The sequence below is a fragment of the Sciurus carolinensis genome, unplaced genomic scaffold, assembly GCF_902686445.1.
Source record: "Sciurus carolinensis unplaced genomic scaffold, mSciCar1.2, whole genome shotgun sequence".
Lineage (NCBI taxonomy): Eukaryota > Metazoa > Chordata > Mammalia > Rodentia > Sciuridae > Sciurus > Sciurus carolinensis.
The window spans coordinates 487,829-559,917 of record NW_025920116.1 but is presented as its reverse complement, the minus strand read 5'-3'; the positions used below and the strand labels follow the sequence as shown (position 1 = coordinate 559,917).

Here is a 72,089-nt window from a genome sequence, read left to right as displayed (position 1 = left end):
TGCTTACTGTTGTGATGCACAAAAGTTTTTATTCAATAATAATAGTATTATATTCTAAAATTATTTCTGTGGAAAGATGAAAGAAATAAAACAGAGAGTTGTATTTTGCTTCTGATCTATACCCAAGCTCTGACTTGCTAACTCTTCTTGTCTTCTGGGTTAGTTTTTCTTTTTAACTTAATTCTTAGAAGAACTAATGATCTGTTAGAGAAAGCTCAGTATTTTGTCCAAAATTCTACTTAGTACCTTTTTCATTTTCTACCCTCCTCCAACCCCAATGTGCGCACGTGCGCGCACACACACACACGCACACACATATACATACACATTTTCAACAGCTGATCTTGTCACGCTGTCTATGGTCTTGCAGCACATGAGTTAGAATACACTGTGTATTGCATGTGTTCTGTTGAAAACATCCTATAGGGATCACTCCTCAGTCTGTATCTTTTCTTGATTATTCATGGAGGACTGATTAGAAAAAGTCTGAGTAATTAAATATTTATACTTTTTGAAGAAATACTACTACTATTAACTGATCAGAGCTTTTTCTATTGGCAAAGAATTCTTCACAAGTTAAACCTGTGGGCATCCTAAAGTAACAGTTAACTACAGAAGGGTTGAATTCATGAATTTTTCATTCTGCGGTGATTGTAATGAAATAATCCTGGAAGATGAGGGGGATTAGAAGGGTGAGTATGATAATAGGATATTTTTATAGAAACTTAAGTTCCACAGGGGGAAGTGAGCCCAAGAAAGAAAGAAGAGAAATCCATAATGCAGAAGAGAAAGAAAGCTGACATTTTTAAAAAGGTCTTAATCATCATGTATAAAAAAATACTCATGAAGTGCCTAACTAAGAGAGAATAATACTGAAGAGAGATTTAAAGATCACTGTGGTGATAGAAGGATTGGCTACAAGTCCACTGGGGCTATTTCTCCATCAATAATTTAAAAAATTATTTAGCCAATGGGAGAATAGTCAATTTAGCACTTAACAGAGCTCCATCATTACTTTATCTTCTGTTGCTTTGTGTAAGTGTGATCCTCTAAATAGCTTTAAACCTTTCTGATGTCCTACAATGGAGTTTTCAAGACAAAGAATAAAACTAATAAACTTGGTCAAAATGAAAAAGGCTGTAATAAGAAATCTAATACTTTTAGAGGAAAACAACTGCCACAATGATCAAGGAGTTCATTTGTAATAGTTATTCATCAGAGACAAGTAAGAAAACGCTGGGAAGTACTCAGATTCTTTAGATATATGTTCCAACTGCTCATTTGACTGTGCTTGACATTGTTAAGTTCTTTGCTTTTTGAAATTGAAGGGCTCTATTAAATAACAAAAGACTTCTCTTGTTTGGACTATTGCCTCTAATTTGTAGTATAAATTTTGTCCCATGACAATTCAAAGTCAAGACAGTTAACACCATGGATGTTATTACCAACAATGTGTGGATAATTTTAGATGTTGCAGCTGATTTGTGAGCTTTAATTTAAAACATGTCATAGCTGCTGATATTTAGTGCAAATTTAAAATATTATTATTGATTGGAAGTTATACTTTTGGAGTTCTTAAATAGTCAATGACTACCTAAGCTATTATTTAATTAAGCTTTTTTTGTTTAGTATCAGTGCTGCACTTTATTATAGTGATCTTCAGTGTATTTTTATTAGTTTGTAGGGTAAATTTACCTTTTTGCATTACATTTTCAAAAATGACAGTGATTATGAAACTTTGTTCTAATATATAAATTTGAATGTATTACACTCATTCTTTGAATTTGATGAAAATAACAAATACATATATGTGGATGTAATAAGCTGTATGTACATTTTCCTTTCAGTTTATTTTTAATTACCTAACAGATTTAGAATGTATATTTATCATTTTTATTGGTTCTAAATATTTCAGATTTTCACTTAATGGTTCTATTTTAAATGTATAAATGTAATATATATATATTGAGGTTAGAATATATTTTAATGTATTTAATATATTTTAATTTTGATTTTTCATTTTATTTACTATTTGTTCATTTGTATTATTATTCCATTATAGTTAAAGAACATGAAATGTTGCTTTTCTAGAACCTTCTCAGAAATCCTTTGTAAACCATTTATAGGTGGTTATTTTTGGGGTGGGGGTAGTAATTACTTCTTGTTTATACCAAAATAGTAAGTGTACTTTTGTAGTAAATAACAATATAGCTGTCAAGCATGAGTATCAATTATGCTTTCTAATGATGTATATAGCTCTGCTTGTTCTTTGTATATATCATATGTCATCTCTGAGCACAGTGCTAAAACCTCCAAATTGGTATATTATCTCTGTATGTTAGTCAGTTTTGTATCACTGGAACAAAAAACCAGAGAAAATCAATTTATGAAGAGGAAAGTTTTGTTTTGGTTCATAGCTTTGGGGATTTCCATCTATGATTGTTTGACTTCTGGGTCTGTAGTGAGGTGACAATCCATGGTGGCACCACATGTGGAGCAAAACCATTCACTTCATGTGAAAAAGAGAGAGGAAAGAGGAGGGCTGGGGTCCCACTATTCCCAAGGAGGACATGACCTCTAATGATCTAAGACCTCTGACAAGACCTCACTGCTTAGTTTCCACCACCTCCCAATATTTGGGAATGTCTCACTGGTTGGGGACTAACAGATGGGCCTTTAGGGAACATTCCAGATCCAAACTGAAGCACCATCGTTCTAAAAATGTTTACTGTATATATTTTAAATATATTCCATAGGCTATACATGTTATAATATTTTATAGACCTAGTATAACTTTTATCATAATACCAAGTCCCTATTTTTCTCTTGTGATAGTCAAATAATGAATTAACAAACTAGAATATCTGTAAAAACTCTCTATGAAAGCATCATAAATAGAAAAACAAGAACACCTATATATTTTTAAATGAAAGTGACAAAATATGGAACATTTCGACATTATAAAATAAAATTGAGAGATATGTGGTGAAGAAAATTAAAAGGTGGTAAAAATTAAAGATGAATGCTATTAATATAAATACTAAATATATTTACTATTTAGTTCATAAATACTAAATATATTTACTTGTATCTACACTTAAATAGAAAGCATAAAGTTTAAGAAAATTACTGATAATAGATTTAGGTCAGTTATATTTTTCATAAAACATTTGGATTTACATTTAAATATTCATACTTCTCTATACAAGCAGCTAATCCTTGCAAATGAAATTTATGATATTATTATAAAATGAAAATATTTAATCATAAATTGCATAAAGTTATGCAAGTCCTCTACATTGAAAATGTAAAGTATTGTCAGAAGAAATGAAGACTAAATAAATGGGAACAAATGCCATATTTATTGATTAGAAAACAATATCAATATTACAATGAACTTTCTACTAAAATTTTTCCATGTACTCATATTTGAAAAGAACTTATCTTTTAAATTCTGCTTGGGATTCCTGAGCTTTTTGAATCTGTAAGATGAATCTGTAAGAAATAATGGTAGAAATAATTTTGTAAAATCATTATTTCAACCATTATTTCTTAAATTTTTTTACCATAGTAAGTTTTTCCTGACCTAGAAATCTAGTTATACATATGAGACCACTTGATATTTCTCACTTGTCACCCTCTGTCCATTATTTTGTTTTGTTTTGTTTCTTTAAATAAACTTTTTATTTTATAACATTTTTAGACTCCCAGAAAAATTGTAGAATTCTCATATATCTCACACCCAAGTTCCCCTATTTTTAACATCTTACATGTATATAATACTTTTGTCATTAATGAATCAGATTATTATTAACTAATGTTCTTATTTTCTTTAAATTCTTTAGTTTTTGTCTCATGTCCTTTTTTCTGTTTCAAGATCCAACCCAGATACCCCATTGTATTTAGTTATCATGTCTCCTTAGGTTCCTTGTAACTATCATAGGTGAGAATGTGTATTTTTTAAAATTTTTTTTTTAGTTTTACAGATTGCATTTTGATTCATTTGTACACAAATGGGGTACATCTTTTTGTTTCTATGGTTGTGCATGATGTAGATTCATACCATTCATGTATTCATACATGTACATAGGGTCTGTCTCATTCCACCATTTTTTATTACCCCCACCTCATTTCCCTCTACATAATCTAAAGTTCCTCCATTCTTCTTAGTTTGTCTCTGATTTTTAGATTGGAAAGCTCCTAGTATTCTTCAAGTTTTTAGCCCTTCCTTCTGTAACTGCAATGTATCCTTAAGCCAATGAAGTTAGTACTTTACTTCAGTTAAGTAAACTTTCCTTGTCTATAATTTCTTTTTTTTCTTCTATTCAATGATTGCATTCATCTTTTAGCTTAAATCCTTTAACATGATTATAAAAACTCATTTATAGTTCTTCTCTGCTAATTATTATATCTATGTCATTTGTTTCTTCTGATTGCCTATTTCTTTGATTATGGATCACATTATTGTGCTTCTTCAAATGTCTAGAAAATTTCACGTTCTATTACTGACATTGCAAATGATTTATCAGGGTTAATCTCAATTAATTGCCCTCTAATTCACATTTTGATTTTGTTTTGTTTTCCTGGAAAATACTTCAGTTACTGATGATCTTTTCAATCTTGTTAGGTTTGGCTTCTTTTCTTCTTACTTATTGTGTCTCTCTAAGTCTTAACCTTTGTCACAGTGTGAAGGTCATGGTTCTCAGTTCTAATGCATGTAATTTTGGGAAGTCTCAACTGAGTGTATGAGATTCATTGCAAAGTTTCTAAGCACTTTGCATTGGATAATTGTCTTCTGTTATCTCTCATTAATTATCAACCCTAAAGTTTTGTTATCAAGTCCTGCCATTCATATAACCTTGACAAAGAGTCTGGACAGCTCAATCCTTGCTGCAGAACTTGTAAGGAACACCTCACAGACTTCTGGTATTCTCTATTCACCTCTATTTTTTAAAAAAGTAATTGGTACATAATAATTATACAGAGTAGTGTGTTTAGTTTTGACTTATTTGTGCATGTGCATAACAATTTGATCAATTTCATTCCCCAGTTCCTCTCCTTGACCTTCCTTTTCCCCTCCCCTGATCTTCTACCTTTACCCTACTGGCCTCACTTCTTTGTTCATGAGATCCCATTTTCCTTTTTAACTCCTTGGCTTCCACATATGAGAGAAAACATATAAGCCTTGACTTTCTTAGTTTGACTTACGTTGTTTAATACAATGCTCTCATGTTCCATCCATTTTCCTGCAAATGACATAATTTAATTATTATTTGAATAAATAATATTCTTTGAATTTTTTCTTTGAATAAAAGTCCACTGTGCATGCATATCACATTTTCTGTGTTCATTCATCCATTGAGGAGCATCTAGGCTGGATCCATACTTGCCTGTGGTGAATTGTGCTGCTGCAAACAAGGATGTGCACATATTTCTGTAGTATGCTGACTCTAGTTCTTTCAGGTAAATATGGAGGAATGATATTGATAGATGATGTGGTGGTTCCATTCCTAGTTTTTGGAGAAACTTCCATACTAGCTTCTATGATGATTGTACTAATTTACATTCCTACCAACAATGTATGAGTTCCTTTTCTCCCCACATCCTTGCTGACAATTATTGCTATTTGTATTCTTGATGATTACCATTCTAGCTGGAGTGAGATGAAATCTTAGTGTTTTTCCCTACATTTACTGCCACTCTTCTCCAAAATTTCCAGCATGCTCAGCATCCTCAGTACCAGTGTTTGTCTCCTTAGCTCAGTGAGTCCACTGTGATTTGTTTCAATTCTTTGTGCTGTGGTCCCGAAAGTGATCCTGACACAAATTCAGAGAAAATTGGAGCCAAATCTACTAAATTTCATTTCTCTCGAGAATTACCTTTCTACATGGTCTATTTGCTAGTGCCTAAAAACACTTCTCTTATGTATTTTATTCAGTTTTATGTTTGACTATGGCAGGAGGACAAGTTTAATTATAATTTTCCTATGTTTTTATAGTTTTTATATTTTGTAGAATTTTAATATGTTTATTATATATTAGTGATAATTGATATAGAAAAAATGATTCAGGAAAGAGATGTTAAAGAGATGTTGGTGTGGGAAGACAGTGTTGAAGTGTTAAAGAGTGTAATCAGAAAAAAACTCTTTGAAGTTGTAATATGTAGCTGTAGAAGTTGATTCCTTTGTCTAACATATTTCTAGACTTCACAATCTTTTTTTCCCCCCTATCCTTGGTCCTTCTGTATTTTTTTCTCCTTGGTACTCATAATTATCTACCATACTATCTCTATTTATATTTATATGGATGTATACTGTATATATCTATATCTGTGTACTATATATACACTACAGAATTAGAATATAGATACAGATATATATATATATAGTAGAACATGTAGATATATATATATGTATGCTATATATCATACTATACTATCTATATGTATACTGTCTATAGCATAGATAGCATGTATAGATACTGGGTAAATATGTCCATATATATTATATATATATGGAATGATGCATACATACATACAGTGTCTTGTTTACTGACCCCCATTAGAATATAAGCTCTATGCACAGTGATTTTTGAATGTTATGTTCACTGTTGAATCCCCAGATCCTAGAAAGTGCTTATGTTATAAGGAAGTGATAAATAAACACAGCTAAGAGACTGAAGGAATAAACAAAAAGTTATTCAGGCAGAGGAAGAAGTAAGTGCAAAGGTCATGAAGTGACAATATGTCTCTAGAGGTCAGTGTAGCTGGAACAGAGTGATTCTGGGAAACAATGGCCACAGATAAAAGAAGAAAAGCAATAGAGTAGGGGGCAGGCAACAGCCAGGGTAGGCCCCTTAGGCCACAGTAATGTCTTTTACTTCTACTTTGGACTGACACATTAAGCAATTTGGATGGCTCGTATTGGTGGTAAGACCTCATGGCAGTTTTTACAGGACTGCTCTGACTGATGTGTCAAGAATTGATTGAAGTGTCAATAATGAAAGCAGATACACTGGTTAGTAGTTTATGTAATAACATTTTTCCCAATATTTGCTATTGTTCAATCTCTGTTAGAGCAATTTTCTTTTTGTGCAGAGTGCTGCTGCTGCTTCTCATCAATCCTGAGTAAGATAAAGTAAAAGCAAATATAAAGTGTCGTTACAATACAAAGCAGAGAGAGACAGATCTTGAAAATTATGAGACTGGGCTTAAATCATGTATATGCAAGCAAATACTTTATATTAATTACCCTTGACAAATTTCAATGATTGTATGTGAATGTAAGACACTTTAAATAATACATTAAACTTAATTTATAGAATTTTAAAAAACATATACCTTTGAATTTAGGAAGAAAGTCCACTCAAATATGTCTCAATGATTGCAGACTTGCTATTTCTGATATAAAATGAATGCTCTTCAAATGGTTAAATTTAAATTTAAATTAAGCCTGTTATATTTAGTGAATATATCTTTTTAACTCTAAATTATTTAGTAATAGAAGAAACTACACCCAAACTGACTTACCCATAATTATGTGGTATTTGTATAAGTATTTGTATACTGAACCCCCATTTTAATGAAATAATTTGCATAGTTGCAAGTTCTAATGTAATCTAATGACTATAAAGGGGAAGCCAAAAACCCATTCTGTATTGTGTCAATAGGGTTGAAGAGCCTTAGCACCAAATGGTAAAGGGTTTGATAAGAAGGACTTGGCAAAGTTCTGTGTTCACAGACATAATATTGATTTCCCTGAACACACCCACACACACCCACACACACACACAATTTACCAACTCCTAGAGATCACTGACAAATATTCTAACGTAAACAACAGTGACCTCTGTTCTTTCATCTTCTAATTATATACTGGAAGGTAATTTAATTGTATGTTTCTGAAACTTTCTTAGTTATTAGTATGCTGCAAACTAAAAATAAATAACATCTGATTAGTGTTTATCATGTGTTAAGCAACATACTATATGCTTTATACAGATGCTTCATTAATCACTAAACCCTTGTGAGTGAAGTGCCACTGTAATTCTCATTTTAGAGACAAGAAAACAAAGCTAAAGGTTAATTTCCCAAGTTCATTTGGACTCCATATGCCTTGCAGAAATTCAGGCTCTGGTTCCATAAGGCAGCAATTATCCACTGCACAGACCATAATTTGTTTTTGAAACTACACTGAGTATAATTAAATATCAATGTTAAAATTAAAGTATCTGTTAAATAAAGCAATACTTAACCACTTATTTTAAAAACATGCTTCTTTTAAAACTTAATTGGTTTCCAAAGTTCTACTTCTCAAACCAGTAAATCAAATATATTCTGTGTCCAATCAGGAAGGGTCAGGATGAAAACTCTTTTGCTTTTAGAGATCTGGGAATAATATGTGGGAATAATATGTTTATAGCAATAGTGCTTGAGCACAGAGTGAATTATGACCCAACCTTATTTTTCCACTATCTGCTACTGTGTAACAAATATTTCCAACATATAGGCTTAAAACAATACTGTTGCTTTTCACAGTTCTGTGTGTCTCTGGGTTTACCCAGGTTTTCTCACTTGGAGATTCGTAGTGTGATGCAGAGTACTGGACTGAGATCATCTAAGAGTTTGACCAGGCTGGCCATTCTTGGTGACTCACTCATATGGCAGACAGTTAATGGTGAGTGTTGGCTCTGAACTTGCCTGGGGCTGTTGACTGAAGCTTCTGTGTTCATATACAGCATTTCATGTTATTGGATTTTGCAGAACAAGGCAGCTTGGCTCTCAGAGATTTTTCTCAAAACTGAGTTCCAAGAAGTCTACCTGGAAGTTACAAAGGATACCTGGAATATCACTTCTACCTTGTTACATAGGAATGGGCAATCAAGGGTGAAGAGGAGAGAAATAAGCTTTTTCCTCTTGAAGGAGAACTGTGACATGGGTACAGAGTGAAGAAGGTGATGATAGTCATATTTTCAGGTGAAATACCATACTTACAAATCAAATCCTTGTCAGAATGCTGTCAATAATTTGAGTTGAACTTGAAAGCAAATTATGTAGTGAAGCACTGGCATGAGAAACTTAGCAGAAAACACCTCATGTGGCCCATAAGATTTTTCTTTTTATAGGACTAGAGTTCATGTTTAGAGAAGAAAGCAAAACAACAAACAAAATATTCCAATAAAAAGAGTTGATGGTGTACCATATCTAGAGTTTCTACATATTGGCTTGAACATGAGACTTTATTAGGCTAATTTTGTGGAATGAATTTCAATCTGCTTAAGCTATGTAACACCAGGTATAAACTTGCCATTTTCAGAGTTGGTATTTTCTCAGGGATGTGAAGGAGAATTGGTTCTAGGCTCTCTCCTAATTTCTGGTGGTTTGTTGGTAGTCTGGCATTATTCTGATCTCTGTCCTTGTCTTTACATGATATTCTCCCTAAAGCGTATCTTTCTTGTCCAAATTTTTTCTTTTTATAAGGATGCTAGTTGTACAGGATTAGTGCCAACCCTAATGACCATTAACAATGTTTTAGTAGAACTAATGACTAACCAGGCTGTTTACTTACTGCTTCTAAGTGCTCTCATGTTTCTTGTAAAACTCGATGTTTCATCTGTTGTGACAGATTGAATTTTAATGATGCTCTCATCTCTTTATTTCATTGGACTCCTTTATATACTTCAGTATTCAGCAAAGTTGAATTTATTTTTTTCCTTCCCACCATTTAAAAAATTTATTGGTTCATTTTAGATATACATTACAGTAGAATACATTTTGATAGTATTATACAGGCAGGGAATATATCTTATTCTAGTTAGGATACCTAAACTTGAATTTCTATTCATTCAATGGGGACATTGTTATGGCAGTTTGTATCTTACTTTTATAAAAATATTATATGTATTTATATATGAACATTAATATATTTTAACATATAGTTTAATATTTGAAAGCACATCTATGAAATATTGGGGTATATCGCTGAACACCTGGTAAGTGAGTCCCAGAAAGAAGTGAAATAATGCCACACCCACAAGGTAACAAATGCCAAACATAGGATGTTTCCATTCTTTCCTACCTCTCTCCTTTTCTTATTTTTCAATTGGAGAATAAGAAATGACCTCAGACTTCAAGGGAAAAACTGGCTATTCTTGATCTATGGTAAGAAATAACCACCAGAAATAGACTAAATTTGTTCAGTTAATCATTAACAATTATTCTCAATGAATACATGTCTTAAAGACAATCAGTCAGTGATAGCTTTAGATAATCAATCAGGAAAAGACTCCTTACACAAACATACCTCTGATAGCAACCAGTAAACAACATAGCAACCCAACAACTATGCTTCCACAGAGCCTGTCAGTCTACTTAAACTTTTGCAATTTTAAATACTCCTGCACTTTATGTTGCCCACAAAGGGCAGATTAGCGGATTGCCCAACTCACAGATTATGTGTGATGGCTCTAGCTTTCTCTTAGTATGCTAAGGTATAAATTCAACTTCATCTTTTTATTTCAGATATTAGATAATTCACCATTTTTAACAAGTTGAACTAAATGAACATATTAATTACCTGTTAATAGTTAATATTTTAATTAATAAATTCTTAGTTAATGTTATTTAAATCATGCAAGAAATATTCTTGTCAAGTTGAATTCAACAGAAATCAGTCATTAACCAATATTAATTTATTACCCACTTCAAGGATGTAAGTAATCATGAGGTACAGGTATAGAAGAGAGACATCTTCAACTACCAATGCAGATTTCTAATTCCTTTGTCTTCTTAAAGAAAAGCTCTCTCTTAGATTAGCATGTGATGACTCAGTAACATGCATGGCTACATTATTTATATAGAAGAGGGCCTTTTCTCTCCTAAAGCATTTCCATTTTATACAGAGTTATTTTGTATATAGAATGTTTTCAAGGGACTCACTATCCAGAGATTCTAGGTTTGTTTGCCATAAACCATCCTAGAAGACTGAGTTCCCATAGATGAGATCTTTCCTGTAGCAAATAAAAATTAGTTAGTGGGCATATACTCCTGATTTGTAGAATTACCAGCTAAAGGAAAGAATATATTGCAGAGTTTTTGCCTAATCCTTTTCTTAAAAATTCTTAATGAAAATGTAACTAACACCTTAGAATAATCAAATTGCAAAGGAAAACATTTTCTTTTAAAAGTAGAGGCTCTCAAAAGATCTTAAATTAGTACTTAAGAAATGATTTAAAATAAAAGTAAAACTATAGAATAAATGGGCACTGAGACATCCTCTGGTTACCTTGACCATATTTAAGCCAAGATGAGAAACAGTCCATTCATAAATATTATAGCACTAAATGCTTTAAAAACTTACCCTATGGGCTGGGGATATGACTCAGTTGTTAGAGCCCTTGCCTGGCAAGCACAAGGCCCTGGGTTCAATCCCCAGCACCGCAAAACAAAAACAAAAACAAAAACTTATCCAATGCCAGGTCCTGTGGTACATTCCCAGGGTTTGGGAGGTTGAGGAAGGATTGTGAATTCAAAGCCATCCTGGGTAACTTATAGAAGGCCTAAGCAATTTAGCAAGATCCTGTCTCTAAATCAAATATTTATTTAAAAAGGGCTGGAGATATGGTTAGTTGTTAAGTGCCCATGGGTTCATTCCCTGGTACCAAATAATACTAATAATAGTAAAACTTAATAAAAAAGTAAAAAGAGACCAAATAGTGAATATGACACACGATTTTCAAAAAGTTCTTAGATATGCTGTTGAACAGAAGTCTGGTCAGCCTGACTCTTTGTCAAGACTCACAACTCTGGATAGTACAAGGACACCACATGATCACAAATGCCAGTCAGATTTGTCAGAATTAGAACCTGGCAATAATTAAAAATGTATTTTCACATCACAGTTGACAGATATGATAGGGTTCATGAAGGCTTTTAATAATTTCTTCCATTTACCCACATCAATGCTTGAGTCCTGAATATTTTCTTTTTCTCATTTTTCTCACCACATCCTGCTGCTAACATCAATGAGAGAGGTCTAATTCCCACTTCTCATGAATCTGGGATGGGACCTCTGAGACTAGATCATAAGAAGATTTATAGTTTTCTGTTATAGTTTCTGACACTCTTGGAAGACTAGATCTTAGGTTGCTCTGTCAGGGAACCAGACACTATAGTTGGAGACAACCAAATCACTTGGGTAGTTCATGTGTAGGTGCTTCAAATGACAGTCAGTATAAGCATGCTCAAACTGTCATAACAAAATACCAGGGGTTGTCTGGGTTAAACAGAAAGTATATTTTCTCACTGTTAGTTTTATAATCTCTCTCATAAGGACCAGATCAGAAAGACTAAAGACCCATAGTCTCAGGACCTCAACTAACCATAAACACTTTCAAAACCTCCACTTCTAAATACCTATAACATTGGTGGTTAGGAAGTCAACATATAAAATTTGGTGGGAACATGCACTCAGTCATAACATGGTCCTAAGTGTGTTAGAGCCAGCATTGCTAACCATGATCTTCAACATCAAACCCAGTTCGGATGATTTTAGCCCCAGCTAATTTTCACTGCAACTTCATAATAAATTCCAAGGTAAAACCACTCAATGAACTGTAGTTAACCCACTTAACCATGAATGATGATAAAGTTTAGTTTTAGGACACTAAATCTTGAGGTGGCTTTTATGCAACAAAAGCTAATATAAATAGAAATTACAATCAGAAGTTGAAGTACTACTATAATAAAAACTATGGCACTGTGGCATCATTCAGGGACCACAAAGAAAGCAGAATGTGAAAGTGTATTGAGGAGACCATTTGCTAACCTGAATGACAGTGAGATTTTATAGCTGAAAGTTGGAGAAAAGGGGGTCTATATTAAACATGGGATGAAAATTTAGCAAACTGCTGACTATGGTCATGTTGAAAGATTAAATATTCCTAATAAGATGGTAGATTTGACTGAGGAGACATCCAATAATGTTGAAAATGTCAATTTTTTAAAAATACATATGATATGAATATAAAGAAATGAGAAAAAGAAAATATTCAGGACTCAAGCAAATTTAGACAAATACATAGACTTGGTAGTTTCAAACATAAAAAATTATCATTTAAAAGTTATTAAAAGAATATAACAAAAATACTCAAAAGGCCCATTCTTCATAACCTGTTCAAGTTATTTTCAGTATCCATCTTTTCAATCAATAGTTTTCAGTACCTTAACCTTTTATGCACTTTGTCAGACAATGCTTGAGGATATTTTTATAATCTCTGACCTGTGACATTTATAAATTGAATGGAATATAGAGATCTTGAAAGTGTTATTAGAAATGTAATGAGCAAATTAATTTGGATTAGGGATTAATCAGCAAGACTGCATTGTCTAAATTCTGCATTTTCCAAAGATAGTCTAGCCCTTGAACAGCACTTGGAAAATAATACCTAAGACCTTGGGATGTCCAGACTGATAAGAGTGAATTTATTTACTTGGAGTCTCAGGTTCTGTTGAAAGAAAAAATATAATATTGGTAAATATGCACTGCAAGTTTTGGTGCATGGCCTTCCCATATGTTAGTCAATACTATTGTTGCAATTTATGAATTTCTCTTCCAATTCTATGACCATTGCTTCTACCGCAACCCTACAACTGCTGTACTATTATTACTTAAACTAGATAGCTGCAAAACTTAGGCTATAAAGACCAGATATAGGGATATTCTTGCTTTAGCTAAAATAAGATTAAGAATAACCATCAGGTGCCTTCCCCTCTCCACTTGCCTTCAGTACCCAGCCCTCCAGCCCCTCTCCTGCCCCCTCCCCTTTGTCCCACCCCATCCAGCCAGGGTTGCTGGGCTCCCGCAGGCTCTCGTCACCCGTATTCCCATGGACAGATGCACAGACACCTGCAGGGAAGACACTTTTGATCCTGTAAAATGGAGGATTGTCTTCATACCTCATCTGTAAATCTGTCCAAATTGGTCAGCTGGGTCCACAGCCATGAGAACATTTGCAGCCTCATTCCAAACCTGAAACATTTGTTTTCTGAAGGTTTCCATAGGAACCTGACTGCAATGTGGGGCTGTAGTGCTGGCCATGCTTATCATTGGCCACTAACAGCTACTTGTAGAGCTGGGTCCCAAGAGAAGGTCTGTTTCCAGGACAACAGAAGTTTTAACTCTGATAGTCCCAGTATAATTGGGGTGCCTTCTGAGACACAGATTAGTCCTGTTGAAAGGTACCCTGGGAGACCAGTAAAAGCAAAGTCAGAGACTCTTGTGACTTCTCATTGCAGTGAACCCTCAGAACAGGATGAAGCTATTGAATAGCACGAAGATGAAAACACCCTGTTTGACATGGTTTGTGAGTCTTCTGTTAGAGTTGAAGATAGTGACTTTGAACCCCAAACCCAAAGACCTCAAAGAATTGCTCACAAATGGCCTGGAATAGTTCCATCTTCCCTCCATTCAAGTTCCCAGACACAAATGGTTGACGAATGCAGCAATGATGTCATCATCAAGAAAATCAAACAAGAAATTCCAGAAGATTATTACATTGTGGCAAATGCAGAGCTGACTGGAGGGGTAGATGGACCAGCCCTGTCCTTGACTCAGATGGCAAAACCCAAGCCTGAACTCATGCTGGTCCCTCCTGTGTGGGGTCTGCTAAGCTGATTTCCCATGTAACATCTGCCATTAACACAGAGCTAGACCCACAAGGTATGTCTGCATCTCCTTCTGTGATTTCCAGACCAGTCCTCCCAAAGACTGCTAGAGTATCTCTGGCTTCACCAAACAGAGGACCCACTGGTACCCATGGCACCAAACAGCAGGTGACCATGCAGATGTCTCTGAGTACATCCCATCCTAACAAACAGATAAGTATCCCTTTGTCTGCCCTGCAGTTTCCTGGACAGGATGAGCAAGTTGCTTCTGAAGATTCCTGTCCCATCTGCCCAGCCAGGTCTCACCCTGTGAGGTAGCCCTCTCTCCCTCAGTCAATCCAGAGCCAGAATTGAGCTCCAGTCAGCAGTAGCCTCCAGTTGCACCAACTACAACTACTGAGGTCACCACACAGTGCATATCAGACCAGGATGAAAGAGCAGCTGAGCTCAGCAGGGAGCAGAATGAGAAAACCATCCAGAGCACACAGACTGTGCTCTGCAATTTCCATGAGTTACTCATCTCCAAGTACCCTTCTGAAACAAGAGGGAATTATGTCATCCCTTGCAAGGAGTTGGATGCCTACCTTGCCTCTGTTGATTCAAGGCAGAAGGGTGGGTCTGAGTATGAACCCAACAGTTTGGCAAATTACCAGTTTGGGCTGGAATGGTATCTAAAAGAACACAGGTATGGCTACAGTATCACCAGGGATAAGGAATTCAAATGTTCCTAAGAGACCCTCAGACAGAAGCAGATTGAACTCTGCTGCAAAGGAAAAAGAAATAAACCACACAAGTCCATGAAGCTCACCTTTACTGATGAGCTCATCCTGCAGAAAAGAGGACAGCTAAGCTGATATAACCCTGAGGGTCTGCTCAAACTAGTCTGTCTTAATAACACACAAGCTTTTGGTCACTGCACAGGCTTCCATGGATTTACCTTGAAATGGGGTGATATCCGGCTCTGAGGAACAGAAACGGGACTGGAGTACTTGGACTGGATGGTTCAAGACACTGGTGATCTGAATGCTAAAACCAAGAGAGTGGGGGGGGGACAGATTCATGTGTGGCCACCCAGCATGGCCCACAGACCTGCCCTGTACAGGACTATAAAGAGTATGCCCATCGGTGGCCCCTGCCATGTGCTATGAGGATGCCCCTTTCTACTTGTCCATCAAGCCAGTTGTAAACTTGGAAGCTCTGCATTGGTACAACTGCCAGGACCTTGGAAAGAACAAGCTGGCCAAGATGGTGAAGACCATGTGTGAGAAGGGCAACATCCCTGTCCAGAAAACCAACTTCAGTGTGTATCAGAGCTGCAGCACCTTATCTGAGGTCCAGAGCAACCAACTGTGCTTACCTGTAACAACCTCAGCCAGCAGGCTGCCCAGTCAGTGGGCACTCCAACAGTGGCAATTTCATTATCTCTGCCTCCTCTGACTCTTCCTCAGACACTGTTTGACCCAGGTGGCCTCAAGACCCCAATTTGGTTTCTGTGTCCCAAGAGACTGATGATACACTGATGATACTCATTCCCTTTCCTCTGTCCTCAGTGTTAACTTTATATAAATATAAATATATAATATAATTTTCTTTCTACAAATAAGCCAATGGAGATATATTAGCATTCCTAATATACTATTTATAGCTTAAGACAAGTAAATGTACTTGTGGATGATTACATATAATTACTGTTATAGATTTTACAAAACCATAGTGGTTCTAAGGCAACACTGAGCAGAGAAAGAATTCTGTTTTTAAAAACCTGTTAGAAAAGAAAGAGAGTCGTCATAGACACTGTGTCCTCAACTCCTGCTTTACCTAGTTACACACCTCTCACTTCTATTAGTCTCCTTCAGAGATGACTTTATTTTTATTTAATTTTTAAAAATCTGTATTAATCAGGTAAGAGACAACACTAACTTCACTGCTCACAAAATATGGTATTCAGCCAGATAGAATATTAGTGGTGTAAACCTGACATCAAATTATTTATGCATTCTTTTTTTTACTTAAATTAGAATTCTAGCTCCTGTGCCTCATTTTTTTTTGCAGTGTATGAAAATGCATATGTTTTTCTAACAACTTTTCTTTAGGGAAAAAGAGAATAGAAGGAGGAATAAAGGTGCCATTCTTTTTGGAATATACATAATTTTTAAATAATATCCAAAGTGTAATCTTGTGGCAAAAAAGACTATTAAATAGCTCATGTTTTACTGGTATGCTTGAACACAGATAGAATTTTTAACCATAAGAAATTAATGTAAATGAAGTTTGATTATGAGATTTACAAGAAACTTAGAACTACCAAAACTTTGAAAATTATCCCAGACATTAGATTATATATCAAACATTAAAAGAAGGTAGAGAACAGAAGTCTTAATAAAATTCTAAAAATACTAGTCAAGTCAACAACAACAAAAACCTCATCCTCTTCAAAACTCAAATCTCATGAATTATTTATAAGTATTAAATTTCAGTCTCTTTTCCCTTGGGAGGTTACTTGACTGCAGTTGAGATCAAAGTAATATTGACACTTGTTTTAAGTAAAAATATTTTGTTACTAAGTTTAGCAGATTCAAAGCATTCTTGAAAATGTGGAAGTTTCTTCTATCTGTAATATCTTGCAATAATAGTAATAATTTTAGCCAGACATTGTTGATGTTGATGGTTTTTCTAAGGTTTTTTGTTTTCAAGATTTGAAGACTGACTGTGATGAATTATTAGTTAAGATGTTTCAAAAAATAAGTATAGACATTAGAACCATAATAAAGGTGAGCTATGTTTCTATCCTGTATAATCATTAACACACCTCCAAATCTTGGTTGGTTTGATCTGGGCATTCTGTTGGGAAGTATTTGTTCTTCAAGGCATCCTCATATTTCACTTTAGTTAGGAAGGTAGGTGGCATTTTACGTACTAATTTAATGTACAACCAGGACAGATTTCCCTCTGATTTACTTTGCTAAGTTGTCACAGAACTGAGCTTTCCCTGGTTGGGCAGCTCTTTCCATTACAAAGTGAGAAGCACAGAAAGACCCCTTCCTCTGAGCTGTGGCCCACATTTGGTACATAGTGGGAAGCCTGCTGTGGTTTTGTGTTGTGGGATTAACTTCATTTTCATGCCTTCCTCAAAAAGAAGCATCCTTTTGTACATCTAAAAAAAGAAGAAAGGGAGAGAATATTTCTATATATATTACCTTAACCTGTCCAACAACTCGGAAAAGAAAATGAGTTATCTCCGTTTTATGGTGAAATCATAAGTCAGCCACATCATAGCCAAGGAAGTGGGTGTCACTTCTCACCACCTTTTTCAGTACCAGTTTGTAATTAGTTTCCAGTGGTTTGAGCTATAGACAGGGACAGTGTCTTTCCATCTGTGAAGGCTAAGTGAGCTTTCATGGCAGTGTACTCTGTCCCCTACCCACACCTCAGTTCATTTTAAACAGCACCACTTTCTTGGTTCTCTTTACAAAACCTTCCTGCTCCCCTTATTCTAGTACTAGTCTGTAAGTGCACAAGACAGCTTTCTGTAAGGGAACTCTTTCTTTTTATTAAATAAGGTTATTTTTATATGGGCTTCCTCTCTTTTTTAAAAGGTTTCTATAAAATACTTAAAATGTTACTGTGTTTTACCCTTTCGTGGACATAGTTTCTAAATTCTTGATGTGTTGTTGATGTTGTTTGTTTTGTGTTGCTGAGGATAGAACTCAGGGTCTCATGCTGGTAGGCAAGCCCTCTACCACCGAATTACACTCCCAGTCTCTCAACATGTTTTTAATAGCAAAGTATGTTTGTCCGGAAGAAGAAGGGTAGTCAGGATGCACTGGAAAATCAGAACTAGAAAATTTGTAGTCCTTATTTGTGTTTTTTGAGGTAGCAAAATGAAAATGTGTCCTGCTTAATACTACATTTTCATTTAGGCAAACACAATTAAATTGAGAATGTGATTTATTTTTATTTATATTTTACAGTGATAATTCAAACCAAATAGGAACATTGTGACATTTAGATTCAGAAAATTGTTTTCTGATGATTGGCTCATTGGAAGTGTTAGTCAAATTATAGTATTTCTTTGAGTTATTTAAATTAGGAAAAAATCAGCAACTACCTCACTTCTCCTGCTCTGCAGAGGATCAAACTGGCCTCCCACATGCTAGGTAAACACACTGCTACTGAGCTACATCCCCAGCCCCTGCACTTTTATCTGAACAATACTGAGGACGTACAACAGCCAGATGTCATTTTTAAAATTTGGAATTTTAACTTAAAAAAAATTTCACACTGTGGCAGAGATGGATGCCAAAATCTTATATGTGCTCTAGGAAAAATTCAGCAGTGCAGCTGGTGTTCAATACAACTGAATGTGCTGTCTTTCCTAGGGCAGTCCTTTGATTCATACAGAAACAAAACAAGTTTTGCAAAATTTACACTTTTAAGATCTGTGTAGTATTATGCAAGAAATTCTCCAATGCCCCTCATGTGATTGGAAGTTTTGCATCATCTTTAACAAAAAAACTGAATCTTTATGTCAACATTTGGATGACCATATTACATAATTCAGTCTTCTGTATTCATTTAAGTGACTATTTATTGAAAACCATGAATGTTAGCAATTTTTAAAAATCAGAATATTTGAAAAGGCCAGTGATGTCCAGGTTATTTATCTTTGACAGCTTATTCTTAAGATTCCATTTATTATGGCCAATAGGGCTGGTATGAACATAGTTCATAAATATATATAACTCTTAAAAATATTTATTTTATATTTATTTTCCCTATGAAGAGTCCCTACCTCATCTACAGAATAGTCTGAAAAGTTCCTGGCATAGATCAGATCTCTTTGGTTTTATAGATCATTGTTAGCTGAAACTTTGATGGCATTAATTTGTCTAAGTCATATGGCTTACCTTCCAGATTCCATGAAAACAGTGACTTCATGAGATCAAGACGTATAGTCACATAAGGAATTTTTTTGGATACAGATCTACACTCTGGGAGTGGTACAGAGATTTATAAAATAGTTTCTGCTCTGAGGATTTATAAAAGACACTGTGATGAAAGGTTCATTTTTGAAAGCTTAGCAAAAACCTCTCTGACAATACTGTTTTGCATATTTTTCCTAACTTTGTACTCCTGTAGTTTGTCCATTACATACTGAGTATGTTGCTTTGCTTTATGATATATAATACTGCTTTTTTAAAAATTATAAACAAATGGGGTACAACTTGTTTCTCTATTTGTACATGAAGTAGAGGCATACCATTTGTGTAATCATACATTTACATAGGGTAAAAAAAAAACCTTCAGTTTTTTCCCCTCATAATTAGGAAGATAATATCGATTGGAGAAGTTTATAACATTAGTCATATTCTTGAGTAAAATGCATTTCCTTTTTGAGAAAGAGATATCTTCAACTAGTAGCTGTTCCATTGTTTGTTTGGTTTACATTATCCACAATCCATACTGAAAATATAAATGAATTTTTTTTTTGTTTTTAGACAAATCAATCTCTCTTCACCAAGATCAAGAAATTGATGAATGGATAAAGAAACTGTGGGGTGTGTGTGTGTGTGTGTGTGTGTGTGTGTGTGTATAAATATATATATAATGGAATATTACTCAGTCATAAAGAATATTAAAATTATGGCATTTGCAGGCAAATGGATGAAATTGGAGAATATATGCTAAATGAGATAAGCCAAACTCAAAAAACCAAAGGACGAATGATCTCACTGATAAGCAGATGATGACACATAATAGGAGGTGAGAAGGGGGCAAGAATGGAGGAAGGAGGGACTGTATACAAGAAAAAGAGGGGTGGGGGAAGGAAAAAATAACAGAATGAATAAAAAACTTTTACCCCTGTAAATGTATGATTACACAAATGGTATGCCTCTACTTCATGTATAAACAGAGAAAAAAGATGTATCCCATTTGTTTACAATAAAATTAAAAAAAAGAAATCTGAAGTACTGTTAATCAGGTATATTATTGTCTATTTATTTATATTAGGTATTTGTAGAAAAAGAAAAAGAGAGGTATTCCAAAAAGTAAGAAATCTTCAAGGAATTATGGAAAATGGGGATTGCTTAAAAGGAAAAAAAAAAAAAGAATCTAACTCATTGCTCCTTACACTTCATTTGAGGATTTTATGCACTGTTAATTTTTTCATTGACTCCTGGTTCTAAATGCTCCAGTGGAATCAAGACTGCTTTCCTCAAGGGGCAGGGAAAATGCCACAGTGTTTTCAAACTCCATGACACCTGAGCTCCTTTTGGGCAGCACACCTTGAGTCTGAGCTCTGCTCAGAAGCCGTGCAGCCCCTGAGGGCACTGAGCAGCTCCCACCTGGCCCCAAGGCCTCCCCAATGTCCAGGTTTCTGGCAGCTGCCCAGGAATCCTGGCTTTCACTCTCCTCTGATGTAGCCATGGACCACAGGTCTGGGGAGCCAGGGTCTCCCTGCCACCTTGTCCAAAATCCCACATGCAGCACTCACCATATGCCAGGGCGGGCCAGCATGCCACCTACTGTGCCCAGCTAGGGTGGGTGCTTCCACCTGGGAGCCCACCTCTGCTGCCTCCCTTGCTGCCACGGGCCTGCTGCCCACAGGGGACTGTCCCTTGGGCCCTGACGGGAGGCACAGAAAGGCTGCCAGCCCAGGAGAGAGGAGCAAGTGTCCAAACATGGCCACACATCCACAGCATGGCGTGAGGGCGGGCAGGCCTCCAAGGGGTGTCCCATGGCCCATGGGGTTGTGCTGTGACCACGGGCTGTACCCTGAGCCCAAGCAGCTGACCCTCACTGGACCCCTCGGGACACCAGGGGCAGTTTCAAGAAGCACCTGCCCTCTGAAGGACTCCTTGCTGGTGCGGGGCAGTGTTGCCACCAGCAGCAACAATCCTGCAGATATATTTTACCGCCTGCAGCAACAGTTGCACGGGTATTTATCGGAGGTGGACTGGAAATAAACTACTTCTATTCCTGTGCTGCTTCCTTGCTTGCTTGCTTATTCTCTAGCTTATAGAGGAAAAGAAGCTTACTTGATTTTAGAGGAAGAGAGCTATGAGAGGAAGATAGGCTTTGCTTATAGAGGAAGTTTTAGAGAAAGACAGGCTTCTATGCTTATCAGAGATCTGTTTCTTCTTAGAGTTCTGCTTCTTCTTCTTAGAGGTGTGTCCTGCATCCTGTGAACTAAAGGTACATACTAGAGGTGCGTGCTAAAGGTGCTATCTATCTGAGGTGCTTCTTAGTGATGTGTCCCGCAGACTGTGATCTGTGATCTACAACCTAGAGGTGTGTTCTCAGTTCTTCGCCCAGCGATCTGCCATCTGCCTTCTGCCTGCTGCCTCCTGTTTGCTGCCTCCTGCTTGCTGCTTGCTGCTTCTGATTTCTGCTTGCTTCTTCTTGCCTTATGCCTACTGCCCGCTTATATTCCCTCCAGGAGGCGGAGGGCAGGGCCACACCAGTTATGCGAAGATCAGGCGAAGAGCCAGCTGCCCAATCATGACAAGGTCAAAACAAGCAGGCCCGAGCAGGAGCACTCGGGAACACCTGTGCACGTGCTGTGTGCGTGGACTCATTTGAACATGGTCAATGATAAAGCACCTGAGTGTGTTTATGCTAACCAACCTCCTCACCACCGATGTGATCAAAACAACTTCTGGCTGGCTGCCGGCTGCCATCTTGGCATAGTCCGCATGGCATAGCCTCCAACAGGGCAGGGCCACCTGCTTCCAGGAAGGGGAAATGGCACCTGCAGTCAGAGCTCCTGGGGGGAAGCCCACAGGGAAGCCCAGTAGTCCCCTGCCCACTGGAGCTTGGGCTTGAGAGTGCAGTGACCGAGGACAGAGCAAAATGCCTGCTGGTGGCAGGCAAGGACCCAGTACCACAGCAAGGCCAATTTGCTGTGCCCCACCTCCAAACAGAGGCCTCACCTCAAAGAGTTTCAGGGTTGGATCTGACTCAGCAGTGCAAGGCCCTGGGCTCCGTCCCCAGTACCCCAAAATCCAAGCAACCCAGCAAGCATTTTCTAGCTGGAGGAGCCCAGTGAAAGGGCAGCACACATGCACACATGGAGGGACACCTGGGATGCTTCACGTGCATGACCAGCGCAAGCCAGAACCACCAGGGCACAAAGGTGATGGGGAAGCCATGTCCACACAGGCTGCACCCTGACCTTCCCTCTCCCCTCTGAGAGATATACTGCACAGCATTTCCCACCCTGCCTGCCCAGGTCCACCTGGACCACAGAGTTCTCTCTCTGGTGTGCAGAGGCCTGGGAAACCCAGCACCATACCGTCTTGCAGACACAACACCCAGAGGCATTCCTCCAAGGCTGCTGTATGAATTAGTAGGTAAGGGAAGAGGAGGAAAGCCCCAGGCTGCACTGAGGAGGCCAGGAGCCTCTCTTGCAGAGTCTGGAAGGAGAGGCTGGGCAGGGAGGGGTCACAGCTTACCTTGGCATCCTGCTTTGTGAGGAAGTCCACAAAGCTGAGGCCCCTGTGTATACCTATCCTGGCCATCTTCTTTGGCAAGCGCACCATCTTCAGCTCCCCGAAGGTGCTGGAAACAAAAGGCAAACAGGAGTCTGAGCACTGAGGCCCTCAGAGGAGGAGGGGTCGGCAGTGCCTCCGGGTTTGGAGACAGGTGCTCCAGGCTCACATGACACAGTGGGTGAGGCCCACAGGCAGCACACTCTGGGGGTGCACTGTCCTCTCCTTGGCCCTGGGCAGCAAGCGGGCCAGGCAGGAAACAGTCAGCTGGCGGGTGCTGATGGAAATTTTCAGTTCCACTCCAAGACTGTAGGCTGCAGGCTCTGGCACACCTGTCCTCCCCTTCCCAACAGGAAAACCATTTGCTGGGGGATCCCAGACTTGTGCATGTGTGGCCAGGCCAGGGAGGCCCCAGGTTCTGGGCCTGAGGTCCAGTCTGCCTCCATGTCCAGCCTGGAACCCCATCCTGAGCAGGCAGGACCTGGGAGGTGCCTGCGGGGCTCAGGCTGGATTGACACAAGCTCTGTTCCCCACACTCCATATCCCACCCTGAGCCTTCCTCTGCTGTCTGAGCCAAAGCCAGCAGAGCTCTGGAGGACACCGTGCTCCTCCACAGGGATCACACAGGTGGAGGGGATACTGCAGAGCTCATCAGGGGCACTGGGTCCACCAGGGAACTCGGCAGGGATGGGAGTGGGGGTCTCAGGGAAGGCAGAGCCAGTGAAAAGCTGTGTCTGGAGGCCCTGGCAGCTGCAGGGGAGCAGCTCTGGAGAGCAGGGTACGGTGGAGCTGGAGGATGGGGCTGGATCATGAAGGAACTTTCTGGCATCTACAGACACTTTCAGAAGCCCCTGGCTTCAGCACCCAGTGTCCTGAGTCTTCAACACGCCATCACTGCTGCCACCAAGGGGGGCCTGCCAGGGCTGGGTCTTTGAGACACACCACCTTCAGGGTGACAGCAACTGGGCACGAGAGCAATGCCAGCTCTTGGCTTACAGTTGAGAAAACCAAGGGCCCGAGAGATGACTGGCAGTCACATCCACAGCCCTGGGACCCGAGGCCAGGAGCGCTCCTGTCCTGTCCTGGGTGACCCCAAACACTGGTGAGAGCATGTGAGATCACGTTAGGCCAATGCTAATGATAGCAGAGAGATATGGGGAGAGAATTAAGAGGAGGGAAAGAAATGTTGGGGGAGAAACCATCAAAGCTCTGTGAGTTCCGGAGATAAGCGAGATCAAAACATGGCCAGGCCATGGTGAGGTTGCTCCAATGCCAGGTCAGAAACCCTCCCAGGGAAGTTCTGCAGGAACCCACCTCCCAGGGCGAAGGTCAGGGGACAGGCTGGGTGGGCAGCCCAGGAGCAGGCCCAGCAGGTCAGGGGCCTCATCCCTAGCTGCTCCCAACTGTGTGGATAATGGAAACCACAAAATAGCAAATATCCAAAGCTGTGAATGAGGAGGCCACCAGGCCGCAGGCCTCCTCACCCCACACTCACACCTTGCTCTTCCAATTATGCCATTCACCTGGGTGTGCCAATTACCCCGCCCTGCCCCTTGCACAGACGAGGCACGTGATCGGGGTCACATGATTGTCGTGGGTTCATGGGTTTGTGGCAAGTGGAGTTTGTTGTCACGTTTCTAATTTCTTGTGGAGTGGGAAAGGCCGGGTCATATTAAGCCTGGTGCACAAAGCCAGGTTGCACCAGGCACCCGCCCAACTCCCTCCACAAGCTGCACCCTTGACAACCCTGCAGCACTGGCCGTGGGTACCACTGAAAAGGCCCGAATCACCCTGTGTCTCTCCCTCCTGGGGGCAGAGGTGGGCTGGAGATGGAAGCAGAGGAGGGAGAGAGCCCTGCAGAGATGCTGAGCTGTCTTCCCGCTGCTCCCGGCGGTTCCAAGGCTCAGTTGGCAGGCGCCAGGCAGGCACCAAGCTGGGCCCCCTGCTCCCAGGACATGAGTCCTGATCTCTCTCTGGACCTGCTGGGAGAACCAGAGGCCAGCTGAGTGCTGAGGCCACTGGGGAGGGTCTCTGTGCCTCCTCCCCGCCTGTGCTCACGGCCCTGCTGAGGAAGTCTGCTGCCACCAGGGACACAGAGCAGGACGGGGCTGGCTGTGTCAGGGCCAGCTGCCGGCTTCCTCTGTTCCCTCTAGAGGTGAGAAAAAATGGCCACATCACTTAGGATTAAAAGCCCTTCAAATAGGCCACCACCACCAACCTCTGGGCACATCAGAGGCACATGGAACCATGCAGACGACCCCAGCATGTGTCCTGAGCCTGGTGCATGTCCAGCACCTGGTGGTCACACACTCCCAGGACCCTCATGAGGCATGGCATCATTCCCATTTTCTAGGTGGTGAAAACTAAGGCAAAAGAAGCCATGGTCACTCAGGGAGCTGGTACTGGCTTCAGGGGTGCAGACTCACCTGAGGACACGGGTAGCAAGGAGCAGAGCCAGGCCAGAAGTGAGCGGCTGGCCCCAGGCCTGTGCTCCTGCTCTGAGTCCACAGAGACTCCCCGCCTGTCCTTATCAGCCAAATTCCTGAGTGTGCCAGGGTCCAGGAGCATGTCAAGGGAGGGCCAGTCACTAGGCTGGTTCCCAGGGACAGCTGCCAGGCAGGTCTGAGCCCCACTCCATCACAGACACACAAGAGACCTGGGTACCACCAATCCCACAGACCAGGTCAAGGGCAGAGGGCTCCTGACCTTTGCTGGCCACCTGCATCCTTGTCCTCAGGCTGCACCGTTGACTTTGGGTGAATGTAAAGCTCCCTGGTAATGGGCATGGCCTTGTGACTTGTCCTGACTCCTGGTCTCCCTTTCCTTAGATCTCCATATGGCTGAGGTCCTGGCTGGGGCAGGCTGGGGAGATGGGCCATGGGGACACCTAGACAAACCCGCCCCTCCATCCCACCAGGGACTTCTGTGGCCCCCGCTCCCACTGTGGCTCCAGGGCTGCTTCTGCAGGGGCCTTCAACACCTGGTGTCACAGCTGCGTCTCAGCTCTGGTGGCTCTGGCACCCTTGGTAACCTCCCAACTTCTCACTCGGGATGAGGCGGTACCCAAGCAGACCCCTGCCCTTTCACTCTACTGCCTCACACCCTCTCCTCATGGCAAGGACCCTGGGGTTCCTCCTCGAGGCTCTGTAGGGGAGGGGGTATGTGCCTACCTCAGGCCTCTGCACCTGCTCTGTCCACCATGGTGCCTTGCCACTCAGTCCTCAGCTGACACTGCCTCCCTGGAAGTCCTCCCTGGCCACCCCACTGCCCCACCTCTGCCCCGCCAGCCACTCTGTCAGGTATGATCGCTGCCTGAGTGGTGCCTTTCACCATCCCACTTTCCCTTTCATTAGGAGAGGTCCCTTGAAGATGGGGGGCTCCTACGCTGCTGCGGCCACAGACCCTGGGGCTGCCTGGCTCTCAGATGACTTCCTACCTTCACGTCATCATGGGGCAAGGCCTGGGGTTCTCCCAAAGCATCAGGTCCCCGTCCACTGCGCATCACCTCATCTAGCCACGTGCTGTGGTGTAGCAGGGTCACATTTGGGGGCAAGTGATCCAGATGCTGTGCCAAGGAGAACACTCTTATCTATGTGACCCACAAGTTGCTATGGGGAGAGTCACCAGGACCTTGTGGGTCCTTCCAGAGACCTGTATTTACTTCCTCCATTGCAGTGAAGAAATCACAGCAGGAACACAGGGGCAACTCGGGCTTCACCAAGGGCCCAGCGTCTGAACCGTGATGCCGAGAACCATGCCTGTCTGGTTGCAGAGAGGATGTGGCCCGTGCGGCAGCCCTGGCTGGGTGTGCACACACTGTGGCAGGGCTTCGGGGCCACTGACAGCCCTTTCAAGATGGCCCTTTCCGTGGTCCTGCCACCTCTCCCTGGGAAGAGCACCTGAGGCTCGACTGCCCCATCACCCAGTGCTCCTGTCAGCCAGGGCCATGTGCAAGTTCACCTGATCGCCATCAGCAGCAATGTTCCCTCTTGCCTATAGAAGGCTGAAAAACAGCCTGGTTTCTGGGAAAGAGAGTGCGCGGCTCCGAGGACAGCTTTCAGCTTCCCTCAGCAGCCCTTCCCAGGGTCCCTGCCAGGCAAGTACAACCCTCTCAATTTCTATATGAGGAATCCCAGGGGTGAGAAATTGAATGGCATCTCTGAATCAGAGCCAGGCCATGTTTACAGACAGACTGAGAGGCTCTGGCAGAGGGGACCTGGCACTGGAAGGCAGTCTCCTTGCCTATCCTGTCCAGAGCCAGCTGATGACCATGGGGTAAGGCAGTTCCCAATCAAGAGAAAGAGGGCTGGGTGCATGCCATAATCCCAGTGACTTGCAGGACACAAGGCAGGCAGATCAAAATTTCAAGACTAGGCTCAGCAACTTAGTGAGACCCTAAGCAACTTATAGAGAGAGACCTGATATTAAAATAAAATGGGCTGGCGATGTAGCTCAACTCCCTGGTAGAGAGACCCTGGTTCACTCCTCAGTCTGAGGACGAGAGAGAGTGCAGTGTGTGGAAGGACATGGGCTGTGCAGGAGCAGTGGGAGGCTGGCCCTGTCCAAGGTGGAGGCCCCATGGCTGCAGGGAAGATGGAAGTGAGCCAAGACGGATGGGGCAGGGGCACGTGGGGTACAAGCCAGTGGCACGAGCAGACCCAGGAGCTCATCCGAGATGCCCCCCACCCCAGCCCAGCACTTCTGCATCAGCAGCTCTGGGGTTGCAGCAAGGCCCCAGCTGAGTGCCAGCCTCCAGGACAAGGCCACTGCTTCACTGGGATGGGCAGGGGACACAGGGGCCCAGTCGACCAACTCTTCTCCTTGAGAAGCAGCCTGCAGCCCAGCTTCCTTGACTAGAGATCACAGAATGCCAGCAAGCGTCACACATTTTAAACAGTGTCACCAAACACAAAGATGCTGCGTGCCACCTCCATGCCTGAGCTCCGTTCTGATTGGGTCTTAAGAGACCCAAAGGGCTGGTCCATTTCCAGCAGGAGGACTTACCTCACCTCCCTGTGCCAGCTACTCTCTTGGGGCGGGTAGTGGACCTTTATGACCTTGACTCTGGGTGTCTGCATGTGCCAGTGCCCACAGGGGTTTGTCCTCACATACTGTGGCTTCTCAGGGGTACTAAGCTCCATGAGGACACAAGGGCCCTGCCACTGAGACTTTCTGCATGGCATTCACCCAGGTGCAGACACTTTCCTGGCTGGGCCTGTGCTGAATGACCCCTCCCAGCAGGGACTGTGATGCAGCATGGTCTGGGGACCGTGGATCCTGCATGCACCTGGCAAATACCCCAGAGCAAGCTCCTTGCTAACAGAACAGTGGAAGGGACCCGTGGGGACCTGCAGGGGGTGCTGAGAGTTAGTTTCCTCCATGTCCCCCTTGTGGGTTCCGAGTGTCTCCACTATGCAGATGTTTTCATAAAGGTCATGTGTACACGCTGCTGTTTCACCAGCCATGTAATTGTTACTACTTAGAAATCAGAAGATTAAAGGATGAGAGGAAAACAGAACAGAAATTGCATCCTAACACTCCTCGTGCCCTGTCCCTAGCCATCAGGTGGCAGGACTGTGGGCCCATTTTGTGAACAGAAAAGCCGAGGTGTAGGCTGCCTAATGGATCTGCCAAAAGGTGCTGGTAGCGAGCCCCGACTCGCAGCCAGGCCCAGCGTTCTCCAAGGCCTGTGCTTGGGGTAGAGCCCAGCACCAGTGGAGGATCCAAGAAGTGTCGAAGGCCGAGCACCACACACCAAAGTGGAGTGCAGCCCTTGGGTGAAGAACGTCACAGAAAGTGGGTTTTAAAAAGATAACATGTTTAAATCAGTGCCCCTTCAACCCTCCCTGCAGGATGCTAATGGACTGCCCTGGGACCCAGCGGCCTGGGTGCTGTCCACTTGGCATGCATCCCTGCTGCAGACCCGTCAGGGCCTTGGCCGTGAGCAGTGTGGAGGTTCACCTGGGGATCGAGCAGACACAGTGTTCCTCAAACTCCCCTGGCTGCAGCCCCCCCGCCCAACCAAGAAAACCCATCAGCACCTCTCAGGGCACTGCTGGGGAGACAGGGGAGGGAGGAGGAAGTAAGGTGGCCACTGTGGCAGGCAGGCAGGGCACGTGGAGGTGACAGGCCTCAGTCTCTAACCTGCCAGGCACCGCACAGTGGGCAGCTTTTGCAGGGAGCCTGGTTCTGACAGGGAGTCGCCGAAGCCCCGAAGCCCCAGAGTCTGCAGGCAGCTGCACTTGCTGCCACCTTCCTGAGGCCCATTTTCAATCACCTGCAAAATGGGAATTGTCACCTCACTGTGCATGGCCTCTGGTCCCTGGCACCTGTCAGGAGCCATGTTAGTGGGCACTTGTTACGAATGCCCTTGACCCCAGGAAGATGCCCTGGTGCTGAGCAAGCGACACCTCCCCAGTCCTTCTGGTGAGAGCTGAGGAGGAGCATCCTGGGCACAGGAGAACCCTCCTGGTGGGTCCTGAGATCCCCAGCAAGGAGCAAGATAGACAGGGGACTCAGGATCAAGGGACCAGCCTGACGAGGCCATTTCTAGGCTGTGGCAGAGGAACAGTTCTCCGTCTCACATGCTTGTCGGACTAGTTTGCTAGACAATGAAAAGAAACTTTCCCCAGAAGGAACACCCTGGCCTGACCCCGGGCTGAGCCAGGCCTGGGAACAGCTCCCACTCCCTTCCTTCCCATGAGGCAGATGGAGACCCTCTCTGGCCAGGGGCACACACGCCAGTGGGTCCCACCTCTGTGGAGCAAGTTGATGAGACCCAGAGATGCCCTGCCCACTGCTGCATATAGGGTTGATCTCATTACAAGAAAATAAAGTGGATAATTCAGGCTGATGAAATCGTCACGAGAGTGTGGCCAGGCAGAGGTGGACACTGAGACCCTACTCAGCACCCTTTGGTGTTTTTGTCCACTGCCAATGTTTGGGAGGAGGTGGGACAAAATTCAAAAGAAAGGTGGAGAAAAACCAGTTCAGGAATTCATCTGTGGCATGCCTTGCCGATTTCTCCCCTCTCCACTGTGCCCGGCCTCACCAGGACAATTCTGGGAACCACAAACATCCTCAGGTCACCAGCCATGGCGATGACTGGCTCTCACATGCCCCGCCTTGCTCTGCCCATCTCCTGTCTCTCCTGCTCCTAGAAGGACCATGGAGGCTGAGCCTCTGGCCCCTGGGACTGTTCCACATCACCCCAAATCCAGAAACCTCTGTCGCCAATTAGACTACACCTGGGGTTGCCACTATGTAGCTGGGGTCCCAGGAACATGGAGCCACGTGTGGGGTGGCAGAGGAAATGGAGTGAGCTCCCCCACAACAGCAGGTGGCTGCACTCAGTCTCCAGTTGGCCCCAGCAGTGGACACCCCTCCACCTCAGGCCTGGTTTAGGAGGCTGGCTCAGGAGGGCCATTCCATCTCAAGGGGCTGGCAAGCTCTGCTGGGTTCCCATTCCCGCCCCGTGCAATATGCACACAGAAAGGGCTTCGTCCATCTCACATCTTTGGGACCCATTTCAATGCTCAGAACCTGAACTAGGACCTCACCTCACTATGGACGCCAAGCCACTCCACGTCACCTTGCACTATTCTCCTGAACCAGGCATGGCAGTCCTAACGCCAACTAAGGGCATGAATCTTCTGACCTCCATCTTCCCGACAGCAGGTGGAGGAGTCCAGAGGATGGACAGAGGAAGGGACAGAAGCACCATTTCGAAGGCCGAGCACATGTGGAGTTGCAGGTTTTCTTTTCCCAGCACTGAGGGTTGAACCCAGGGGGGTTCCCCCACTGATCCGCACGCCCAGCCCTTTTGAGTTTTATTTAGATACAGGGCCTCAGTCAGTTGCTTAAGACCTCCCTAAATTGCTGAGGCTGGCTTTGAACTTACAATCCTTCTGCCTCAGTCTCCTGAGTCACTGGGGTCACAGGTGTGCTTTGCAGGGATCTCGAGGGACACATGTGGGCAGGCAATGTCCTGGCAACTTGAGAGCAGAAAATTTCTCATGTGAGCACCAAGAAGCAGTCCTGTCACTGACACTATATTCGCTTCCTAATAAGGAGGAAGGCACCCTGGGGAGCCTGGGGAGCCCCAACAGGAGCAGGTGCCTGTGGAGACAGGGCCCTCTCTGCAACAGCACCAAGTGATACATCCATCCCAGCACCCAGATGAGTCTGCAGGCATCTTGAGAGTACCCAGGACAGGGACCCTCCAGGGGCTGCCATGTGGCTCTGGGAGCCACTAGTGGGTTCAGGAACCCACTAGAACTTGGGCCAGTACCACAGTGGGGGCTGGAACAGAAACCTGGAGAGCAGGCGTGGGGCAAGGCCAGTCGCACTGCCACCTCCTGCGCTCCAGTCAGCACAGGTGTGGTCGGAGGACCCTGGAAGGAATGGAAGGGCACCCACACGGGGCCTGCAGGGAAGCCCGGAGCTGCCCGCCCAGGCAAAGGCCTGCTTACTCCTACTTCACAAGCCTGGGCACCAATTCTTGCTCCTGCAGCAGCAGAGCAGGTAGAGGGGTCCACAGTGACAGGCAGTGGAAAGCACCAAGATGTGGTGACCTGAGACCAGGACACACACTTCTCCACAAGGGTGAGGCTGCCACCAGTGCTGGCTTTGCAACTGCTTGGCTCTGCCATGTGGCAGGACAGTGGCCAGTGACAGGGTGACGAACAGCTGTGGCTCTGTGTCAGGAAAACTCGATTTATAGAAACAAGTGGTTGGCCATGAGCCTTAGACTGCTGACCACTAAACCAGACTCCTGGTATCGAGGTGACTGGGAAGCCTGCAGCCCAGGGTCACAGGGCTCAGAGAGCAACCGTGGAGCATGGCCAGGTAGACTGGTAGGCCTGGGGCCGCTGCCGTGACGGACACTAGAAGTCATCGCACAGCAGGAGGCTGACTTGGTGCGAGGTTGTGGAGGTTCCAGTCTGAGGCTTAGCAGACCGGTAGATCTTGGGTGACATGTGAGGTAGACAGAGTCAGTTGTCCGACAGGGAGGCAGATGAGAGAGACCAGGGTCCCATGGTCCCCTTGGAGGGCATGCCCCCTCACAACCTAAGACCTCCCACTAGGGCCTCCCTCTTAGAGTTCCCATCACCTTGCTGTGCACAGGCCTGGGGACCAGGCCTTAACACAAGGACCTTTGGGGACATGTCGGATCCAAGCCAGTGGTGGCCAGTCTGCAGTTAGGACATGTGCTCGCCAGGCTGAGCCATGGTGCCTAGACTCTTCCACAGGGATAGATGACAAACATGGGGCACGGGCCCCCCTGAGCAACCCTGGGCTGCGGCTGGAGGAAGCAGCGGAACTCACAGCTTGAACAGAGAAATAAGCACCTTGTGTTTGCCTGTGTTTTTCCACAGACATGCACACGCTGCACAAGTGTGCACACAGAGACTTGTCTCTACTGGGGTCATCTGTGAAGAGGGTCCAGTTCTCAATAAGGGCGATTCTGCCCCTGTCCCCTCTCCAGCCCCCAGAACACCTGGCATGTTTTTGGTTATCAGAACTTGATAAGAGGTGCCAGTGACATTCAGGGGACAGAGGCCAGGGCTGTTGCACCACATTCTACCACATGGAGGACAGTTCTGCCACCAGGCACCACTGGGCCCACACGGGCACTGAGACCCAGCACCCAGCAACCTGGCAGCAGGTCTCTTCTGAATGGAAGAATGAACTCAAGGAAGTGCTTGAAAAAGTAGAGTCACGGTGCCCAACCAGAGATACGCTTGACCTCGAAGCCACACAGGTCAGACGGGAGGACTTCAGTCACAACACACGTGCACTATGAGGGTTCATACCCGCTGAAAAGATATCCTGAGTCCACACTGAGAAATAAGAAAACAAATGTGTGCATGTGCATGTATGTGTGCCCAGGCTGCAGGTGTGTGGCATGGAGAACAGCCCCTCCCAGGAGCAGAGCAGTGGCTCGGCAGTGAGGGGGACCTTGGAACGACCATCGCCCTCAGCAGTCAGCCTGGTGATGTGGGATTCAGGCAAGAACCACCAGTGGATGCTCACACTGAGGAAGTGTCCCAGGCAGGCAGGGAGGTCTCCAGAGTCTCAAAGTGCCCTCCAAGAGGGTCCCTAATGGCAAAATGAGGGACAGCATCTTCGTGGAGAAACCTGCCCTGCACAGCTCATGGGAAGATGGAAGACGACACCATCAGCAGGGGGCAAGCTAGCGTGTGGCCCAAGAGTCACCACCCACCGAGAGCAGGAGACTGTGGACAAGACAGCGGCCAGCACTTCTCAGGAGTGTCAGGGTCACTACACACACAGAAATACCAACTGAGGTTTCCAGAATGCAAGGGCACTGCACAGACAGGAGGAGACACTTCAAGGGATTTGCCTCTCATTCTCTAAAGAAGACATTTTCTGGATAATGGGCAAAATTCTGAGGAAGGTCTGCAGGTGAGATAATAATACTGGATTGAAACCACTGGGCTCTCACAATGGAGCTGTGGGTTGAAAAAAGTCTTTTTTTTTTTTAATTCTTCAATAGTTAGGGGTGAAGAATCACCAACTTTACCCCCACATAGCAGGTCTTGGCTCCGTGGTTCAGAAGAACCCAGCATGTGTGTGCGAAAACCCAGAACAGGAAGACAGGTGCATTTGGGGCCAGACATGGCTTCTTAGTTTTCTTTGCAACTTTTCTCTTTTTGGGAGTTTTAAAAAATATTTACCACCAAATGTTCTGTCACACACCCCTGTCTCTGCCATTTGAACCAGGACAGACCTGGGCACATTCAGGTAGGCACAGAGTCCTTCAGGCATTTTAAAAATAAAAAGCATCTCATGAAGAGCCACACTGAGTCCTCACTGTTCCTAACACCTCGCTGTCCCCAACACCGACGGCTCTGAACAGAACACCAGGGCCTCGGAGGGGTAGTTCCCCAGGCTTTGACACGTTTGCTAGTTTTGTCAAAAATCTGTCCTTGTCTCAGGCCAGGCACAACCGCAAAGCTCCTCTGATGGAGGCCCAGGGCCACTGGAGAGGCCCCATGGGTGACTTTGACACCAGCTCCTGAGGCGAGGGACTCTGTTGTGCTCCTCTGCTTCTTTGTTGATGCTTCCTGGGTGCCTACCATGTGTGCCTACTATGTGCCAAGCTCTGGTCTAGGGGTGGAGGGAACAGAAATGGGAGGCGGAGCCTCCTCTGCAGGGAGGCTCACAGGGGAGGAGCCGGGCCCTCAGACTCTTCTTCAGGGCCAGCGGGAGGTCAGTGCAGTGTGTAGTTTCCCACAGCGGGAGGCTGTGTGAGGAGTGCTATCTCACCTGGTGGCCTCACTGTGGAGGGGACATGGGAAGAGACCATGAAGCCTGGGAAGGGGGGGACAGGAGGGTAACTGTATCAGGAAAAGATGGTTCCAGGCACAGGGAGGAGGTGACTCAGGGGCACTGGTGGCCAGAAGGCCAGGTGGCTGGGATGTCCTTAATGATAAGAGTGGAGAGGAATGAGCATCACATAGGGCCACAAGGCCCTAAGGGCAGAGGTGACTGGCATGGGAACATGTATGGTTCAGGGAGAAAGCCTGTTTCCTCAGAGAATCCTGACTCTGTACTCAAATAGTGGGGTGCTTCACCCAGACCCAACCACAGCCGGCGCTGCACCACCCCGCTTAGGTATGGCCAGCAGTGACAATGGTCTTATGGTTTTAAATGGCTGGGGATATTCCTAAGAATAACATTTCATGACACAGAGGATGACAGAACATTCCATCACATCCTGAAAATAAAGACTGACTGGAACAGCCCGGGGTCACTTGTTCACCTCTGTCTCAGTTCTGCTGAGCAGGACAGACAGACGGTTCCACCTACAAAGTGGGCTCCTCACACCTGCCCCACAGGGAGCAGTGCCTCACCCTTGGCTGCAAAAGTGAATGCATGGTCATCTGTGTGCAGAGTGCTTAAGGATGCCAACAACAGGGGCTCTAATTTAGCTGATCTGGGTGGCACCCGAACACCAAGTTTTTAAAAGTCCCTGAGGCCATCAGGATCCGCAGCCAGGCTCCAAGGGAAGCTGGGGGCTGGTGGGGCACATAGAAGGCTACTGCACTGGGATTCGGGGTTGGGGCCTTTACCATTACGCCAGGTGCCTTCTGTAAAACCTTAACAATTAAATAAGTTTGTTTGAAATAACATTATATAACCAGTCTGTTCAACAACATGACAAGTAGCATCCTGAAGCAGAAGCACTGTGTCAGTCCAAGCATATGATGCCTCTGCTGTGCATCATTAGACTGTAGCCCAAACCTGGCCAGGTTTTAAACCTTGATCTACCACATCCTGTCCCGGTGACTGCCAAGCTTTTCACCATGAACGTGGGCTTAAGTTCTTCCAGGTATGATACTGTCATGATTTCCTTGTTCTGATGCCTCATCTTTTCAAAGGTCCCTCATGTGCACAGGGTTCTCAAGAGATGCATGTGGAGCAGGCACACAGGCATCAATGCCCCATTCTACAGATAAGGAAACTGAGGTTCCGGGGGATCCACAACCAGCAGGGACTCCACCTTCCCCTTCTTCAGCTGCAGGAGCAGCACATCTGTAAACTCCTCTTCTCTGCCCTGCCTCTAAGTGGAGGCAAACTTCCACCTGGTGGAACTGTCACTTGAACATCAAAAGGGATTCGTGGGAACTTACCAAGGTGTTTGGCACAGGGCCATCCCGGAAAAAGAAATAAACAGTGGATGGTCTTCCTGGGTGGCACTGCCTGAGGGATCTGTGGGACCATATTTGGTGACCGCAATGGCCAGGAGTACTGGATTTACTGGGCAGCAGACTCCTCTGTGAGATGCCCTGAGTCTCCTGTCCATGCCATCCACACCCTGCTTAGGACACTGGAGTCTCTGAGCTCGCTGCTGCCTCCGTCACTGATTAGGCGCCTTCCTCACATATCTGAGGTTCAACCTCAGCTGTCCTGTACTTCGAGGGACATTCATCCTAGAGGCAGGCAGGACCCCACATCCTGACCACCCTATGTGACTCTAGACCATTGCCGTGTGTGCCCTGACAAGGGTCCCTGGTTGACTGCTGCATCCTGAGACCACTGCCCTCTTCAGCTCCCTGGTACTGACAGGCAAGGAAGATCCAGGTCTAATCTCCAACACAGGAGGGGAAGTCAGATCCATGGTGGAAGGTGAGCTGCTCTGGGAATTTCTGGGTGGAAACGAGAGCAACACATGGCCTCTCTCCTGTGGGCATGACGATGACATTCTCCAGCAGCGCTGTGCATTTGAGAGCACCTCCACGGGCCCTCCATGTAAGGCAGAGTGTGCCTGCTTCCCTGTCACTAAACATCTGTCTCTGGTGCCACTGAGATTTTTCATACTTCAAAACAAAACAAAACCAACCAACCAAACAAGGAATTTCAAGTGCTTGGGTGAAAGGCAGTAATTTCCAGCCTTCCTCAGGCCCCTGCCCAGATGCACAGCATCTGGAAAAACGCATGGGTAATGGCTTATACTATGATAGAGATGGATCTTCAAGGAAGGAGGGGAACATGGGCTCCCTCTGTACTGCAATTAGTCAGAGGGGGAGAGAGAGGAGGGGGGAGGAGGGAGCGAGGGAGGGGCCATCACTGATGAGGGTACCAAGCTCCCAGGGCCTGCACCACCGATGAGGGCACCCTGCTCCTGGGGCCTGCACCACTGATGAGGGCACCCGGCTCCTGGGTCCTGCACCACCGATGAGGGCACCCTGCTCCTGGGGCCTGCACCACTGATGAGGGCACCCGGCTCCTGGGGCCTGCACCACCGATGAGGAAACCTGGCTCCTGGGGCCTGCACCACCGATGAGGGCACCCGGCTCCTGGGGCCTGCACCACCGATGAGGGCACAAGGCTCCTGGGGCAAGCACCACCGATGAGGGCACCCAGCTCCTGGGGCCTGCACCACCGATGAGGGCACCAGGCTCCTGGGGTCTGCACCACCGATGAGGGCACCAGGCCCCCCAGCCTGCACCACTGATTCGAGCACCTGGCTCCTACATCTGAGCTCCTTCTCCGGTGCCCCACTCCTGCCCCGGGGGCTGCAGTCACACAGCAGTAGCCATGAGTGGTCACTTCGCTAATTCAGTAAATGAACTCTGACAAGCCTAAATGGTTGTTTGGATGGATCCTCTCTCCTCCCACCTCCCTGCTCTGTGTTAGCATCATGAGGCATTTCTATTGTGTGTAGTCACTTTATTTTTATTTTACTTTTTTTTTTTCAATAAAAATTTTCTTTAGAATTTATGGAACAATATAAAACAAAAGTCAGGCACAAATTACACAAAGTATTTAAAACATTTCTGGTGTTCATACAACATCTTAAATTTATACAGTAGCTTATGTTTAATAGCAGTGTGAACATGATGTAGTCAAACCAGATGTATCCTGTACAGAAGAGTAGAGGATGTGCAGAACTGTAGAGAAGAGGATTGATCTTATCTAGCCCTTACTTTAATGCACTGGAGAAACAATTAGGGGAACAACTGAATCCTGCAACACAAGCTGCCTTAAGACAAATTAACTTACTTGGTCCAAATGAATTGGAAATATATTCAGGACTTGAAGATATCAGTTAGGCAGAATGACTAGTTGTGGGTATTCACATATCCATTAAGATCTTTAACTTCTTGTTTATAACTTAAGAATTCATGAATTTTGCAACCTCTGAGACTAGATTTAACATCTAAGATGAGATGCAAGTTGAAATGGTTGTGATTCTGCATGGCTATCATTTCTTAAATGGTAGAAGTAATGTGTGGGGGAAATCAGCATTTTGGAGGGTACTTAAGCAACATATAGTATGATTCCAACTTCCCAGCAAATTTAAAATTTTTTTTTAAAAAAGACCCAGCTAATTTATTGTATTTTATTTTCTTCTTTTATTCCCATTTCTTTTTTATTTATTAGACTCTTTCTAAGCAAAAAGCAAAATCAAGGTTATGAGGTTATGACTTATATTTACTAGGGTCTATAGAGTTACACTGGGAAGTCTGGAAGAATCTGATTACCCTGCAATCTTTGAAACTTAGTAACATAGAACTAAGCAATGCTCACAATCATCATTTTTATTAACTTCAAAAATCATGGCTAATATTTTAGTAAATATGTGTTACATATCCCCTTTATCTCCTTGAACTTCAATTCCACATATTTTATGTTATTTTTTTGCCATAGACATTTGGTATCCTAATCATTTTTTTCTAATCTTATTCCTCTCTTGACTTCATTTTGTTATGGTTTCTATTGTGATGCCTGTAATTTTCTGACATTTTCTTCTGCAATCTCTAATAACTACTGTTAATCTTATCAAGCACATATTTATTTCAGATTATTTATTTTTATCTCCAGAATTTGGATTTGATTTTTAAATGTCCTGATGCCTATTGTCTTCCAAGCCTCACTATATCACTTTTTATGTTCAGCTAAACCTACGCCAAAGACTTTAGGGTAACTGTCCAAAACCTGAAACTCTACCTGTTCAGCATTCCCTTCCTGAGTCTGGTGCACAAATGCCAGCCTCTCCAGTCTTGCAGGACTGCTCACCTTCCCAGGTTGCTTTACTGTGTTCACCACTGTATTCCTGTGTGGCAGTCTGGAAATTGCCTCCAGACAGAAAGCTACTTTGATCTCTTGCTTGTTTCTCATGTCCCAGGGATCATAAAATCTAATATATTAAAAGGAGTTGCTTCTCATAATCTTTACAGGTGCAGAGTGGTTGTAGGCAGCAGAGCTAGTCTGGTAGCATATACATGATGTTGCAGAATTCAGAAATATCACCAGGTTTTCCAGGGATCAACTCCCTCAGCTGACTGCTCCCACCTCATAGGTACAAAATTGTTGCTTCCTTTGTCCTCTGCATACTGCCTGGAGACATATTCCAACAACTTTAAATGATACAAATAACTGAGAATGTTATTTGTGGCAGAATCATGGAGAAACAAACAAAGAAAAGTACATAACTGCATATTCCTTACCTGCTAGGAAATCATGTAGTATACTTCTAAATAATCAGTCAAGCAAGAAATTATAACAAATTTAAAACTAGTTTGAGCTAGGCCAGTATTGATGCTGTGATTGAATGAAAAGGATACAGCTATCCCAGCAGTTAAGCAAAAGTCTGTCACCCTAAATGCACATGACTAGCAAATCAAAACAAAACAAAACATATAAATCTCATTGTTAAGAAGCTAAGAAAAAAACAGCATATTAAGAAAAAAATAAGGGAAAAAATGAGTAATCTAGATATTAATGGAAGAAAAATATATATAGAAATAATTAAAAAGTCAAATATTTTCTCTTGAAAGGCATACTTAAATCAACAATTAGTAAGAATGAATTTAAAAAAAAGAAAAAAGAAACCACAAATTAAAGGGTCAGGAATGCAAAACTGGGATGCCACCAAGGCATAATGGCTGTTTAAAAAAATTGAGAGGATATCATAAGTAATTTTATGAACATGAAATGATTGTTGGGATAATGAGAAAATCATGTGAAAAGTGTAATTTGTCAATAAAGATAAGAGAAAAATCTGATAGAACCTATATTTATAACATAACTTAAACTTAATTTTAAAAAACACAAGGAAACCCTTGGTGTACGTAGTCTCACTAGTAATTTTCAAAGACTTAAGAAATAGCATCAATCATGCACAAACTCTTCCATAGAATAAGAAATGCTGGAATATGCCTCAAAGTTTCTAATGGAGACTAGAATAAATTTTAATATTCAAAGTAGACTCGTATATTACATAAAATGTAAATTACACACTGATATTTCACATGAACCCAGATTAAATTTTAAAATCTCAAGCAAAGAGGATGCATTAGTAGGTAGATGATTAGGCATGTGTCCCCCTTATTTCTTTGACTAAATACAGCTGAAAATCCAGGGCATTTTGTACAAAACAAGCACCAGAAAACTGATGAAGATTGAATAGGTATCTCTGCCCTGTGAAAGAACAATAGTGAGTTCCCTGCATTTTATTTATGCCCTATGCATCAATTACCTGGAGTTGAAGATGCTACCAACCTGAAAACACATACAGGGGCAGACAAACAAACAAACAAAAAGAAATAAAGAAAGAAAAGTCTAATTTTCTCTTGCCAAATGACCAGGAAGAGAAGCAACTTGGCAACTCAAAATAATTTTAGACCATAATGATTTATTCTACCCCAAAAGCAAAACAGGTGTGGGTAAAAAAGAACTATGTTACCATGTCCACTGAAATCAGCAAAGACTTTAAGGGGGACTAGAATTCTGTCCTTGTAAGATTGTAACAAATTGTCCCCACCCATTTCTCTGTGGGGATGATATCAGAGGTAGTCTAGTAGAGAAACAGGATTTTAACTACCTGTCCCCTTTGGTGTCAGGCTACATGGGAAATGTACTGAAGCTCTCATTCTAGGCAATACCAGGTGGTGCAGTATCAGAAGAAGTCAGTTAACAAATACGGCTTTAAAATGGTACAGAATCTCCTAGCACAACACTCTAATTCCCTCGTTTTATAAAAGTTATCCATCAAACCAAGAAAAAGGAAGACATGAAATTGTGAAGAAAAGTGATCAAAAAATGCCAAGTGAGATTACAGAGATATTGGAGTAATACAATATTAAAAATCAACCACCATAAAAATATTTCAAATAATTTATATACAGGCTTGAATAAAAAAAAAACAGGTAAGATATAGAAAGGTTCAGCAAGGAAATCTTAAACATGTAAGATTTAAACTACTGAAAAATAAAGAGAAAGAAAAATCACAAATCCCATGATTGAGAAGGTAACATCATGCCTTTAAAGGAAAAATAATTAGAATAACAGATTATTTCTCACTGCAATCAGGAAATCCAGAAAGAACTTGCATAGCATTTTCAAATATTCTAAAAATAATGTTCAACTTGGAATTCCATATCCAATAAAAATATTCTCTGAACATGAAGGGGAAATTTACATACCCATATAAAGAAATACTAAGAAACTATTTGTTACCTGGAGACTTACTCTAAAAAAATGACCAGCCTGAATTGTCTAAACAGAAAGGAAGGGGTAAAACAAGCAACCTTAGAGAACCTGAAGAGAAGGGAGCATTGCCATTTGGATTAGCACAATAGAATTTCTTTCTCATTTGGAGTTTTCTAAGTAATGTGTGATGTTTGCAGAAGAAGTAATTTGTATAAAATACAATGTCTACAGCCACCACTGATAAAGCTATACAGAGAGTCAAAAACATTATAAATTTATCTAATGAATTCTGAAAAGTGTTTAACCAACAGAAAAGCAGGAAGTGAAAAAGAAAAACGAGAGAGAAAAAAAGCAGGAAAAAAATAGCAGATATAGTTCCCAAAAGCATCAATGATCACATTAAGTGTAAATAACCTAAATGTACCAGTTAAGAAACATTAATGAATAATGATTAGAAGTCACTACCTAACTTAGAAACTTATTTCAAATGCAATGATATATGCAGTTAACATACAAGTGAAAAAGGATGTATTGGACATTGATCAATCAAAAAATGTAGAACTGACTGTATTTCCATCAGGTAAAGTTGACTTCAAAGCATAGAAAATTATCATGAAAAAAAGATGCTATATAATGGGTCATTTATGTGAAAAGTATATAATTGAGTCACTGAATAAAAGACAAAATGCATCACAAAGACTTAATAGTGCTAAATGTGCAGGTGCCAAAAGTTAGGGCTTAAAAATGCATGAAGCACAACTTGATAAAACTATGAGGATATATAGAGAAACCCAACTTTATTGTCAGAAACTTTAGAAACTTCCAAATAACTGAATGAGTAAAATGTCATCAAGGATGAAGAAATCTCAGCAACATCATTAAAACAGCAGATATAATTGACACAGAACACTCCATCCAAAATAGTAGGATACACGTTCTTTCCAAGGGACCACAGAAAATATATCGAGTAAGACTATGTCCTGGCTCTTAAAACAATTCTCAAAAATTTTAATTAATTGAGGTGATACGGTTGTATTCTCCAACCACAATATAATTGAAATACACATCAATTTCAAAATACCACAAAAATTTCCAAATACTGGGAAAATCAGTTGTGAACAAAAAAATCCAGGGTCAAAGAGGAAATCTGGAAAAAAATTGTCAAAAATCTATAAAGGATCTTAAAGTTTACCTTAGTGGCAATCTCTTAGGTATGTGTGTTGCTGTTTCATGGATGTGAACAAAAGAAAAGAGCAAACCAGGGAATCAGGCAAGGACAACATCAGCACAGCATGTCAAACACTCTGAGCATCTCTTACCTTTCTCCCCAAATCATGGAATGCTGGGCAGCATGGCGGATGCTGTGCACAATGTGGGCTTGCCTCACAGCAGAGAAACCCTGAGGTCAAGGAACCTGCAGGTTTTGCAGTGGTTGAAAGCAGATCTAACATTTGCCTTTGAGGGAGACATTATCTTTATTATTGTACAGAGCAAACAAATCTGACCTTTCTCCAGAGGAAGATAATCTCTCTAGTTTAAAAGTCTGTGTGCACAATTCAAATGTAGTTGAAAATTAGGCTAGAACCAAAAGACAGTTGTACCTTACTTCTGAGATATTCCAGAACATGAAAAGTCCATGGAAAATTTCATCCAATAAAGAAACTGTCCTTACTTTCATAAAACATTGCAATAGGTGCCTTAATCATTGTAATGCAAGCAATTGATTTGAATGTTACATAGGAAAGTAAAATTATTAGTACACGATATGACAGTGAACACAGAAAATCTAAAGAACATGCTGTATAGTATCTTAATTAAAAGGAACATTAAAAACACCATGTCCCTGAATGCCCTTGTTTTGGTTTAGATACGGTGTTCCCCAAAAGCTTATGTGTGAGACAATGCAAGAAGGCTTGAAGGAGAAATGATTGGATTTTAGCCTTAATCTATCAGTGCATTAATCCCTGATGGGATTCACTGAGGTGTGGCTGCAGGAAGTGGTCCATTGGGGGCAGGGCTATGGGGCATATATTTTGTATCTGGAGAGTGGAGTCTCTCTCTCTGCTTCCTGATCATTATGTGAGCTGTTTCCCACTGCCACACTCTTCCACCATGATGTTTAGTACCACCTCAAGCCTGGAGGAATGGAGCCTGCTGTCTTTGAATTGAGACCTCTGAAACCATAAGCCTCCAAATAAACTTTTTCTCCTAAAATTGTTCTGGTCAGGTCTTAGAGTCACAGTAGCAAAAAAAAAAAAATGACTAAAACAACCCCTTTCCCCCAAAAAACCTAACCCTTTAAGGTAACAGAGCAAGCCTGGGCCTGAAAGTCCAGATACCTATTACCTTGAAGGAACATGATTTCTCTTATGCATGCTGGGAGAACCCAGAAGGAGGATGGAGTATGGTTGTATGGGTTAGTGCAAGAGGCCTTCCTTGTCCTTTGTAGTTTTTGAAAATATGTGTGATGTTTGCAGCAAAAGTTACATGTGTAAAATGTAATATCTAGAGCCACCATTGACAAAGTTATACAGAGAGTTGAAAACACTATAAATAAATCTAAGTGAAATTCTAAAAGTTGTTTAACCAACAGAGACAAGTCAGTGTTACCCAAAGAAAGCAACTTTCTTGCATACATGCAAGAGAGGATAGTTGCTCCTTGGGATGTTGATCATAAAAGAAAATCAAGCAAGCTCTTGCAGATGATGTCACTGCTTCTGCAGCCTAACATAGGACACTCCTCCCAGTGGGGACAGGCACAGAATTAAGGATTTTGTGGAAAGGAGATGGGTCACTTGTTCAGGTGACCAAAATCAGACAAAACATCATGAGAAAGAGGAGATTTGCCAGGCAAAGTGCCATAAGAACAGAGGAGTTCCCTGCCAGCCTGTTGCCACTGAACTCTTCTTGGTGCAGCCTCTTATCTCTTGGAAGTTTTCCCCCCATAAATCATATGTCTCCCATGATGTATCCAGGGACTTACTTTGGCCTGTCTGCAACCTATCCCACTGTCCTGGCACAACTGGGCTGCAGACAAGACTCAGTTATACATAGGGATATGTATTAGAATCAACACGGGAAGTTAGCCAGATGATAGAATTCAAGGACAATATATGAAAACCTTATTTCAATACTCTATTCACAATGAATAAAAACAAAATTTAAATTATAACACAATTCAATTAGTATAAAAGAGATCAAATAGCTGAGAGTTAATCTGATAAAATATGTGAAAATTCCCCAAAAAGGAAAAAAATAATAATACAGTTAAGAAATGGTCAAAGACAAATATATACCAGCTTCAGAGTTTGGGGAACTTAGTATTGTTAAGACATCAATTTTATCCAATTAGCCTTAAACTAAATGTTCAGCACAGTCCTCCTTCAAAAATAATTCCTTGTATGTGTATGTGTGTGTGTGTATGTGTGTGTGTGTGTGTGTGTATTCTAAAATGAATATATGAACTCAATTGGGTAAAAATAGTGAAGGAAACTTGGAAATGGAAAACAAAGAGAGTTTCCACTAATGGTTATCAGGTTGTGCTACTAAGATACAGCAGTTAGAATAAATTCACTTTGGTTTAAAAGAATAGAGCATGTAGAACATTCATGTGCTGTAATTAATTATGCCACCACCACCTCTATAGTTACAATAAGCAGAAGAGAATGGTCTTGTCAATAAATGTTGAATTCTTCGAATCTCAATAAAAGAATTTACCTCTTGGCTCACCACATAAAAAAAAATCAATTCTGGTTGGATTGTGGTGCAAAAGCCAAATGGTGAAATAATACAGCTTTTAAAGAAAATATTAAAGAGTGTTTTCCTAAATTTGGGGATTCAAAATCAGTTGATAATTACATTTTTTTATAAAAAAATGGGTTTCATTGAAATTAAGAAGTTAATTATTTGGCAAAAGCCATCTAGGGAGGAAAATGGGAACAGCAGCGCTGTAGCTCACTTGACTCCTCATAAGAATACCTGAGACAATGTCAACTTCTTCTGATCTTGTGGTAAATAAAACATGGCATTATATAGCAGAAGGACTATGAGGAGGATTTGAACCCAAAATGTTTCATAGGATGTGCCTCATGATCTAGAATGTTTCTGTAAATATACCAGAATTTTGTGGATTTAAAAATTACTTGGAGGAGAGTGCAAATTAGTTACATAAACTCTCTGGTCTTCATGCTTCCTCTGAGTTGACTTGCACCACGCAGATTGTAAGTGGTCACCTGCTCCTTCAAAACCATTGAATGTCCTCTATTATAGGATAAAATGAAGATATTTTTAATAAATATATAAGGTAAAAATGTAATAGTATCCAAAACTTATGAGATATATAAATTACTACTACAAATCAATTTTTTAAAAAATTAGCCCAATAGGGGAAAAAAAAAGAAAAAAGAAAAAGGAAAAAAAAGGTCTTAGTGTTTAATATTTATATGTGAGGATATTTTACTTCACTATTCAACTGGAAAGTACATATTGAAAATATAAGGTGTTAGTCCTGAAGCACAGCAGCATGAAAATCAATCAAAAAAATCACACACTTATCAGCAAGTAAGCAGATCAACAGAAATTGTCTACCATAAGCTTTTGAAGTGGGCGTGACTTGACATAATTGCTTTGGAAATGGCTTGATGGTATCTAATAAAGTTGAATATAATATACTCTGTATTGCAGGAATTTCATTCTTAGATTATATTTCTTGATGGAATTCCCTGTGTTCATCATACAGTGTATCCCAGTATATTCAAGCAACAATGTTTTTTAATTGCCCCAAACAACTAACAATCAAAACTCAAATCAACTTGGTTGTGTATGATTTTCAAACATAATACTGGGCAAAAAATATAGAGAAATCCTGTCTCAAGCATACTGTATGATTTCCTCTATTAAAACAAGTGGGAATCTTGTTATGGTAATCATGTGGTTAATGTTCAGCACTGTGGAGTGAGGGGGTGAGAGATGACTGGGCAGGTAACTGAGGGATCTTCCAGGATTGCACTGAAGTTTTCTCTTGACATCAATGCTGGTCGCACAGACTGGTAGGTTTAATATGTGACAGCTGTCACACTGCACTCCTATGATACAATATTGGTGAGTGTCACACACCAATTAGGTTTGCATTGTTTTTAAATAAAATTCCTAATTCATTAAACACATAACTGTGATTATGAAATAATGAAAGAACAAAAATGAAGAAAAAATGTATTTATTAAATTAAACTTCAGAAAATAACCTTTTTTTTTTTTTTTAAAGAAAGGACCTTTATTTATCAGGAGGTCTGAAGAAAGGAGCAGGTGGAGCACCACCATGGGAGCAGGCAGCCCCCCCAGCCATGCCCGCCTCAGTTCAGACTCATGACCTCCTCATTGTCCTTCTTGTCTTTTGCGTCATCCTCCTTCTGCTCCGGTCTGGCGTTGTTCTGCATGGCTTTGGCAAACGTTTCCTTGTCACCCTTGTTGGTGGCCTCCATGGCCTCTGCAGGAAGGCCAAACTGGCACATGAAGCGCCCCAGCTGATGAGAGGCCAAGGCCGTGCTGAACATGCCCAGGGCCTGTTGGAACTGGGGCGGAGTCAGTGTGCTCCGGATCTCCTCTGCAGTCTGGGGCAGTGACTCCCGGAAGGGCAGGTAGGGCAACAGGCGCTGCTAAACGTCGGCGTTGGCGAGGTTGGGCACCATGATCCTTGGCGTCAGCACACTGGCAAGGTTCACCTGCTGGCTGCCTCCTGGCCCAGCTGACACGTTCATGGTGGCCAGAATGTCCTGGAGGTCACTCAGTTGGATGGGCTGGGTCGGGCTGGCTACTGCGCTGGTTCCATTACCTGAACTGGGCGCAGGACTTGGGCTGGTTGCCGAGGCGCCTGCTGAGGCAGAGGGAGCTGGGGTGGCACTGGCAGAAGAGGTGGTGGAGGATGGAGTGACCGCTGCTGACTGGCTCCAGGAGCTGGACGAAGAGCTGCTGGCAGAAGGCCCGCTGCTGCCCAGCAAGCTGGCCAGACCTGGCCCAATCAGAGCCCCAAGGTCACCCAGTCCCCGCTGGTCCAATGAGCTGCATGAGCAGGCTGTGACTCATGTTCCCCAGCAGGCTCTGCAGGCCGCCCTCACCACCCAGCATGGACAGCTCGTGGCCCCCACTCCCACTCGCCCCCAGGGCCCAGGCATTGGGGGGTTGTTCAGGTACTTGTTGACTGCCCGGCAGTGCTCCTCATCCTGGTCGGTCTTGGGCTCCTGCATCCAGAAGAAGAGCTGCTTGGACCCAGCCTTGAACTTGAGCATGGAGACCTTCCCGCTGGGGCACTGAGGCACGCGCTTGAACTCAGTCATCAGGGAAGATAATCAAGTCGTCTTCCACGGTCTCTGATGTCCCGTCCTTCCAGCAGAAGTGAATGAGAGAGTCGTCGGTCTGCCGGATGTATATGAGCCCTTTCCGTTTATCCAGAGTGACGGTAGTGCCTTTCAATGACATTTTCCCTGCCCGAAACTCCACCAAATACTCGGAGGACCCCCGAAAGCCTGGCACCAGGCGTGGGAACAGAGCGCCTGAAGTCGTCATCCCTTGGCTGAGAGGCGCCGTCCGGGTTCGCTCTTCCTCCTCGGCGTCTGCCGGGTCCCCCAGAAAATAAATTTTAAAACCTTCAACTAAAGGAATAAAATAACAAAATGTTAATCATTTGATGTATAAAACTATAAAATTACAAATAATCCTGGGAAAATAAATGGAACATAGAAAGGCGTTGATATCTTCACTAGACCAAGAAGTATTAGAATTCATTAAATACATGTAATTCTGACAAAGGAAAATGTATAGCGGTTATGAAATATGTAATTCATAAACATCAAATAAGATAACAGAAAAATAAAAAATATGTGATCACAACTGTAATGATGTAATATTTGAAACAATTAACTATGAAATGTTTTTACCTAATTGGTGTTGCTTTACATATGTGTGTGTATGTTTTTATGTATACATGTGCATATTTAAATCTGTATGTGCACATGTGCAACTGTGCACATTTATATATGCATCTGCATATGTAAATGTATGTGTATCTGCATATGAATGTAAATGTGTGTAGACATACATGAATATATGTGTGTATGTAGATATATGCACATATAATAACCATTAGGTAAGATATATCAAAGGGGTGTGGGTACATTGCAATTTCCTTAAAGCACAAATAGTTTTATTCTCCAAATAAATAAATTTAACAAGTTATATATTCTTTAGTATAAAATTTCATCTATTAAAATGACTAAAGATAAGTCAAGGAAAGAATACAAAAGATATATCTACCAACATACCTCTAGTAAGATACTAATGCAAACTATTATTCTTTCAAGAAAATGGAGTTGGTAAAATAATGATATATTCCCAGATTTTTTAGTATACAACAGTTATTAAATACCTGTATAGAAATAAATAATAAATTAGAGTTGTCATGAGAAGAATTATATAAAAGTACAGTAATATATTTCCAATATTATAACATATCAGAAGATGTATGTACATATAATTATGGATGTACAAAATATTAGCAACCTTTATGCCTCTGTGTCTTATGGATTTTACATTCATTAATATTCTGCAGTTACAAGCCTATAGTTACTTATAATAATTATAAATTCTTTGTAAGAAAAAAGGAGAAAATAGAAAATGATATATAACAAGTATTTCTCTCAAGATAATTGTTAAAATTTATAACATGACATGTCAATATCCCTCATATGTAAAACTCAATTTAGTAAGAAATGTGTTGTGACCATAGTTTGATATTAAAAAAAGGTTAAAATCAGCATGTTGCAGGTGAGAAACTATGAAACTGTTTCAACATATAGTAAAATGGGCATAAAATAATAATTGGAAGTATCTTTGGGTTATAAAATTTAATTTTAACAAATTAAATTATTATTTTATTATTTCATTTGTTTTTTTTTTCTTAGTTTCACATAACATTAGAGTACATTTTGTCCATATATACAAACATGGAGTGCATCTTATTCTACTTGCAATGCCAGTTTTGTGGTTGTATATGATGTGGAGATTCAATGTGGTATATTCGTATATGTATAAAGGAAAATTATGTCAGAATCATTCCTCTGTCTTTCCTGTCCCTGCACTCCTCTCTTCCTTTCATTTCCCTTTTCATAATCTATTAAAACTCTATTTTCCCCTTCTCCCCCTCGTTGTATGCTAGCATTCAAATATAAGAGAGAACATTTGACCTTTAGTTTTTTGGGATTGGCTTGTTTTGCTTAGCATGAAAGTCTCTAGATCCATCCATTTACTTTCAAATATCATAAAGTCACAGTTAGTTACAACTGAGTAATATCAACTGGGTATACATACCACATATTCATTATCCATTCATCTGTTGAAAGGCACCTAGGTTGGTTCCTTATCTTAGTTATTATGAACTGAGTGCTATAAACATTGATAAGGTTGTCACTGTAGTATGCTGATTTTAAGTCCTTTGGATATATACCAAGGTGTGAGATAACTGGGTCAAATAGTGGTTCCATCGCACATTTTCTGAGGAATCTCCATACTGTTTTCCAGAGTGGTTACACTAATTTGCAGTCCCACCAGCGATGTATAAGAATATCTTTCTTCCCACATCCTCACCAACATTTATTGTTATTTGTATTCTTGATTGATGCCATTCTGACTGGAGTGAGATGAAATCTCACTGTATTCTCATTTTGCATTTCTCCATTTGCTAAAGATGTTGCACATTTTTTTCATTTATTTGTTGACCATTTATATTTCTATTTTTGTGAATGGTCTGTTTAGTTCCTTTGCCTATTTATTGCTTGGGTAATTGGGTTTTTGATGTTAACTTTTTGAGTTCTTTATATCCTAGAAATTAATGCTATAGCTGTGGGGTAGGTGGCAAGATTTTCTCCCATTATGTAAGCTTTCTTGATTGTATCCTTTGCTGTAAACAAGGTTTTTAGTTTGTTATTGATTGATTTTAGTTTGTTATTTATTGATTTTTTTCATTGTGTTTCTTGTGCATTAGGAGTCTTGCTGTGAAAGTTGGTTTGTAAACCCACATGATAGAGTGCTGGGCCTACATTTTCTTATACTAGATTCAGGGTCACTGTTCTAATGCATAGGTCTTTTATCAACTTTGAGTTGAGTTTTGTATAGGATGAGAGATAGGGGTCCAATTTCATTCTGCTACATATGGATTTCCAGTTCCCCAGCACCATTTGTTGAAGAGGCTATCTTTTCTCCTATGTACATTTATGATGACTTTGTCTAGTGTGAGAAAACCAAATTTATGTGACTTTGTCTCTGTGTCTTCTATTCTGTTCCATTGGTTTTCATGTCTACTTTGTTGCTAATAACATGCCATTTTTGCTACTATAGCTCTGCAGTATAAGTTAACATCTGGTAATATGATGCCTCCTGCTCCACTTTTCTCACTAAGGATTGCTTTGGCTATTCTGGGCATCTTTTTTTTCCAACTGAATTTCATGTTTGCTTTTTCTGTTTCTATAAAGAACATTGTTGGAGGTGAGGTGAGGTGAGGCTAAGCATCATCGCAGAAGAGTGTGGCAGAGGGAAGCAATATACGTGATGATCAGAGGTACAGACAGAGACTCCACTTTCGACATACAAAATGGATACCCCTTAGCCATGCCCCCAATGAACTACTTCCTCCAGGTACCACTCAGTTAATCCCATCAGGGATTAATGCACTGATTATGTTAAAGCTATAACCCAATCTTTTCTCCTCCAAACCTTCTTGCATTGTTTCCCATGTGAGCTTTTTGGGGACACCATATGTAAAGCATAACAATGGAATAATTTGAGGAGGATTGGTGTTAGTTCTTCTTTGAATGTCTAGTTGAACTAGGCTGAGAATCTATCTGGTCCTGAGTTTTTCTTTATTGGTTGTCTTTTGAAGGTGTCTTTAAACTCATTGCCTGAAATTGATCTGTTTAAATTTTCTATGTCCCCCAGTTAAATTTGTAGGTCATATGTGTCTAGAAATTTGTCAATGTCTTTGAAATGTTCTGTTTTATTGAGTATAAGTTTTCAAAATAGTTTCTGATTATCATCTGTACTTCAGTAGTCTGTCATGATATTTACTTTTTCATTGCAAATTTTAGTAATTTGAGTTTTTCTCTTTATTAGCTTCGCTAAAGGTTTATCAATTTTATTTATTTTTTAAAGAAGCACCTTTTTGATATGGTGAATTTTTTTAAAAAAATTTTGTTCATTTCAATTTTTATTTATTTCCACTCTGATTTTAATTATTTACTTTCTTCTACTGCTTTTGGTGTTGATTTGTTCTTCTTTTTCTAAGGCTTTGAGATGTAATGTCAGATTATTTATTTGGTGACTTTTCTTTCAATGAATGGTATCAATACTATGAACTTTTTTCTTAGAACCATCTTCATTGTGCCCCAGAGATTTTGATATGTTTTATTTCATCATCAATTCTGAAGCTGAATTTTGCTGGGTATAGTTTTCTTGGTTGGCATCCATTTTCTTTCAGAGGTTGATATATATTATTACAAGACCTCCTAGATTTAAGATTCTAGGTTGAAAAATCATCTGAGATCACAATTGGTCTCCCTCCAAATATGACCTGTCATTTCTCTCTAGCAGTCTTAAAAATTTTATCCTTACTTTGTATGTTGGGTATTTTCATAATAAATGTGCCTTAGTGAAGGTTTGTTGTAATTTTGTATATCTGGAGTTCTATAAACCTCCTGTGTTTGATTTTCCATTTTTAATCTTTGGAAATTTTTCTAATATTATTTCATTGAAAAGATTGTGCAGGATTTCTATCACTTTATTGAAGTAATTTTTCACTTCTTGAATTTTCTCTCTGAATTCACTTCTTAACTATGAACTTTCTAAATTCCTTCTCTGACCTGTCTTCCACTGTGATATCATTTTACTCTGTTAATGAGGTAATTTGTTTTGTTTGGGATGATTGTTTCTTTACTTTTTCATAATCTTTGTAAGCCTACCCCTTTATCTGTGTGAATCTGAGGTGGCAGAACTTCTAACCTGTGAATTTACAGTGTCCCTGGAAGTTTTCCATTTTTTCTTGAGGTATGTATTACACACAAGAGCAGTAGTCAGTGGCTGTCCAAGTCCTTCTTCTTCTTGTGGAGTTAGTGGAGTAGCCCATTGTCAACTCCCCTTCTTGTTAGTATGAGGTGGGGCAGGTTGGATGTTGTTGTCTTCTCTATTCACAGTAAGGGGTTGCTCTCGAGTTCTGTGAGAGGAGTTCCCAGAGGTAAAGATCCTACAGACAGTGCCTGGATCCAGCTTTGTTGAATGATGTTCGTTCTGAAGCTTTTAAATCAGCACACTCTGGAGCCCGGCTGCTTCTGATCCACACCAGGAGTCCAGACCCCTGGAGTCTTCCCTGGGTTCTGCTTCTACAGCAGATGAGCCAGTCTTTCACCCTGCTGGGCTCAGGTACAAAAGGATTGAAGTGAATGTTCACTCCCCTGACCCAATCAATTCCTGGTCCTCACCAGCTGGTTCTGTGAACCATCAGACTCAAAGGGTAAATGGCACCCAGGATCTCTAGGGTATGATATCCTGAATTCCCCTGGATACCACACTCTTCATGCCTAAATTTCACCTGGTTTCTAGTCACACTTGGGTCATTTGGTGAGCCTCTGCCAGGTCAGGTTTTAGGAATCAGCTGGAATTACACAGGTCTGGGCACCAGGGTGTTGATGCACACTCTGGCTTCCATAGTACAACTGGAAATAATGGTGGCTGTCTTGGTAAGGTGGAAGATGTAAGTATTTACACATTGGTGGTTAAAACCTAAATATACAACTTAAAATGATTTTTTGCAATAAATATGTATTAATACCCTGCAACATTTTTTATATTGACCTGATAACCTCTAATTTTGTTGCTTTAACAAAATACTTGAGGTTTGACATCTTATAAAGTAAGGAATTTGTTTAGCTCACATTTTGGAGGCTGAAGATCCAAGATTGTACAGTTCCATTTTTTTTTCAGCCTTTGGGAGGGCCTCCATGCATTACAGTATGGCAGATGACATAATGTTGGAAGTATGTGGGAAAGAAAGGGAGAGAGCACATGATGAGAAAAGAAGTTGGAAAGATTCAGGGGTGAAGCTCACTTTTTTAAATAAAAATCTTCTTACAGGAACTAACTAGTTTTCTGTGAAAATTACATAAATTCCTTCAGAAGGCAGGGCTCCTACTCACATCCATTTCTTAAAAGTCCCACCACCCCTCGAAACTGCCACACTAATGTTGCAGCACATGAACTTTTGGAAACACACTAAAATTACATACCACTAGAGCAACCCAATTTTAGGAATTTATGCTCAAAATTCAAGACTGAATTTTAGATGGAGAGATATTTCTTGTCATGGCACTTTTAAGAGTAAAGATAGTTTCTGCCTAAATGTACCTTGAGTGTGATTTTTGCTTGAACACACACACACACCCCTAAACTAGAAAATGTATATTAATGATTCTTCTCCATATTATGTGATACTTTAAAGATAGTTTAATTGATAAATCACTTAAAATAGAAGAGTTAAGAAGATTCCAATTATGCCAACACCACACATGTACAGAGGAAAGTAAAAACTTTTGCATATCCAATTGTGGGATACAAATAAATATTTTCCTATGGTTTTCACAACTGTGCTATTAAAACTTTCCTCTGAATTGAAAATGCAATATTTTGATCCACAAATACAGTTTAAAGATAAAGTACAAGATAAAGTACATTTATTTCAAACAGGTACTTACATGGAGTGTGAAAGGAACAAGGCTGTAGCCATTTCTCCCCTGATTCTGCTCCCTCCACACACACACTTTTTCAATCTATATTGTTAACTTCCTCATTAGTCATTGGTTCAATCAGCCTGTGGGCTTCCACTACTTAAGGGTAGTTCCCCTGCTATGAGTGCTGTTTCTCTTTCTCTCACCCTTAAGGGCAGACATTCATTTGTAAAGTTTTTAAATTTTCTGTAATTCTTTTTCTTCGTAAACTTGCGCTCACAAAATAAACTTAGTAATAGCTATTATTAGAACATGAAAATACATAAGAACTTTGAGAAAATGTAATATCCTTCCTCTAAAACTGAAAATCTTCAGACCTTCAGGGGCTTGTTGAACACATCCAGCAAATTAAAATTAAAATTTTCTTTAGCTTAATGAAGCAATTTATGTAATATAGCAGTATTTATATAAAATGTCATTTAATTTCTACGAGGCAGAATATTTTATTACCGAGAACAGCATGAGTCCATATGTTAATATACAGGATATTAGGAAGAAAATTATCATGTGGAGACAGTTATGCAAATCTTGTATGATATATTACTGTACTTTAAAATTGAACATACAAAAAAATTACACAGTAGCACTTAACCAATTCAACACACACTTTTCAGTTCATTAGTTCAAGAAATATTAAAGAATGCTTAGTATGTGCTAAGAACTATTCCAGATAATGAGGATACCCAGTGACCAAAACTGACAAATACACTACCTTTAAAATGAACTTACTGGGTTGGGGGTGCAGCTTAGTAATAGCACTTACCCAACATGGGTGAGGTCCTGGGCTCTATCCCCAAGTGCAGTCAAAAACAAACAAGCAAAAACAAAAATAAAAAGGCAAACAAAAACATACTCTAGGGTGTATGATGGGAGGGGGGGACTGGGAGAGGTGGAAAGGCAAATGGAAGAGATAAACTAAATAGCTTGTCAGAGGTACAGGGATAGGGTGGGCAGCAGGACCACGGTGTTCCTTACTGATGAGGTCATATTTGAACAGAGATCTGAAGAGAGTAAGAGCTCTGTCCCCCAGAGGGAACACTACACTAACACAGGAACTTGCTTGGTAACTGATTAGAGGAAGCTAAAAGTGAGATGCAAGAGATGAGAAACAGTCAGATGTGTGTGTTGTGAGAGGGAGGCTGTGTTCATGTGTGAGGAAGGGTGCAAGGGTCTCTGGAGAGGACTGTTGCCATGAGTACCTTGAAGCCCTCTGAGGAGAAATGAAAAATCCTTGGAAGACTGGGTGCAGGGAAGTGACATAATCATGGATATTTAGCAGAATAACTATGTCATAATCACTGAGAAAAGACCGAGGCAAGGAGTGGCAAAAGCGGGGAACCAAATTACAAACATTTTGCAAATAAAAAGTTTGGAATCAGTGACCCACAGTGAACCTGGTGGGAAACATTGGTTTCTGGTTGTATTTCAAAGGTAGCATCAAATGAATTTGAAAATAGAGAGATGAGAAAGACAGAAGCCAAAAGTGATCTTAGATTTCTCACCTGAGCATCTAGAAGGTTGGAGTTGTATTAGCTCAGATGAGAATGAACATGGAAGAGGGTTTTCTGAAATAAAGAATGCTTCATAAGTCCAATTATGGTTTTAATGTTCTATACTATCGGCAAATATTTTTGAAAGAAAAATTGAATGTTTTCATTGCCTTCTGGACTGGGATGTTTTATAATATTTTATGGTTTTTTATTTGTTAGGCACTATAATGGTATGTGTCCATACCATCTGAAGAGTCTGAAAATTCTTCCTTAGCATGAAATTTGTGCAGTTTTAGATTTTCTTGTATTTTCACTGGGACAATAATAAGCTTTCAATCATTTAAAGTGCTACTGAGATATTTCAAATTCAGTTTAAATGAAGTAATTGTATTTAAAAAATTATCATTAACCATTTACTAGCTGACATATGCCTTTTGATTAACAAATCAAAAAGTAGGAGAAATATAAAAGAATATTTTTCAGTTACTTCTCTGAAAGGGTATTAATATCCAAATTATATGAGAAAACCAAAAAACTTAAAACAAACCAAAAAATACTCTCAAATATCCCAATCAATAAATGTGCAAATGATCTAAACAGACATTTCTCAAAAGAAGAAATGCAAATAGTCAACAAATATATGACAAAATTTAAACATCCTTAGTGATCAGGGAAATGCATATCACAGCTACACTGAAATTTCAAATCTCTCTGATTAGAATGGCAATCATAAAGAACACAAGTCTCAGTCATTGCTGGCAAGGACTTGGAGAAAATGAAAACTTATACATAATTGGTGGGACTACAAACTAATATGACCACCTTGGAAAGCTCTATGGAGATTCCTCAAAAGACTAGGAACCTCCATATAACCTAGCTATCCCACTGTTCAATATTTAACCTAGAGAACTAAAATCAACAAACTATGTGATACATGTATATCGATGTTCATAGTAGTGCAAGTAACAACAGGCAAGTTACAGAATCAGCCAAGCTGCCTGTCAATAGAAGAATGAATAAAGAAAATGTGATATATAAAGAGAGTGGGGTTTTACTCAGGTATAAAGAAGAATGAAATTATATCATTTGCTGGTAAATGGATGGACCTGAAGAACATCATGCTAAGTGAAATAAGCCAGACTCAGAAAGTCAAGCATCAAATGTCTTCTAAGTGGAAACTAAAGAAAAAAAGAGGGAGAAAATAAAAAGGAATTTTAAAAAGAAGATCTCATGAAAATAGAAGGGAGACTAATAGAGTAAAGGAAGATCAGGGGGTAGAGGAAAAATGAGGAAGTTCTGAGGAATGAAGTTTATCAAAGTGTGCTACGTCCATGTCTGACTATACCACAGTGAATCTGGCTTATATATGTGATTATGATGTACTAATTAAAATAATAATGATAACAATAGTAGAAAGGAGATCAGTATAGTAGAGCAAGTGGTTCAGGAGGGTGGAGTGGGAAAGGGAACACACAGGGGAATGAGATTGATCTAATCATGTTATGTTTATGTACAAATATCACATAGTGAGTCTCACTATTATAATTACAATGCACCCCCCACCAAAAAAAAAAAAAAGAGGATTCTTAAGAGTTTAAACTTTAAAATTTTAAGGAACAATGTTGTACAGGGATATTTTAGTCAGGAGAAGAAGAAAATGAAGGGCAAAAAGAATAAGAAATGGAAAATGTGGTTGTTGTCAGGCTTCAGCTGATCTGAGAGGCCATGATCAATTTAAGGTAGTAATTCACTGACTCTGGGCAGTCATATCTGTCTTTCTAAATTTCTTGTCAACTACAGAGTCTATCCTCATAAGAAATGCCCTGACATTCAAACTTACAATTTTAGAAAATTCAGGAATTCCCAGAGACCTCCAAGTGTAGATGTCTACATTTTTAGGAGTAAATCTGAAATGTTCCAGTTTGCAGATTCCTTCTCTATAATTGAACCAATACAAAGTCAATAGTAGAAAGAATGCTACCAATGAAAACCATTCAAGATTTTACTAACCTTCAGAAAATGTTTGTCCCTTCAGTATAAAAGAGTGTAGGTGGAGGGGGCAGTTGCATGTAGCCAAAATGACAAACACTTTATATAAGAGACTTTATAGTAAAGATGAGGGCAAAAAAAATGGAATATTCTGGTCCAGAATACATGGCTTCCATCCTCTGCCCCACTTCCAGCCCCCCAATTATTTTGAACTGCTTAATACATTTATTATGAATAAAACACTAGTGTGAAGCAACTTTATGGGCACTTAAAATAATATCAAATACAGAAACTTATTAGTAAGAATCTCACTGACCGATTTTTCTTCCTTTTTGTCTACTGCTTATGTGATTTGAATACAAAGTGTTCAAATATGAAGAGCCTGTAAAACTTCCCTACTTATGATATCTAGCAGTTTAATTAAAATAAAATTTAATGAATGTATATTTTCATTTCCCTAGTGGTGAAAAAGTTAAATATGATGGCATAGCCATGAAGTTCTTTTTTTTATTTTTACAGATTGCATTTTGATTCATTGTACACAAATGGGGTACATCATTTCATTTCTATGGTTGTAAATGATTTAGATACACACCATTTGTGTAATCGTACATGTATATAGGGCACTGATGTCTGTCTCATTCCACCATCTTTTATACCCCCACCCCCTCCCCATCTCATTTCCCTCTGCATAATCCAAAGTTCGTCCATTCTTCTCTTAACCCCCACCCCCAACCCTCATTATGTATCATCATCCACTTAGCAGGGAAAACATTCAGCCTTTGGTTTTTTGAAATTGGCTTATTTCACTTAGCATGATATTCTCCAATTCCATCCACTTACCTGCAAATGCCATAATTTTATTTTTCTTTATGTAAAGTCTCTACATTGCCAAATTCTAAAAGACATTTTAAGATTCTCTCCACCCCAGATATCCATTTCTGAATCATAAATTCCTATTTCTTTTACTATAAAAGCTCCTATATAAAGTGTTCATCATTTTGGCTACATGCAACTGCCCTCTTCACCTATACTCTTTTATAATAAAAAGACATTTTCTGAAGGTTAGTAAAAGCTTGATGGTTTTCATCAGTAGCATTCTTTCTACTATTGACTTTGTATTGGTTCAAATCTATCAATAGAAAATAGGTCACCAGCCATAGTAGGTGTCCTGACAGGTAATGTTCTGTCTCCTTTCCTATCCATTTCTCTTTGGGGAACAAGATACCAGCAGAAATTTAATTTCCAGTTAAAACCCCTGTAAGTCATATTTGACCCAGCCATGTGTTCAAGGCCTCATCGCTCATTGCATCATTGCATCATTGCAATGATGTGGCGTACCACTCTTCCTGTCTTTCTTGATTCTTGCCAGCAAGGGCTCCAGCCACCCTAAAGCAGATTCAAAGTATGCATCCAGAAAAGTCATGACCTGCTCTTTTGAAGCAGCTGCTCCTGGAAGATGGGTTACTATTAACCCTAAGTGCTCTTCCATCCTGATAATTTTTACTGTTACTTCTAAATTTTTCACATAATTCTCTAATGACAACTTGAGACAATCACTTTCACTGGCATCATCTATCAAGATGAACTCAGAGAGTAGGCAGTGTGGGGAGTGATTTACAGCACTAAACAGTTCTAAGAGTGCTCTAAGTTTCATGACAAAGCACAATGACTACCTTGTTCTTCAGGGTAGATTTTTGTCTTGCATCCTTCCATCTTGCATCTGGCAGAGTTCTATTAAGGGCAGTCAAATCACAGATCATGAGGTTAAACTGATTGATTTTGAACAGCTCTTTCATTTTCTCCTGGTCATCCTTAGGAATCAGCAGAGCCTTTCCCATTTCTCCTGGGCCTTTCTGGTTTCTTGAAATAACAGCCCTCAGTGCAGGCAAAAGGGACCTCTCCTTCTTGTCATCACACTTTACATTCACTGAAGTATAGTAGACAGAAGACATCCACAAGGTCCCATATCAGTGAAGTGGCCAGAACCACCTTGCAGCAAACCAGTCTCCTCGTGTCTTTACTTGATTTCTAGTTAACAGGAGATTGAAGGCAAATGCTCCTGTGATGAATCCAAGCCACAGAGGTAAACTCCAGGTTGAAAGCAGGATGCATCCCATGTATGTAGTGTTTAGAAATTTCAAAATGACTTGAAAACATTCATCCTCAAAATACTTCAACAAAAATGCATCTGCTATTGTGGTCAAGGATTCCATGAAGAGATAAAGGGTGATCCACACCCTTGATTCAGCCTCCCATCAAGCCCGGAGAGGAAGTGATCAACTGTGCCAGAATGCACTGCTCACCACGCCAACGCTAACCTGGCCCTAGAGAGTGCCGCTCTGTGCGCAGTCACAGCTCCCACCCGTGCTCTCTGCACACTTCTTCCCAAGCAGAGCAGCCTTCTCTGGCCTCGGTCAGCCCCAGAGAGGTGCCCTCACAGTGCAGGAGTGGGCTGAGCACCGCCAGTGAGGGCTCCCAAGCTGAGGAGGCATGAAGACCCAGTGAGGAGTCCTAGCACATTGTGACCTCAGCAGAGCCACCCTGCCTCTTGCTTTGTTTTTAAATGAAATGCTTGTGTTTGAAGACTTGATTCTAATTGTTTTAAATCATAAAAGAGGCGATAAAACCTACTACTTTCTGATTAAAAACTCAATTCATGGACTGGGGTATCACTCAGTTGGTAGAGTGACTCACAAGTACAAGGCCCTGGGTTCAATTCCTGGCACCACACACACACAAACTCAATTCATTAATTATAAGATATTATGCACTTTAAACTCTTGATTAAATAAGTCAAAAGAACCAAGTTTCTACATCAGAAGTTAAACATCTTGCTTTTTTCCCACTTTGGTGAATGAATCAAGTGATGGAAACAGCTTCATTGTCTTCACTTAGCATTTCAAATATTAACTGATAAAAAATTAGTCTGGGTTGGTTCCACAATCTAGTTATTGTGAATTGAGCTTCTATAGGCATTGAGGCATCTGCATCACTGTAGTATGCTGATTTTAAGTTCTTTGGGTATAGGACAAGGAGTAGGATAGCTGGGTCAAAGGGTGGTTCCATTCCACGTTTTCTAAAGAATCTCCACATGGTTTTCCAGAGTGGCTACACTACAAACAGTGTGCCTCCACTTCCTGTACAACCAGAGAAATTAAATTCATACCCCATTTGTGTACAATGAATCAGAATTTTTAAAAAATTAGTCTGCCTGTGCTACAAATATGTCTAAGCAGTCATTGGTATTTTCCTTTTATATAAAGAATAATTGTAAAGTATTCATAGCCACATTTCTTGGCTTTCTCTCCTCCCTTCTTCCCTCCCTTTTTCCCCTTCCTTCTTTCCTCCCTCCCTCTTTCTCTTCCCCCCTTCTACTCCTCCTTTTTCTTCTCTCTTTCTCTCTCTCTCAGCTTACAGGTGAAATTTCAGAGTTTAACTTCTTGATGCCCGTACATTACCATCTTGATGCCCGTACATTACAGGTGGTCCTGTTAAGTAGAGAGATGGGTGGGATTGTGAGCTGTGGGGAAGGAGCTGGTGACAGGTGGAGCTGAAGCAGACATCCCATGAGTCCCCAGACATCACCTAGCCTGTTCCTCCACAGCATCACATCAGTGATGACCATTAGTTATCATCTCTTCTAAACCCCTCTGTCCTGTGCGGTCTCACTCTTGCTCACAATGCCTGTTCTCCTGCTTTGCCTCCTCCTTTCCCAGTCCTGCTTCTGCACCCACCAGTTTACAGTGTTGAAGTGAACAAGTGTACTGGCAGTAGGTCAATCAGTCTGAGATCTCTCTCGAGGTCATCAGGTCTGGGATGGGATGTGAGGTTCTCCAGGCCTTTGGGGTCAGGGGACTCGCTTTCCTTGGTCTGCTCTCTGGTTTGGCCCCCCAGGAGAGCAGCATCAAGGGCCCTCACATGCTGATTCACTTCATGGCTAAGCTAGGTCCAGGAGTCTCATCTGGGATGAGAAGGGTGCAGGAGAGACGCATGTGCCATTCAGGACTGGGAGGCCTGTGCCCAAGTCAGGTGGTGTGAGCAGCATCTCTCCAGGGATCACAGCACACAGACCCATGCCTCCTTCTCCTGAAGTTTAAGTGACAGCCACTCTGTCTAGAGCAGTCCAGCAAGTGTGCCTAGCCCTATAGGATCAGCTGTGATACCACAACTGTCTTAAGACAGTTCTCCAAAGGACTTACATGGGCCAGAGAGAAGATAATTTCAGTTTTCTTGATAGGCATTTTCTAATTTAGTAGCTTCAGTACTTAATTTTTCTTGGGAAAATGTAAATTTGATGTCGTTGGGTGGAAACTGATGAAGGATTCTTTGATTCCACCTCATTTGGGTCCTTTTCCTTGCAGACAATCAGGCTGAAGAGCATGGCTGAGAAACGTTCAGTTTGTGTGTGGAGGTGAACGGAGCCCACCTGGAGGGCAGGTGCTGTTTTACATGAATTACTCTGGAGGCCTACATGGACATCCTGCTGATTGCTCTACAGATCCTGACATGGGACATTGGAAGATGGCACAGACTGGTTTTACATGAGAACTGAAAACTCAATAAAGAATGAAATGCTAAAGCAAATGGGCGTCTGTGATGAGCATGGTGACAGTGGGCACAGTGAGTGCTTCTCACATCAGGAGACTGGAGGTGAAGAAAAAAGAAAAAGAAAAACTAAGTACATTCTTAGCAAAAATGAATTTAATAAAAATGAAAAACCTTAAAAATTGCTGATTTTATTTAATTGATATATTCCTGAACTTATGAAGTTGACATAGTAACTAAAGGAAACTCAGGGGACAACTTATTGAGAAGAAATGAGCATCTTCTAGGTCTAGACATTTTTTTCTTTTTAAAATTACTTTTAGTTGTAGATGGACACAATACCTTTATTTTATTTTTTTTTATTTTATATGTGGTGCCACGGATCAACTAAGTACCTCACACATGCTAGGCCAGTGCTGTACCACTGAGCTACAACCCTAGTCCTAGGTTTGGACTCTGATTCAGCACCCTCATGGGAGAACCCAGATGCAGTCCACACAGTGCAAGAACAGCCACCTAAAGGTCTGGGGTTGGGGTGCATCTGATGCAAGGGCCAGTTCCTAGAGGGTGCAGGTCAGCAGGGCTTCTGGAGTTCCAGGACTGGAGGATCAGTATGTTCTCTAAAGATGGGGAAGGGGCAAGATTTCAGGGTGGTCAGGCCTCCTGAGGTCACAGCCATGTTGAAGGCAGAAGGGACAAAGGGGAAGAACAGCAGCACTCCTGACACCCAGGTACAGTCTAGGGAACAGGCCTGTGTGCAAAGTGACTGAGGGAGCCTCAGAGCACTTGAGGACTCATGAGGTGTGCAGTGGGCAGGCTCAGCCTTTCCATCAGCCCAGCCCCCCTTGAGAAGCTCTGGCTTCATGGGGGACAGCTGTGGCAGCACCTGGGAAGTGTACTTGTGTGGGTTGAAGATGGGAAGAGAAACTGAGGTGGTATTAAGAAAAGAGCAATGTAGAGAGGAAGCCAATTGCTTGCAGCAAGGCCAGCCCCATCGATTATGAAGTCCATGTGTGGGACTGCTTCTGAGTGGCCTTTTCACCCTGAGTAAATTGGAAGAAACTTGAATCCTAGCTCATGGCAGCAAAGTGCCTGAATCAGTAAAAGATGGAGAAAATGCCCCAAGTTTCATCTGAAGGGGAGCTCCACTGCTGTGTGAGTGCTGGAAAGCTCTCCCCTCAGCTGGATTGAGCCAGCAACAGCAGAGAGGTCAGTCACCAGCTCCTACCAAAGCAGGAGATTCTGGGTTGACACAGAAGCAAAGCTAAGGATTCCCGCTCTCTGCCCTCAGCAAGCTCACAGTAGTTAGGAAAACAGGCCCTAGGGATTGACCACCAGGCCATGGCCTGGGTGGGAGCTGCCTAGAGTCATTTCCTATACTACATTTGCCTTTGAAATGAATTTAGTTCTTTGGGATAGTTCACATTTTAATATTTTAAGATTATGACCACACATTCTGAAACATTCCTATTGTTATATTCATATATTTCTTTTAAAAATTATTTAACCAATCATTCACCATATAAATATTAGAGAAGGAAAAATGAAAATGAAGTCACTGACTATAAATATGAGAGTAAGATATTGTATTTTCATATTGTTTTTAAACTTTTCAAAATGTGTCCTTGCCCATTTGGGGGGGGTATCAGGGACAATTAACCACTGAGTCATATCCCAGGTCTTTTTTATATTTTATTTAAAGGCAGGATCTCCCTAGGTTGCTTAAGGCCTCACTGAATTGCCGAGACTGGTTTTGAACTCACGATCTTCCTGCCTCAGCTTCCTGAACCACTGGGATTATAGGTGTGCCCCACTGCCTCTTAAGAATTCAAATTTTGAAAATAATCAGAATAACCTGGTAAGTAGTGAAGGAAGCTCATAATTGAAAGTAGGAATAAAGATCAGTTAGTGGATGTGAACAGGAGGAGACAGCCTGGGTTCTAGCTCCACCTCTGCCATTGCTGTGGCCTGGGACACTAACTAATGTCTCTGCCTCAGCTTTCCATCCGTAAAATGGGGACAGTAGTAATACCTATCTTATAGGAACAGTTTGATGACTCATTGAATATTATATTTATGTATATATTCCTTAGGAATGTTTCTGGCCAGGTAGGAATGTAAGTTCACTATTATTAGGTTAAGTGTAAATAATATTTCAATAAGTAATAGTTGATCAAAATTTTCTTGTTGTAGTTGGACTGTTATACAGTTAAAAAGTACAAAACATTCAGAATTTGAAGAGTAGAGGGTACTTCAAAACACATGTCCAGAAAGGAAGGGTTCTGACTTTTGGAACGTATTATTGAGGGCCTTTAAATGACCAGAAAGATCATAAAGACATACAGAGATGCACTGTGGAGGTGTAATGGAAAGAAGCAGTTTGTTTTCTCAATTGCTAGGTCTGTGGAATGCCATTAACCTGCTGGAGCAAGGCCACTTCCTGCCCTCGAAGATGGTGGGGGTCTCCTCCAACATATGTGAGAGAACAGCTCTTAGGAAGGAAGACTTCCCTCACAACTGGGACAGTGTCATCCTCATCAGCAGGGAGCCCTCCAGGAAGGGTGGGGTGCTTCACTTCACTGGTGAATCATTGAGAGCGTGGACATGCAGTGCTCAGTAAGTTCACTCACTTGGTCTCTCACACTTGAGATGATCAGAGACACAGGAGTAGTCAAGGCCTGGCAGCTCTTCAGTTTTTTTTCTTTCTTTTTTTCTGTTTTCTTTTTGGAAACAATGATGGGAATCAAGTTTGGTGACTTTTAGGTAGAGAATTTCATTTATACCTATTTTCATGTTCACTTTTATGACTTTTGAAGATGAATGCAAATAGTGTGGGGAATCCGGGCCACGTGGGGGTTGGCACAGATGACAACAGCCTGGAACCTGGCTTGGCAGCTTGTCTTCTACCTATGAAACCGTGGGAGACTCAAGATGGCATGAAACTTCTCCATGCTAGGTCTGTGAGTCTCTGGGGAAATTAAAGCAGTTTGGTCTGACAATGAGGAGTGAATGCATGGGGTAGAACCTGCTCCCACTTGTGTGTGGTCCAGACTCTGTCCCTTGAGACCTCCTGTTCTGAGGAACATGGGACAGCATCACTGAGGAGACCGTTGGCTTTCTCACAGGGATGGACTGAGTGGCAGTGACTCTAGGCAGGTGCAGGGGCAGCAGTTACAGATGGAGTGGACCCATGTGAGGAGAATGGGGTCCCTCCTGTGGTGTGGCTGTGAATCCATTTTCATCCATGGACGTGGGAGGCATGTAGCCCTGGTGCTCGGGCACTTGGCAGGAGCACATCAAGGCAGATGGGGACAGGGAGGAGAGCCTGCTGGTGCCCTCAGCTGCAGGTTCACACTGACCCCAACCCACCTCCTCCTGCCCCCTATCAGTAGTTAGATGGGTCAAACGATGTCAGCACTTGATTAGACATGACATGCAAGCCTGTGTGATTGGGTTCTGGATGCCTGTGGAACCAACATGGGAGGATCTGTCCTGGGACAGAGTAAAACAATCCCTACACACTCAGGGAGGAAGTCTGAAAACCCCCTTCTAATAGCTGAGGTTCCATGGGAAATGACTGGACAGAAAAGGACCAGCACGGCAGGCATTTAGAGGCATTTTAGTAAGCCGATGCCATGGTGTGGCCAAATTCACTAAAGAGTGCCCAAGCTAAGCTCTTCTCACTGTCCTTTCTCCTCTTCTCACTCACCCATATCTGCTTGTCTTCCTGGAGTGGAGGCCACATGTCAGATTAGATGGAGTGACTGCTCCCAAACATTTGATGGCTGGAGAGGAATCGACTTGGATAAAGGTGAGTTAGCAAGAAGCAGCAGCTTCACAGCACCTGAATTGAAGTGTGGCTCTGGATCAACTCTTGCCGAGGCAATCTCATAGAAAGATACTTCTCTCAAGTTTCAAATATTGATCTAAATTATGTGGAAAGCAAGAATTTGAAAGTTTAAACAAATTTGCCAGCTGCGGTTGCGAGCCAGCCTGTGCTGAGTGTTCTCAGGTGTGCAGGACCAGGTGAGGCATCACGGTGTCCTCTGGGCAACTCTGGAGCTTGATGGAGGAGGAGTCATGCTGTGACACAACTGGGGTTTACACAAAGCCCAGGGGATGGGAATAGCAGGCTGCTCACCAGCAAAGGCAAGGACCAAGCACTTCCTGAAGGACAGAGATGACAGTATGGAGCTGCACATTTTAGGCAAAAGAGAATGTTCTCATGAGAGGAGAGAAGTCAAAAGAATCATGAAGAGACTCATGTGGAAGGTTTTGGTGCCTCTCTCCCAAAACAAAAACAACCTTCCTCCCTAATGGCTTCAATTCCTTTTTGTTAAGTTATTGAACCCCTGTTTTTGCAATAAAAATTTATCACAAAACAACTAGAGGTAGGGCCAGTGTGACTTTGGTTTGGGAGACACACTTTTCCTGAGCTGCTGCCCTGGAAGTGGCTGCAGCCCCAGTCTAATCCAGGGCTATTTCAAGGAATCATAACCTGAAGATGTCCCTGGAAGGGTTGTCCATTCATGGCTTTGGGCAGAAACTACAGCATGGCTGGGGAATAGGGTTTGTAACAGAGAGAAAGAAGGGAGTTGGTAGGTGTGTGGAGACAGGAAAGTCCCTTGTAAGGTCCCTTGGTCAGGGCACTGGAGCTTCAGTTCAGCCAGAGTCTCTGCTGTTGGCCATCAGCAGAAGCCAGCCCACTAAGCCTGGAGGTGAGGATGTAGGGGTGACCGCTCAGGGCTTAGGAAAGAGCAAGCTGTTTTGTGTATCTGAAAAACCACAAGACATTTTTAATATTATCACTTTTTCAGATAAAAAATATACCTCTGGGTTAGTTCATATATTTTCATTCAATGTATAGAATTTCTAAGTAAACAGCAGTAAACAAAATAGATCCCTACCATTGTGGAAGTTAACAGGTTTCACAGAGGAGGAAGAAACTGAACAATCAACCTTTACAGTGCTGTGTATTATGGCATGCAAGAGAACATGCTGTAAGAATACTTTCCAGGAGGACTAGGGTGATGGGTATGGAGTGGGAAAACCCTCATGGTGTGCTTCCTAGAAGAGATGCTACTTAAGCTATGATCTTTCTGTTGTCTTTAAACAGCATACTGATTGCATCAATCTTTACTAATGACTTAAGTCATGATCATGACTATTAACTACATGGTATGCTAAAATATTGTTTTTTGTCTTTTTTCACACTGAATTCTACACAAGATATTCCTATGTCCAGAAAGGGGACTGATAGGCTCAAGGAATCAAGCAATCAAGGGGGGCTTTTAAAAACTGTGTGTTCTTTGATTTTCATATCATGAGAACCTGTTTAGATATTGTTTGTGTAATCAGAGTTTTAAAGTCAAACATCCAAAACACTGATCCTCTCTTCTTTTACTCAATGTGCACATTACTTCTGGTATATCCCTTGCCCAGTTTGTTAGGACATTTTAAACAGTGGAGCAATCTGCTACATCAAAGCAGCCTGAAGAAATTTTAAGTGGCAAAAAATTATCCTTAAAGTCAATCAACTATTTCTTCTAATCCCTATCCACTGTTCCTAATTCTGTCTTCTCACAAACAAGAATATCACTTATCTTTCTGTGTCAGGTTTCCAAAGACCACTTCCAGGTTCAATGATTTGCTAGAACACAGAGGAATCAAAATATACTCACCCTCTTTGCTAAGATTTATTACACTGAAAAACACAATCCAAAGTCAGCAAAGGAAAAAGTCATAGGAGGTGAAGCTCAGAGGAAACCAGCTGCAGGCTTCCAGAGTCTTCTCCCAGCAGAATCACACAGAAATGCTTAATTCCTCCAGCAATGAGTTATAGCAACACATATGAGATGTTGCCAACCAGCAAAGATCATTACAGACTAAGTGTCCTGGACTTTGACTCAGGGCTGAGATTACACGAGTGCACCACTGAAACTGGCTATTTAATTTGCTTTATAAAGCTGCACTCTTAATGGGTTTTGTGTTGAACCACAGACAAAACTTCAATACTATCACATTGTATTAATACGCCTATTAATAATCTTTCATTTGCTGAAATATAGTGCTCCTACCTTCCAAGATGCTTCGAATTGTAATTGCATTTGGTTCAAATTGACAATTCTAATTTTGTATCTTGTGAAGATTAGTGAGGACTCCAGAGCCAATTCAAATGTTGGTACTATATAGTAGGAATGACATCGTGAGCAAATTAGTTTAAATTCTGTGTGTATCAATTCCCTTATCTGTAAAATTTTTGAATAGTATTTGTATCTATTTCAGCATTATACATAAAACAAATTATATAAAACATGAGAAGTCTTATATGGTATGTGGCACATTGTAATAATATAATAAACATTATTATTAATAATATAAACTATTGACAATAATGTTAGGATGAAGGGCAAAGTGCTAGGGTACTTCTTTCAGAGACAACACAAGTCAAATATTTTGAGACTATCAACTTAATCAGATCTTTAATCAGTTTATATTAAAGTCCATTATAAAATCCTTCAGGATGATAAGTTAAATATTCATAATTATCAATTTTTAGTTATGTTAAGAAATTATAATCTTTAAACTTAACCATTTATCATTTCCTTCCCAGTCCCTCCTTCTGGCTCTCGAGATCTAAGCCTCAGTACCAAGGATGTGACTGACCAGGCGGTTAGGAGGAACTTCTGCACATGCACCTCAGCGTGGTGGTGCCAGGAGCAGAAGCCATATTCTCTGCACCCTTCTTTGACTGGAGCCTTGTAGGGTTCTTGCTCCTCACATGCGCCCTCCTGAGGCAGCTCCTCAAAGACCAGGTGGGTGCTGTGCCACTTCGAGGCCTCAGGGCCCGTGGGCTCCTCGCTTCCCCTCTCCGGGCGCAGATCCCCCGCCCCACTGGGCAGCGTGGTCCTGGAGCATGGAGCACAGGTCCTTCCGTGTGCTCTGCCTGTGTGTGTCTTGTGGGGCTTGAAGACAGGGCCTGGTGCATGAGTCGCACCCCAACCCTAGGTCTAGCTTTTTTCTCTCAGCATGTTTGCAAGACTCATCTGTGTTTTTTTGTGCACTAGTAGTTCACTTTTTATTGCTGGTAATGATCCATTGTATGATTATATCACAAAATGTCTTGCTTTTCTGTTGATGGATATTTGTATTTTGTCCAATTTTTAGCTATCAGGAATAATGCTGCCAGCAAGATTCTTGTCACTCACGTGCAGTGAACTAATTTTTCTTGAGCACGTGGCTGTAATCTTGGATCAGTGTATGTTATGGTTTTATAAGGAACTAAAAAATAATATGCATGAGAGTTCCAGTTTCTCTGTATCTTTAGCAACAGTTGATAATGACCATTTAAATTTATTAACCATTTTGCTGAACATCTGTCTGTGGTTTTAAAATGCATTTTTGGTAGTGTTCTGAACACCCCTTGGAATGTATGTTGGTCATTAAAATGTCTTTTGTGAAATGTTTGTTCAAGTCTCGTGCTCATTTTAACATTGAAATGTCTTTCACTTATTGATTTGTAAGGTTTAATTGTATATTTTGTATACAGATTCTGTATTAATTGATAGTTGATGTATTTACAGTTTTAATGATGTCTTTTGATAATGAGATAGATGTTCAAGATTTTAGTTAGCTCTGATTTATCAATTTTGTGTTTTGGTTTAATGCATTGTGTGAAATAAGAAATCGTTACCTATCCAAGTCCAATGTCAGGAAAATATTATATTTTAATTTATAGGTTTGATTGTTTTAGCTTTTGAATATAGGTGTAGGATAAACCTAAAGAACAAATTTCTGTGTATAGCTTGGTTTAGTATAAAGGTTTATTATTTTCCATGCATGTATCATTTCCACCATTTTTAAAAAGACCATCTACCCCTATGTAATTGCAGAGGTAATTTTAGAGGTGAATCAAGAAAACAGTATTTTCTTTCCTTAGTGTGCTTTTGATTTCCATAAAACACCCACTCAAAGGGACAAGCATAGTAGCAACAGAATATTAGAGATTGAAAGGGGCTGGTCATTTTGAGAAAATGATTTGTGTCTTTTTCTTGAAGCAAGCTCATTCTAAAGCAGCAGAAAAAGACCCAACCCCATTTAGACACAAGCAAGTAAGCAAGCCCAACCCCTAGGGAGGTGCTGGTCACTGCATCCTATTAGGTGAAGTAAAAGCAAAAGGGATCTTTTATATTTTTAAGTATCACTGCTGTCACTAAAGAACTGACTGGCTGCCTCTGGGTTAGTCAAGGATATTCATGGATCTAGATTTCCTCACCTAGAGGTGAGTAAAATTAGATATTTGGACTAGATGACCTTTAAATTTCCTCCAACTTCTAAAATTTTGTGATCTTTTCCTAGACAATGAATTCTTTCTTTTGTAGTGCTTTTCCTTTTGTTCAGCAAATATTTATTGAGCCCCTTTTTATTTACATACTGTGACACAAAGACACATGTTATGTGATTTAATTTATAAGAACTGTTCAAAATAGACAAATTAACAGAGATGAAAGGTAGATGAGTTGTTTCTGGGGGATAAGAGTAGATGACAGTGTGATGACTAATGGGCCAGCAGTTTCTTTTAGGAGTGATACAAATGATCTGGAATTTGATAGTGGTGATGGTAGAATGGCAAAGAATGAAATAGGTACATAAAACATTGCCCTTATTTTATCTCACGGTATATGGTTAGTACATAAAGACAACTGTGGTAGAGTATATTTTGCAATGGGCACATAATCTGGGTTTGATTGTATTGATAGTGGGAATTTTTTTGGGGTAGAGGTTATTGAACTCAGGGACAGTCAACTAGAAGTATCTCTATTGATTTTGTATGCAGATGGCTTCTCTGTTGGTGACAGGGTATATTGAAATTGTTGAGTATTGTTGAATTGGGCTCTTTCTGAGACTGAATATTAAGAAGTATTTGTTTCATGTAATTCACTGCACTGACATTTTGGCACCAATATTTACTACTATTACAACTTCCTCTTGGATTGTTCCCTTTACCCGTATGTAGTGACATTCCTGTCTCCTCTCACTAATTTTGCTTTGAAAATCTCCTTTGCTACACATGATAATAGCTTTCCCCCACTTGTTTTTTTTGACTCCATTTGCATGAAATATCTTTTTCTATCCTTTTACTTCCAGTGGATGTCTTTGTTTATTAGATGAACTTCTTGTAGACAGCCAATTGTTCAATCTTGGTTTTGAATCTATGCTGCCAATCTAATTCTTTTAATTGGAGAGTTGAGAACCTTTATATTCAGAGTTATTATGGAGAGAAGTTTAATGTTTTCTGTCACTTTGCTTTGTTTTATGTGTTTAACTCAGTCTTAATTTTCATTTCTTACATGCATTTCTTGTGAGCTTCATCTATTTGAGGACTCTAGGGTTCTATTTTTTAGGTTTTCTCTGTGACACTGCTGTAGTGCCATTATAATGGATATGATTTTTTTTGTTTATCTTTTTAATCAGGGTCTTTTATATTTTATTTTCTTTGCTGTTTACTGAGGATTCCAGTTCATATGTGCTTTTTCTTTGAGGCCTGAAATTCAGTTTTCTGTTTAATCTAATCTGTTGGTCACACTGTCAAATGAATTATTTGATGTACTATGCCTTACATTCTGATTGTTTTTAAAGAAAATTCTGTCTTTATTCTCCTTTTTAAATTTCACTTTATTGGTTCTCCTTAGTTATACATGACAGTAGAATTGCATTTTGATAAAATTATATAAACATAGGATGCATCTAATTCTAATTAGGATCCCATTTTTGTTTATGGGTAAAATGGTGGGGTTCACTTATGTATTTTCAAAAGTGTACATAGGATAATTGTATTAGATTTATTCTATTCTTTTTCCTATTTCTATCCCCCCTTCCTTTTATTTCCCCTTTGTGTAATTTGTTTATTTATTCAAATATTTTTTGCAGTTCCCATGTTTTTTCTCTTAGTTTGTTTCTTAGATATTCCTTTAGTTCATTGATAATTTTAACCATCAATTTTCTAAATTATTTGTCCAGCATTTGCTCTGTTGTATTGTGTCTGTGTCACTAGATGAAATGGTATGGACTGTTGTAGATATTTTACTTGGATCCTCTTGCTTAGCCTACTGAGCTGCTGGGAGT

General features: G+C 41.2%; 3 pseudogenes; 1 reads left to right on the top strand and 2 right to left on the bottom strand.

The window, feature by feature from the left end:
* Positions 1-13,933: 13,933 nt before the first annotated feature.
* Positions 13,934-16,120, top strand: LOC124973571 (uncharacterized protein KIAA1958-like; annotated as a pseudogene).
* Positions 16,121-46,467: 30,347 nt separating this feature from the next.
* LOC124973584 (proteasomal ubiquitin receptor ADRM1-like) lies at positions 46,468-47,677 on the bottom strand (annotated as a pseudogene).
* An 8,651-nt stretch (positions 47,678-56,328) lies between these two features.
* On the bottom strand, positions 56,329-65,709 carry LOC124973570 (polypeptide N-acetylgalactosaminyltransferase 13-like; annotated as a pseudogene).
* Positions 65,710-72,089: the final 6,380 nt, after the last annotated feature.